At 53.8% G+C, this 69,530-nt stretch overlaps 2 protein-coding genes across 2 annotated transcripts; both read right to left on the bottom strand.

The window, feature by feature from the left end:
- Positions 1–12,059: 12,059 nt before the first annotated feature.
- Positions 12,060–47,931, bottom strand: CUL1 (cullin 1). The gene is made up of 21 exons (XM_007532715.3): positions 47,779–47,931; positions 40,534–40,708; positions 38,247–38,414; positions 37,544–37,594; positions 37,306–37,396; positions 34,847–35,010; positions 29,848–30,010; positions 28,339–28,469; positions 25,459–25,566; positions 24,911–25,017; positions 22,126–22,174; positions 21,142–21,273; positions 19,884–20,001; positions 18,403–18,479; positions 17,775–17,906; positions 16,866–16,958; positions 14,442–14,489; positions 14,274–14,356; positions 13,591–13,696; positions 12,851–12,964; positions 12,060–12,384 (listed from the first exon to the last, which is right to left on the bottom strand). Exons 1-21 carry the CDS (start codon positions 47,916–47,918, stop codon positions 12,304–12,306), a joined length of 2,331 nt encoding a protein of 776 aa, XP_007532777.1. The 5' UTR covers positions 47,919–47,931; the 3' UTR covers positions 12,060–12,303.
- Positions 47,932–47,948: 17 nt separating this feature from the next.
- LOC132536561 (rRNA 2'-O-methyltransferase fibrillarin-like) lies at positions 47,949–68,518 on the bottom strand. Its single transcript, XM_060184574.1, has 2 exons — positions 68,203–68,518; positions 47,949–48,086 (listed from the first exon to the last, which is right to left on the bottom strand). Exons 1-2 carry the CDS (start codon positions 68,516–68,518, stop codon positions 47,977–47,979), a joined length of 426 nt encoding a protein of 141 aa, XP_060040557.1. The 3' UTR covers positions 47,949–47,976.
- Positions 68,519–69,530: the final 1,012 nt, after the last annotated feature.

Below are 69,530 nucleotides of genomic sequence, written 5' to 3'. Positions count from 1 at the left end.
ATTTTCCCTTTTGTTACCCTTGTCTTTTTATTGTTGCTATAGTTATTATTGTTGTTATTGCTCTTGTTGTTGGACAGGACAGAGAGATATGGAAAGAGGAGGGGAAGACAGAGGGGGAGAGAAAGACAGACACCTGCAGACCTGCTTCACCGCCTGTGAAGTGACTCCCCTGCAGGTGGGGAGCCAGGGGCTCAAACCAGGATCCTTCCGCTGGTCCTTGCGCTTTGTGCCACTTGTGCTTAACCCGCTGCGCTACTGCCCAACTCCCAAACATGGTCTTTAATACACAAGGAGAGAAACTTTTGTTACGAAGACATGTCATTTTAAACACGAGTTTGGATCTGTACTGTCTTAGTTGTGGGGGGGGGTCACCATCTGGAGGTGGCCTCCCACGCAGCTCCACTTCTAGGATTTGTAGGTTGTGATCTCTGGACAAATCTCTGCGTATTTCAGCTTTTCTGACTTCAGAGCCGAGTTGAGGATCTCTGCCAGGGGGCCCAGTCTCGGCAGGGAGCCCGCAGTCTCTGGGTGGTCCGGGATCTGCCCAGACTTCATAGCAAGAGGGCGGGCGGGCCAGCCGTGCAGAAGGCGCGGGCAGAGGTGCCCCGGAGTGGCCAGGATAGGCCACCGTGGCCCTGCCCCATGGCCCTGCCATGTCTGCTGCCCTGCTCCCAGTGGCCAAGCAGCGTGGAGGGAGCCCGCGCCCAATGTCCCGCACCACACGGCGGAAAGCCGGCTCATGCGGGCTGGCGTTGGGCTCTTGCGGGCTGGTGCTGGGTGGAAACCACAGAGTGGTCCAGAGATAAATGTCCCAGAAACAGCGAAACAGTCTTGTGAAGAAAGGGCAGAGGTCTTTGGAGATCTCTTCACAAGCAGAAGAGAAGGCCATAGTGCATAGGTAGCCAAATTGTCTTCACTTATCTGAGAGATGCGCAGGTCCAGTCCACGTGGGCGCTATGTATTGTTAAAGTTCGGGGCTCCAGCAGGCTAGGCTAGTGCCGCAGCAGAAGACAGAGACAGAGACACACGGCTGGGCAGAAAAGCTGTATTTCTTCATTCACGAGCAACGATTCAGAAACTAACCTAAAACCAATCACCACACAGATCTGCCCTGCATCCCTCTCCTGCGGCTGCAGCAACAAGTCTGCCCGTCCGTCGGGGTTCGGGGGGGGGGACAAGCAGGCCCAGTGAAACTAGCAGGGCTAAACCACAGTCTCCTAGAGGTGGGGGGAAGGGGACCAAACCAATATGAAGAATACCAACACCTGCTCCTGGAGGCCATTTTTTTTTCAATTTTATTAGACAGGACAGAGAGAAATGGAGAGAGGAGGGGAAGACAGAGAGGGGGAGAGAAAGACAGGCACTTGCAGACCTGCTTCACTGCTTGTGAAGCGACCCTCCCCCCACCTTGCAGGTTGGGAGCTGGGGCCTTGAACACAGATCCTTGCTCTGGTCCTCGAGTTTAGTCTAACTATGTGAGCTTAACCAGGTGTGCCAGCACCCGGCCCCCCAGTCATGAAAGTCTTTTGTAGAACCATTATACACGCGGTTAAGCACAAATGTTACAATCTGCAAAAACCCGGGTTCAAGCCCCCAGTCCTCACCTGCAGGAGGGTGGGAGGGGGTGAGGTGTGTGGATCTATTTACATAATCATTGTTTTGTCTGAGACCCGCCCTGTCTGCAGGGCACTGGTTTAATCCCCACTGGTTCGTACTCTCTTTTTGCTCCGCCCCCTCTCCTAGTCACACCCTGTTTTCCACCCTACCCCTTCCTTCCTGGAAACTATAAATGCAGATTTTTTTCTCAATAAACATTGCACTGCTTCTCAGCTCATCTGTGAGTCCTTGGTCAGCTATCTCCCACCCACGAAGCTAGCCTAGCCCAGCCCAGCCCGGCATCTGGCACTGAACAGGGACCGGCAGTGGGGGAGAAGAGAAGGGAAGTTTCAGAAGTGGTGAAGCAGGTCTGCAGGTGTCTCTCTTTATCCCTCTCTCTACCTCCCTTTCCCCTCTCAGTTTGTCTCTGTCGCTAGTCAATAAATGAATAAAGAAAACTAAAAAGTTTTATTTTATTGACTGCATGTGAGAGAGTTTCACAGGAGACAGGGGTGAGAGAGATAGCAGAGCAAATTCTGTACTTAGGATGCTGGGGACTAACGTGGGTACCCCAGGTTCACACGCCCAGAGCTCCACCAGCTGAGCCATTTCTCAAGTCCCCTTCACTGGGTATTCGAAAACCTTATGTATAAGCGCACATGGCGCAAAGTGCAAGGACCAGCATGAGGATCATTCTGGTTTGAGCCCCCGGCTCCCCACCTGCAAGGGGGGTCGCTTCACAAGTGGTGAAGCAGGTCTGCAGGTGTCTTTCTCTCTCCCTCTTTGTCTTCCTCTCCTCTCTCAACTTCTGTCTTATCCAACAACAAGGGCAACAAGAGCTAGCCTGGCACCTCAGCCTGGCATCTGGCACCAAACAGGGACCGGCAGTGAGGGAGAAGGGAAGTTTCACAAGTGGTGAAGCAGGTCTGCAGGTGTCTCTCTTTATCCCTCTCTCTCTACCTCCCTTTCCCCTCTCAATTTGTCTCTGTCGCTAGTCAATAAATGAATAATAGGGAAAATGACATCCAGGAGCAGTGGATTCATAATGCAGGCACTGAGCCCCAGCGATAACCCTGGAGGCAAAAAAAGGAAACCCTATGTGCCAAATTGCTTTTGAAAAAATGATATTGGGGGGAGTCGGGCGGTTGCGCAGCGGGTTAAGCACAGGTGGCACAAAGCGCAAGGACCGGCATAAGGATCCCAGTTCGAGCCCCGGCTCCCCACCTGCAGGGGAGTCGCTTCACAGGCGGTGAAGCAGGTCTGCAGGTGTCTGTCTTTCTCTCCCCCTCTATCTTCCCCTCCTTTCTCCATTTCTCTCTGTCCTGTCCAGCAACGACGACATCAATAACAGCAACAATAATAACTACAACAATAAAAAAACAAGGGCAACAAAAGGGATTGATTAATTAATTAATTAATGTTACTGGGGGCTGGGCAGTAGTGCAGCGGGTTAAGCACACATGGTGCAAAGCACAAGGACCAGCAGAAGGATCCCAGTTTGAGCCCCGGGCTCCCCACCTGCCGGGGAGTGGCTTCAAAGGCAGTGAAATAGGTCGGCAGGTGTCTGTCTTTCTCTCCTCTTTCCATTTCTCTCTGTCCTATCCAACAGCAATAATAATAATAATAACAATGATAAACAACATGGGCAACAAAAGGGAAAAAACAGCCTCCAGGAGCAGTGGATTCATAGTGTAGGCACCGAGCCCCAGCAATAACCCTGGAGACAAATAAATTAATTAATTAATTTAAAAAATGTCATTTAGGGGATTGGGTGTTGGTGCACCCAGGTAAGTAAACAAGTTACCAGGCACAAGGACTGGGGTTCGAGCCCCTGCTCCCACTGAGGGGAAGGGAGGGGCCTTTCATGAGCTGAAGCAGGTCTGCAGGTGTCTCTCTTTCTCTCTCACTTCTCTCGTTCCTATCCAGTTTAAAAATAGTGTGTGTGTGGGGGGGGATGAAAAAGTGGCTGCTAGCAGTGGAGGGTTTGTTGTGTCAGCACTGAGGCCCAGCAATGACCTTGATGGCAGAAAGAAAAAATATCTATTTATTCTGAGAGAGGAAGGGAGGGAGAGAGAAACACCTGCAACACTGCATCACCGCTTGCAAAGCTTTCCCCTTGTAGGTGGGGACCGGAGGCTTGAACCTGGAGCCTTGTTCATGGTAATGTGGGTGCTCAGCCCGGTGTGCCGCCATGTGGCCCCTTGCTAATGCCTTTTCAGTCACCGCACCGGGGAAATGGCGGTTTATAAGACTGTGGTTCAAAGGGGTACAGTGTATTATTATTATTATTGATTTTTTAATATTTTATTTATTGACGAGAAAAGAGAGAGAGAACCAGACATCACTCTGACACATGTGCTGCCAGGGATCGAACTTGGGACCTCATGCTTGAGAGTCCAAAGCTTTATCACTGTGCCACCTCCCAGACCACTATTATTGATTTTTGACTTTATTGGATAGAGATAGAAATGGAGAAAGAAAGAGGAGATAGATGGATACAGATATCTAGGTGGTGGATACAGATATCTAGGTGATAGATAGACCTGCAGACCTGCAGGTGGGGAGTTGGGGGCTCGAACTGGGATCCTTACACCGGTCCTTGTGCTTTGCTCCATGTGTGCTTAACCCACTGTGCTACCGCCCGACTCCCTCTTTTGTTTTTTAGATTAAAAAAATTTATTTCCTTTTTGTTGCCCTTGTTGTTTTTATTGTTGTAGTTATTATTGTTGATGTCATCATTGTTGGATAAGACAGAGAGAAATGGAGAGGGGAGGGGAAGACAGAGAGGGGGAGAGAAAGACAGACACCTGCAGACCTGCTTCACTGCCTGTAAAGCGACTCCCCTGCAGGTGGGGAGCCAGGGGCTCGAACCGGGATCCTTATGCCGGTCCTTGCGCTTTGCACCATGTGCACTTAACCTACTGTGCTACCGCCCGACTCCTGGAGGGTACAGTTTTTCTCTTCTTTCTTTCTTTCTTTCTTTCTTTCTTTCTTTCTTTCTTTCTTTCTTTCTTTCTTTCTTTTTTAAAAATAATTTATTTATTTATTCATGAGAAAGATAGGAGGGGAGAAAGAACCAGCCATCACTCTGGTACATCTGCTGCCAAGGATTGAACTCAGGACCTCATGCTTGAGAATCCACTGCACAACCTCCTGGACCACGAGGGGACAGTTTCTTACCGTCTTTGCTTGGTGCCAGCACCCCACACTCTGCCACCATGTCCTCTTCCACCCCCAGAGGACATGGGGCCCCCTGGGCCCCTTCCCACTGGAGCTGGGCAGATTTGGGGCACAGACAGTGTTTTTTGCTTTTTGCCTCTGGGGCTTGGTGCCAGCACTACAAATCCACAGCTCCTGATGACCATTTTTTACATTTAATTTTTTAAAAAATATACTTATTTTATTATTGAATAGAGACAGAGAGAAATTGAGAGGCGAGGGGGAGACAGAGAAGGGGGAGAGACACTTGTAGTCCCGCTTCACTGCTTATGAAGCTTTCCTCTTGCAGGGGGGAACGAGGGCTTGAACCTGGGTAAGGGTGCGCTGTAATGTGTGTGTGTTTAATCCGGTGCACCAATGCTTGGTCCTCCAGTGTTTCCATTTTATTGGATAGGATAGAAATTGAGAGAGAGAGAGAGAGAGAGACAGAGAGACAGAGAGACACCGCCCCAGGCATACTCCCCATCAGAGCCAGGAAAGGCACCAAGCAGCTGGGGCACCATCTTCTGGGGAAGACTATTTACTTATTTATTTATGTTAATGAGAGTTAGAGAGTGAGACAGTCAAGAGACATGCACCAGAGCCCTGCTCAGCTTGGGGCCTCAGAGCCTCAGGCAGGAGAGTCTTTGCAATATATATTTTAAACTATTTATTTATTCCCTTTTGTTACCCTGCTGTCTTTTTCGTTGTTGTAGTTATTATTGTTGCTGTGGCAGCAGCATTTACAGAGTCCAGGCCTGGCCCCCAAGACAGTCTCCCAGGTCAGAAGGGGTGTGCGGGGACACTGGGAAACAGCCCAGCCGGGGGCTGGCGTTAATAGCTGACCTAGACACTGGTGTGCTGCTTCTCCATGGGCATGACCCAGGTTCAAGGCCCGCCCCTACCACATTGAAGGAGGAAGGTTTAGTGTCTCTCTCTCTCTCTCTCTCTCTCTCTCCTTCCCTCCCTCTCAGTCTCTATCTTAAAAAAATAAATAAAGAAAATAAGGGCCAGGTGATAGCACAGCGGGTTAAGCACATATGGTGCAAAGTGAAGGACTCACTCAAGTATCCCGGTTGGAGCCCCCAGCTCCCCACCTGCAAAGGGGGGGGTTGCTTCACAGGCAGTAAATCAGGTCTGCAGACATCTGTCTCTCTCTCCTCCTCTGTCTTCCCCTCTTCTCTCAATTTCTCTCTGTCCTTTCCAACAACAGCAATAACAATAACAAGGGCAACAAAAATTGAAAAAATGGCCCCAGGAGCAGTGGATTTGTAGTGCAGGCACTGAGCCCCAGCATTAACCCTGGAGACAAAAAAAGAAAAAAAAAAAAAGTCTTGGGACCAGGTGGTGGCACATCTGGCTAAGCTTGCACATTATAGTGCGCAAGGACCCAGGTTCATGTCCCTGCTCCCCACCTGCAGGGGGAAAGCTTCACGAGTGGTGAAGCAGGGCAGATCCTCTCTTTCTCTCCCTAGATCTATTGTTGTTGTTGCCACTGATGTCGTTGTTATTGGATAAGAGAGAAATGGCGAGAGGAGAGGAGACAGAGAGGGGGAGAGAAAGACAGACACGTGCAGACCTGCTTCACCGCCTGTGAAGCGACTCTCCTGCAGGTGGGGAGCCGGGGACTCGAACCGGGATCCTTACGCCGGTCCTTGCCCACTTTGAGCCATGTGCGTTTAACCTGCTGTGTTAACACCTGCCCCCAACCTTTTTCAATTTCTCTGTCTTTACCCAATAATAAATTATTTTATTTTTATTATTAAATTTTTAAAAATATTTATTTATTCCCTTTTATTGTCCTTGTTGTTTTATTGTTGTAGTTATTATTGATGTTGTCGTTGTTGTTGGATAGGACAGAGAGAAATGGAGAGAGGAGGGGAAGACAGAGAGGGGGAGAGAAAGAGATTCACCTGCAGACCTGCTTCACTGCCCGTGACTCCACTGCAGGTGGGGAGCCAGAGGCTCGAACCGGGATCCTTATGCTGGTCTTTGCGCTTTGCGCCACGTGCGCTTAACCTGCTGCACTACTGCCCGACTCCCAATAAATTATTTAAAAAAATTTTTTTATAGGAGTTGGGTGGTAGCGCAGCAGATTAAGCTCAAGGACCGGCATAAGGATCCTGGTTCGAGCCCCCGGCTCCCCACCTGTAGCGGACTCGCTTCACAGGCGATGAAGCAGGTCTGCAGGTGTCTGTCTTTCTCTCTTTGTCTGTCTTCCCCTACCCTCTCCCCATTTCTCTCTGTCCTATCCAGCAACGACGACATCAATAACAACAACTACAACAATAAAAAAACAGCAAGAGCAACAAAAGGGAGTAAATAAAAATATAAAACAATTTATAACTATTTATATGATAATTAAAAAGGTAATTAACACCTAGATTTAAAAAAATTTATTTATTTTCCCTTTTGTTGTCCTTGTTTTATTGTTGTTGTAATTATTATTGTTGTTGATATTGTCATTGTTGCATAGGACAGAAAGAAATGGAGAGAGGAGGGGAAGACAGAGAGGGGAAGAGAAAGATGAACACCTGCAGACCTGCTTCTTCTTATTATTTTTTAAATCTTTTTTTCCCCTTTTGTTGCCCTTGTTTTATCATTATTGTGGCTATTATTATTGTTATTGATGTCATTGTTGTTGGGTAGAAAGGACACAGAGATACGGAGAGAGGAGGGGAAGACAGAGAGGGGGAGAGAAAGATAGACACCTGCAGACCTGCTTCACCGCCTGTGAAGTGACTCCCCTGCAGGTGGGGAGCTGGGGGCTCGAACTGTGACCCTTATGCCGGTCCTTGCACTTTGTGCCATGTGTGCTTAACCAGCTGCGCTACTGCCCAACTCCCTAATAAATTATTTTAAAAAAGAGAGAGGAAGACCTGCTTCACTGCTTGTGAAGTGTCCCTCCCTGCAGGTGGGCAGTGGGGACTTGAACCTGGCCTGGTTTTTGTGTGTAGTCTGTCTGCATAGTACTGTGGACTTAACTGGTGTGTCACCACCCTGCCCCCCTATTTTTCCTATGGTCCTGTCTTCGCTTCCATTCTAAGTCATACCTGTACCTATTACTACTTCTGAATGTCCTTCCCCCCTTCTCTCTCTGAGTCCTGTTGGAATTGGGGTTCAGAGCCCTCTGATTATCTTCCCCTAATATTTCTCTGTCTCTGGTGTTGTATGCTTTACATTGGTTTGTTCTAGCCCTCCCCCGCCAAGAGAATTGGATGAGTCCTGTTAATTTCGCGGGCCTGCTTGGCCCCGCCCCAAGGAACCCCAAGAGAGGGTTCCTGAGTCAGAGGGTTCCTGAGTTCGAGAGTGACAGAGTTCCTGAGTTCCTGAGTTGGAGAGTTTCAGAGTTACAGAGTAAGAGAGAGTTCCACAGTGGAAGAGTTTCAGAGGGTTCCCCAGTACGAGAGTTCCAGAGTTCCAGAGTTGGAAAGTTCCTGAGTTCCAGAGTAAGAGAGAGTGCTTGCGCCACCGCAAAGAGACAGCAGAGTTCTGTTTGGTGATTAGTTTGTCTTAGTTTATGAATCGTTGTTCCTGAATAAAGAAATACAGCTTCCCTGCCCAGCCGTTGTCTCCGCGTCTCTGTTACCCGCCGTGAAGCAAGCCAGGCCGGCAAGAGCCTTCCGAAAAATTTAACAACACTCTGGGAGAGACTAAAATTTTGGTATGGACCAAAATTCTTTTTGGGGTACAGAAAGTGGGAGTTGGCAAGTGGATCCAGACCCCCAGCTCGTTTCTCCATAAAGATCTTTTATTTATTTTTTTTAAAAGGCTGGGTACCCCTGCCACAGGTTTTTTTTTTTTTTTTTGCCTCCAGGGTTATTGCTGGGGCTCGGTCCCTGCATCATGAATCCATTGCTCCTGGAGGCCATGGTTTCCCTTCTTATTGCCCTTATTGTTTATCATTGTTGTTGTTATTGCTGCCGTTGTTGGATAGGACAGAGAGAAATGGAGAGAGGAGGGGAAGACTGAGAGGGGGAGAGAAAGACAGACACCTGCAGACCTGCCTGTGAAGTGACTCCCCTGCAGGTGGAGAGCCGGGGACTCGAACCGGGATCCTCACTGGTCCTTGTGCTTTGCGTCAAATGCACTTAACCCGCTGTGCTAACGCTGGGCCCCCTCACTTTTCTCTTTTATGTATGTATTGGATAGCAACAGAGAGAAACCGAGAAAGCAGGAGGAAATAAAAGAGGGAGAGAGACAGAGACATCTGCAGTGTTGCTTTACCACTCATGAAGCTTCCCACCTGCAGGTGAGGACCAGAGGCTTGAACCCAGGTCCTTGGGCACTGTAATGTGAGTGCTCAACTGAGTATGCTGCCTCCTGACCCCCTTTTATTTATTAACCTAAGATGGGGCTGGGGGCGAGAGAGAAGCAGAGCATTCATCACTCAGGTGGTGATGGTGGGAAGCAAACTGAAGCCTGTCCTTCTAAGACCACGGCCTGCTATCCTTCCCTCTCTCCCTCCCTCCTTTTCCTATTTGATTGGCTAGGACAGAAATTGAGGAAGGAGGTAGAGGGAGAAAGACAGAGAGACACCTGCAGACCTGCTTCACTGTTCAAGAAGCATCCCTTCTGCAGGTGGGGAGTGAAGGCTCAAACCTGGATCCTTGCGCATGGTGATATGTGCGTTTTAACAGGTTTGCTACTGGCCCCTCCCCAAACCCCCGTTACTAAGTGGTATCTTGCGCTTTTCCTTTAAGTGCTTATTATGAGAAGGAAGACCACAGTTGAGCTCTGGGATTGAACCTGCGGCTTCTGGGACCTCAGATGTGTGAGTGAACCGGTGCTCTTTGTGCTCTAAGGGGCTGAACTAGTTCCCTGATGTCAGTCTTGAGCTTTCTTTTTTTTTTTTTTTTTAAAGATTTTATTTATTTATTAATGAGAAAGATAGGAGGAGAGAGAGAAAGCACCAGACATCACCCTGGTACATGTGCTGCCGGGGATCAAACTCAGGACCTCATGCTTGAGAGTCCAATGCTCTATCCACTGCGCCACCTCCCGGACCACAGTCTTGAGCTTTCTTTCTTTCTATTTACTTATTTAAAAAAGGAGACATTAACAAAACCTTAGGATAGGAGGGGTACAACTCCACACAATTCTCACCACCAAATATCTACATCCCATCCTCTCCCCTGACAGCTTTCCCATTCTCTATCCCTCTGGGAGCATGGACCCAGGGTCGTTGTGGGATGCAGAAGGTGGAAGGTCTGGCTTCTGTAACTGCTTCCCCACTGAACACGGGTGTTGATTGGTCGGTCCATACTCCCAGCCTGCCTCTCTCTTTCCCTAGTAGGGTGGGTCTCTGGGGAAGCAGAGCTCCAGGACATATTGGTGGGGTTGTCTGTCCAGGGAAGTCTGGTTGGCATATCATTCTGGCATCTGGAACCTGGTGGCTGAAAAGAGAGTTAACATATAAAGCCAAACAAATTATTGAACCATTATGGACCTGAAGGCTGGAATAGTGCAGACGAAGTGTTGGGGGTTACTCACTGCAGACTCTTGTGTACTTCTGCTTTCAGGTATATATTTTGCCCTAGTTTATGGATACGTGTGAACATATGCTCTATCTCAGGGGACCTGGTCTATATCTAGGTTTTGGGACTTTGTTAGGAAGTGAACCACCTGGGATGGAATCAGAGAATACTATGAAAGGAAAGGTCTCACCTGAGCAATGAAGCTGAAGGGTTGTCATTCCACACCTGAAGTCTCTGGACACAGTCTGAAGTGAAACATGCTGGGTGGCATTCGTTGCATTGATTAGGTTGCGATCGGCGGATGCAATATTATTTGATATGAATTGAGAGAAGCATGCAGGAAAGTGGGCCCCACCCTAAGGTTCCAGGGCTGGGGGAAATATAGGCTCTCTATAGTGAACATGTGAGATTCCTGCTGTCTTAAGGTTCAAGAAGACAATGGATAGTTATTGTTATCATCACATTATTTGGTAATTGGGTTAACTTTGAAATGTCCTTTTGTTAGGGTTTGCTGTATAATACCCAGCATCTTGTATATAGCTGGGCCACCGTTGCTACCTGGTTCTTCCTTTTTTTAAAAGATTTTATCTATTTATGAGAAAGACAGGAGGGGGAGAGAGAAAAAGAACCAGACATCACTCTGGTGCATGTGCTGCCGGGGACAGAATGCAGGACGTCATGCTTGAGAGCCCAGTGCTTTATCCACTGTGCTACCTCCCTGACCAGTTTTGAACTTTCAACTCATCCTCCCCCTTAGTGACGGCCTTGCCCAGATGCCTGAGAACGAGCCCGACATTCACAGGAACGAGGGCACCAGAGGCCACCTCCCAGGACACCTGTCTCCCACCAGAAGTGACCAGGAATGGGAGTCAGGACTGAGGTCTCTGGCCACAGAGGGACGGTGACAGTCAAGACAGGCTGGGGTTCTGGTCACCCAGGGGCCGCGTCTCCTGCCTGCAAGCTCTCCTCTCCCAGGAAGTGGCCTGGGTGCTGCTGTGACAAGGGAGGCTGAGCCTTAGTTTTTTTTTTTTGCCTCCAGGGTTATTGCTGGGGCTCAGTGCCTGCACTACAAAAATCCACTGCTCCTGGAGGCCACCTTTTCCCGTTGTTATTGTTGTTGGACAGGACAGAGAGAAGTGGAGAGAGGAGGGGAAGACAGAGAGAAGTGGAGAGGAGGGGAAGACAGAAGTGGAAAGAGGAGGGGAAGACAGAGAGGGGGAGGGAAAGACAGACACCTGCAGACCTGCTTCACTGCCTGTGAAGCGACTCCCCTGCAGGTGGGGAGCCTGGGGCTTGAACCGGGATCCTTGGGCTTCGGGTCATGTGTGTTTAACCCACTGCCCACCCCCCACCCAGTTTAGTTCTTCCTTTCATTTGACGGAGCAGAAAGATACTGAGAGGTGAGGGAGCGACAGAGAGATGATACCTGCAGCCCTGCTTCACCTCTCATGAAGCGACCCCTGCAGCGGGGCTTGAACCCAGGCCCTTGCGCATGGGGTGACGCATGTGCTTAATCCAGAGTGCCACCACCTGCCCCTACCACCCCCACGGGTCATTTTTATTCGCCTGTTTCCCCCAGAACCTTGGTCGGCTCTGGCGCACGGTGGTGTGGTGTGTGTGTGTGTGGGGGGGTTGAACCAGGACCCCCAGGCCTGAGGCAGGAGTCCCCTCAACTCCCTCCTTGACCAGGCCTGCTCGAGGGCTGGGCAGCAGGCAGCAGGGCTGCCCACAACCCCACGAGTCCTCGGGTTCGAGCCCCCTTTCGCAAGGTAAGACCAAACGCGAGTGTACGGAAACCCTTTACTTGTCTTTATTCTCACACGTTATAAAATCAAACACTGTACAAACGGTTCTCCGCGGCGAGGGCTGGCGGGCAGGGGGCGCTGGGGGGGGGGGGGCGGCGCATGCAGCCCCGGCCCGGGATCGGGGCCCCCCGGTGTGGGTCCTATGTACAGGCTGAAATGTGTCGGTCCTGAGCGTCCCGCGGGGGCGGGTGGGCCCCCCCCCGCTGCCTGCCGTCCGTCCGTGGGGGCTAGGCCAGGTAGCTGTACGTGTCCTTCTCGCCGTCCACGCGCTCCAGGTACTCCTTCTCGATCAGGATGTCGATGCATTTCTGGGCAGGGGGTGGGGGGGTCACCCTGGCAGGCGGGGGGGGGGTGCGCGCCAAGCCTGCCTCCTGAATGCCCCCCCAGCACTCAGCCCGGGGCTCCTGGAGCTAGGGGCAGCCCGGGGCCAGCAGGACGGCTCGCCTGACGGTGCGCCTGCTTCGCCTGTAGCCCCGACACCTGGGGTCAAAGCCCGCCCCCCACGCGGTCTCAGCGAGGCGACGGAGAAGCCCAGAGGCGGCCCAGCAGTGGGGTGCTCACGGGGCGGGAGACTGCTGGAGGGCCCGTCCTGAACCCCCGGTAGGCACAGGGGACCGGGGCGGGGGGCAGAGGGAAGCTTCGGAATCCTAGCCCCCCGCTCGAGCTGAGCTGTGTGTGGCCCCCGGCCCACCTGCCTCTCCGTTCCTAGCTTGGCATCTGGCCTACGCCGCGACCCTCCCTCGGCCTCCCCGGGGCCGGCGCCCAGGCTGGTACCTTAATCACGGGGACACGGGGCTTGAACCTGGCGGAGAGCTGGGTCAGCACCTCCCCCAGCAGCTGCTGGTGTTTGAGAACCTTCCTCATCTTCATGATTCTCACGATGGCCGCCTGGGGGCCGAGGATGGCGGGCGCCACTCACTCTGGTGGCCGGGGGGGGGGGCCCACCCGGTGTCCAGGCTGCCCACCCCAAGGCCACCCCGGATGCCAGGCCCTGTGGCCTCGGGAGCGAGCGTGAGTCCGCACGGCGTCCTAGGGCCGGCCCCCACCGCACTGGAGAAAGCTCCGGTGTGAGGCGTTGAGGCGTCCTCTCCCTCCTCCTCCATCTCCCACCCCACCCATCTACTGCCACCTGCACCACAAATCCATTGCCCCCAGCGGCCATTTCCCCCCTTCCTTTCTTTCATTCGGTAGGACAGAGAAAGGGAGGGAAGGGGAGAGAGACACAGAGACACCCGCAGACCTGCTTCTCCGCCCATGAAGCTCCCCCCCGCAGGTGGGGCGGGGACTCAAACCCGGGTCCTGGCCCATGGTAACACGTGCTCAAGTGGGTGCCCACCGCCCGGCCTTACTCTATCTGAAGTGGCAACGCCACTTGTTTGTTTGACCAGACAAACAAACAAGCTGCAAGAGGTCAGTCCTGCGGGCTCCATGGTGCCCGACTGCCCGTCCGCGGCCGTGTCACGACTGTAGACCCCCCCCCCCCACCCCCCGGCAGCTCAGGGCCAGGCCGTCACCTGGATTAGAAGCTTGCGGTCCTCCTCGATGTTCTTGTGCGTGGTCTCCTGCTCCTGCTTCTGCTCCGTCTTCATCGGCACATTGATGTTCACCCTCAACTTCTTGCTGCCGAGAGAGCAAGGCGGACATGGGGGTTCGTCCCGCAGGCGCCCTCAGGCCTCCATCGCCACCTTCTCTCTCTCAGACGTCCAGGCACATCCCCTCTGGCTCTTAAGCCCCAGGATGCTCAGTAACAGTCCCCCCCCCCACTCTAAGAGGGGAAACTGAGTCAGGACCCTTGGGCTCAGAGGCTCAACGTCTGTGTGGACCACTCAAGGAGGCTGTCGTTCAGGGAAGAGGCTGGCAAAGACCCTGCAAGCCGAGGAGCCGGGTGGTGGCGCGTCTGGCTGAGTGCAAATGATACGGTGCTCAAGGGCCCAGGTTCAAGCCCCCGGTCCCCACTTGCAGGGCATCAGCGTCACAAGAGGTGAAGCAGGGCTGTAGGAGTCTAGCCTTCTCTCTCCCTCCCTATCTATTTCTGTCTCTACCCAAAGTAAGTAACATAGATTAAAAAAAAAAAAAAAAGACTTTGCAAACAAGGAGAAACCCCAGACCCCCTCCTCCCCATGTGATACCGGCCGGCAGAGGCACCCGGGGGTGGGGCCGGGGGGTCTAGAACAATCCACCGAGAGGTGTCTCTTACTTTTTGTAGCCGAGATACAACTTTATCAAGGTGTCTGGCTTCAGCTCCACCTCATCCACGTTCGCGTTCTCGTCTTCCAGGACCTGGGGGCCAGGGGGCCGTGAGGATACAACAATGGCACCAGCCTCCCCCCCCCCCCCCCAGCTCCAAGGCATCAGCGTCACGTACCAACAACTTGGACTTCAGCAGGATCTGTAAGACCTGTGCCAAGATGTCCTGCGAGGGAAAGAGGCTCGTTAAGGGGGGATGTGCTGTCCCCCAGCCCGCCTTCCCAGGAGAGAGAAGTGTCCCCTGGAAGGAGCACGGGGCTAGGCTAGCAGGAAACTAGGAGATACAGGAGGGGCCTCTTGGCGGGTCCTGAACTCACCACCCCGACGGAACCACCGCCCCCCCCCCCCCCCCAGGCTTGGGTGCCTTGGCAGAAAAGCCAGACTCTCGTCACTCAGAGCAGGCACCAAGCACAGGCTGACTCAGTCCCTGACCCTGCAAGGGGCTCCACTTCCTCAGTGCTGCCAGCCAGAGGCCCCCGAGAAAGAGAGAGAGAGAGGAGAGTGGTGGCAGCAGCAAGGCCGAGGGGAACAGAGCTGCTGGGGCCGGGAGGGAGGGCCCTCGCTACACGCAGACCCGACAGGTCCCTTCTGGGGATTCCCGCAGTGAAACACTAACCCCCCCCAGACTCAGCACAGTTTGCAAAAGCCAGCGGGGGCTGGGGAGACTGCACAGTGGTTCTGCAAAGACTCCCCTGCCTGAGGCTCTGGGAAAAAAGAACAAAAACAAAAAAACCAAACAACCATCCCCCACCAACGCCCCCAAGCCAATGGAAACCATAGCAGATAAAGAGATAAGCAAGATGCAGGGCTCTTTTTTTTTTTTTAAAAGAAATCATTAAAAAAAAAAAAAAGTCTATTATCTTTATTTACTGGAGAGAGACAGCCAGGAATCGAGAGGGCAGGGAAGAGGTAAGAGGGATAAAGAGACGCCTGGGGGCCCTGTTTCACCACTTGCCAAGCTTTCCTCCTGCAGGTGGGGACCGGAGGGCCTGAACCCAGGTCTTTGTGCATTTTACCATGTGCGCTCCACCTGGCCCCAGATGCAGTGTTTAGATGTGGAATAGAACACTATTTGGCTCTAAACAAGGAAGAGTCCAGTTTTTGCGATGATATGAATAGGTTGTGAGGGCATTCTGCTGAGCCAAGTAAAAGACAAGACAAATACTGCACGATCTTGTCTATCAGGAAGATCTACTGAGATGAGTCTTGCGGTTGGGGGTAGGTGGTGGTGGCGGTGGTGAGGGGACTGGGTGGAAGACAGAATGGAATCGACAGTTAGCAGCAGTTGCTGTGTGTGGAGTCACTCAGAGAGAGATCCTGGTAATTCTCACAGCCCGTGGCCTGTGCTGCTCAGAACACCCCCCCCCCACTCCCCTGCCACCCGGTTATTTATTGTCTGGGAAGATGGTGTCGTGGCTGGCAAAAGGGCTAGAAAGCTGGATCAGGCAAGAGAGTAGCTCCCAAATACGGGGCTGTCTAGAAATATTGTTGAATGTCAACCCCACCGGTTTGATCTGGGGCCCATAGTCAGCCCCAGAGCCCAGGAACCTCTGCATCCCTGCGGTTCCGAGGTCGCATTCTGTGGTCAGGGATATGCCTACAATAGACCTTCTAGCTTTTTCCAAAATGAAGACCCAAATCTTCATCTGCGATATTGCAGCCTGTAGGTTCGTGATTAGTCAACAATTTGTTCTGCTTTATATTTTAACTTTTTTCAGCCACCAGGTCCAGATGATATACCATGACACCAACCAGACTTCCCAGGGCAGATGACCCCATGTGTCCTGGAGCCCCGCTTCCCCAGAGCCCTACTCCACTAGGGAAAGAGAGAGACAGGCTGGGAGTATGGATCCACCTGTCAACACCCATGTTCAGTGGGGAAACAATTACAGAAGCCAGACCTTCCACCTTCTGCAACCCACAATGACCCTGGGTCCATACTCCCAGAGGGATAGAGAATAGGAAAGCTATCAGGGGAGGGGATGGGAGATGGGAGTTCTGGTGGTGGGAATTGTGTGGAAATGTACCCCTTAATCTGTAGTCTTGTCAATATTTCCATCTTATAAATAAAAAATAAATTAATTAAAAGAACAAGACCCCCCCCAAAAAAAAAAAAACCCACACCCCGCTGCCTGTGTGTCTGAAAGCAGCCAGTTATAGCACAAAGACACCTGACAGAAATTCAGGCTGACTGGGACGACTAGCGGCCTGGGGGAGGGGGGGACATCTAGAGAGATGTCAGGGGGAGGCTGGGATCTCTGCGCTGAGAGTAACAGACGGAAGCAGAAAAGAGAGAAACTGAGCTGGACAGAGGTTCAGGGCAGGGGGGGCGAAAACAGCTCGACTCGCAGGCCTGTGGTTCTCGGTTCGATCCCGGGTGCCGCCTGGGCCGGGGTGGATGGAGCTCTGGGCTGTGTGTCGCCTGTGAATCGCGTTCATATATAAACCCAGACATCTTTCCCCGAGACAGAGGCGAAGGCCAGAGCCGGAGCGCGTCCCCTCGCGGCGCAGACCCCCACCCGGCCGGGGAGGCCCCGCGTACCATTTTGATCTGCGTGCTGTCCGTGAGCTGCTGCACGGCGTAGGCGTCCTCCGTGTTGTACTGCAGCAGGATGGCCATCTGGAAGGTGGACGCCTTCGCGGCCGGGAGGGGGAGAGAGAGAGAAACGCGTCAGGGCAAACCCAGAGCCTGCAGGCGACTCGGCCCGGGGAGCACCCGAGACTCTTTGGGCTGGCGGAGCGGATCAGCCCTGCCCCACCTTGGGGACTCGGTGGGACGGTCCCACGCCACCTCCAGACACCGGCTGGTGGTTCTGACTCTAAGGTGGGTCGCCCCCGTGGCCAGGCACGTCCCCCATAGTGGGCACCGCTCACGCCCCACCACCCGACGACCGCACGTGTGTGCGAGTGGGGGGGGCACGATCGTATGTGTGTGCGTGTTTGCATGTGTGCGTGTGCGTGTGCGTGCATGTGTCGGGTGGGGGCACGCCCCCTTGTTTTTTTCTTTTGCTTCCAGGGTTATCGCTGGGGCTCGGTGCCTGCACTTCGAACCCACTGCTCCTGGAGACCATCTTTTCCCCTTTCGTTGCCCTTGTTGTCTATCGTTGTTGTCGGATAGGACAGAGAGAAATGGAGAGAGGAGGGGAAGACAGAGAGGGGGAGAGAAAGACAGACACCTGCAGACCTGCTTCACCGCCTGTGAAGCGACTCCCCTGCAGGTGGGGAGCCGGGGGCTCGAACCGGGATCCTTGTGCCGGTCCTTGTGCTTTGTGCCACGTGTGCTTAACCCACTGCGCCACCGCCCGGCTCCCGGCCCTTCCTCTTTTGATTCTTTTTACTTAAAAGTGAGGCTCGGTCACCGAGGGATGGGTCCCTGGGCCAGAAGACGTCCCTTTCTGGGGTGCTACAAGCTAGTTTGGGGGCGTGGGGTCAGGCCCTCGGGGCCCCTCACCTGCAGGGTGTATCTGTTCTTGAAGCAGTTGGTCACCAGCTCCCCCTTGGACAGCTGGTACAGCCACGTCAGCTTCCGGCCGCTGTGCCGGCTGGCGTAGAAGGCCGTGAAGCGCTGGTAGCTCCGCTCCAGCTGGGGGAGGAAAGCGTTTGACGGGGGGCTCCCGGCCCTGTGCCCCCACGCCCGCGCCACCAGGCTCCGGAGGCCTGACTTGTGAAGCCCTGGACTTGGGTGTGGACGCTCGTGCTCGCCAGAGACCCTGGGTCACAGCGACAGAATGGACGAGGGGGCCGGGCGATGGCACACCCGCTCAGGGGCACGCATCACTGTGCGCAAGGACCTGGGTTCAAGCCCCTGCTCCCCCACCTGCCTGGGGGAAGCTTCTCCGTAAGTGAAGTAGGGCTGCAGGTGTCTCTCTTCCCCTCCCTCTCTCTGTCCCAGCACATCAAATCAAACATGTAAGAAAACGTGGGAGATACGGCACGTGGGCCCCAGGAGCAGAGTCCAGAGTGATCTGCGGGGAGCAGACTGAGGGTGCTGCTTGCCACCCCCCACCCCCGCGTCCCTCCTCAACCCCCCACGGTCCCCTCCACACAGCAGCACTGGGACAGGCCCCGGCCGGGCTCACCTCGGACGGCAGGGCGAAGGTGCAGGATTGCTGGAAGGGCCAGGACCCGGAGCTCAGGACCTGGATGCTGAAGTCCACTGGGGGGGGGGGAGGGGAGGGGGAGGCAGGACCCGCTCAGTCCGTCAGCCCGTCTGTCACCAACGGACATCAGACAAGGGCGACCCCGGCACTAAAGCACCATACGCAAAGGACCCTGCTGCAGCCGTAACTACAGATGAGATGGAGTCTGTCTAACTGTGTTACTCTGCTCAGTCCGGACTTGTGAAAGGCTGAGGAGCCTGGAACTTTCTCTCAGGCGAGGGAGCTTCCTGCTCCTCTCCTGCCCCCATGAGAGTCCACGCCCCTCGGGCTTCCCTTGCTTAATGAGTAACCCCCCCCCCCAAGGTGCTGCCTGAGGTGTGTTGTAGGGAAATTGTGAGGATGTGGTTGAGCTTGGCAGGGCTTGACTTGAGGGGACATCCATCCTGTCAGTCTCTCTCTCTCTCTCTACTGAGAGGTCGAGTAAGGAGGGACACAACACCCCCCCCCCAAGGTTTGCCTCGTCTTATCAGACTCCCTGCCTCACAAAGCACGCTGCATTCCTGATATATGGCCTGCTCCCTTATTATCTACATAATCATAGTTTTGCCTGAAAGATCCCCACCCATTCCATTCCTTTGATCTACTTTCTACCCTCAAGACCCCCCTTGCCCGCAGGGTATTATTAATCCTACCAGTTAAACCCCCGCAACAGTTGCTAAGGAAGGCCCTACCTTTCCCAGTCCCTTTTGCCTTTCTCCGCCCCTTTCCAAACCATGTCAAGCCATTTCCGTTTCTGACTTGCCACTTCCGGGTCTGCCTTTTAAAAAGCCTGGGCTCTCTGACCAATAAAGAACTGAATCGCCTCGCCACCACCAGCTCTGTTCCTGAGTCATCTCTCTCGCGTCGCTGAGTGAGTAGCAGCCCAGGCTGGCTCCGGTCGCCATCTCTCCAACCCACAGAGTACAAGAAGGGGCACCCCCACGCTAGCCCGGCAGTGTGTCAGAACCCCAAGGCCAAGAGAGCAAAGCCCCCCAAGTACACAGCGGACCCCGCTGTTGTGGGAAGCACTGCTCCCTGCGGACGGACACACAGACAACACGCGTGGTGTGCTCAACTGTGTGATGACCGTTACCCTTCAGGCAGCTGCTTGGCTCCCCACACGGCAGTGGAGCTTCCTCATCCTGAAACTCTGGGAGCAGGCTGGGGGGGCCTGCAGCTGGACGTTAATGGGCTGGGGCTGGCTCTGATAGTTTCAAACACCCTGCACAGGTCATAACAAGGTTAAAGGTGGTTCCAGAGCCGGCAGGTGTTCACCTGGGGTGGCCCCGTCACCTATCTGGGCTCTGGGGGGGGGGGGAGGCACAAGGCCCTAGGGAGGAACTTCCTGTCTGTCTGTCCTTGACTTCCTGACAACCCCCCACCCCCATGAGCCTGTAGGGCCCCTGTGTGGCGGCACTCACAGTCCAGTGGCTCTGAGTTGGTTAGGTGCTTCTTGAACTGCTCGTTCAGGTCCTTGCTGACGCCGATGTCCTGGAACATGCGCTGGAGCTTGGAGGTGTACTCGAAGCCGCACGCTTGCTGGAGTGTCGACAAGGGGCCCAGAGAGGCCTCAGCGACGGCCAGGGACGAGACTGGCCCAGACACCCTTCTCATTCATTCATTCATTCATTCATTCATTCATTCATTCATTTTCCCTTTTGTTGCCCTTTTTTTAAATTGTTGTAGTTATTATTGTTGTTGTTATTGATGTCGTTATTGTTGGATAGGACATAGAGAAATGGAGAATGGAGGGGAAGACAGAGAGGGGGAGAGAAAGACAGACACCTGCAGACCTGCTTCACCGCCTGTGAAGCGACTCCCCTGCAGGTGGGGATCCGGGGGCTCGAACTGGTCCTTGTGCTTTGCACCACATGCGCTTAACTGGCGCCCAGCTCCCCCTTCTCACTCTTGAGTTTCTCTCTACCCCTGGGGCCAGCGTCTGCACAGCCACACACTCTGCTGACTCCCAGCCAGGGAAGGTGAGTCTAGACTGCAGACTAGCCCCACCCCCCGGACTCCAGGGTAACAGGCCTGGAGGGGAGACACCGGAGGTCACTGACAGGAGGCCAGGCAGAAGGGCCTGGGGAGGACTCGGGACAGCCATGAGGAAAGGCCAGCAGGCTCCCAGACCACACACGGGGCGACGCAGAGAGGCCGCTAAGGAAAGGACCGCGGGAGGCCTAGGACAGACGCAGACATGGGGCACAGAGGAAACGGAGGGCAGAGCCCAACAGCCAGTTGGCCACCGGCAGCTGGAGCCAGGCCCAAGTTCAGGGCTGACAGGGGAGGAGGGTGGGCGAGTGCTGGAGAGGGGGGTGGGGCCACCCGAGCCCCAGGCAGGCTGTGGCTTATGCCGAGGGGCTCCCAGCCTACCGAGAGACCCTCAGCACCTTGAGTGGCACGTAGCCTCCTAAGAGACAACACAGGCCACTGAGAGACCCTCAGCCCCAAGTAGCCTCCAGCCCGAGAGGCCCTCAGACCCCCCAAGCGGCCCCCAGCCTCCAGAGAGACCCCCAGGCCCTTGAGTGGCCCCCTAGCCTCCTGAGACCCCCCCAACCCCGAGAGACCCCCCAGCCCACCTGAGCTGCCCCCAGCCCCCTGAGCGACCCCCAGCCCTCCAACGGCCCCCAGCCTACCTGAGTGGCCCTCAGCCCCCGAGCGCCCCGGCCGGCCCCATACCTTGAGCTTAGAGATCATGCTGGCCTCGGCGTCGTCGCTGGCGCTGTTCTGGTGCACCAGCCGCTTGGCCAGCATCTTGGCATAGAACTTCTGGAACACGTCCTTGTCCTCGATATACTTGAAGACCACCATCTGCAGGGACGGCGGGCAGCATGGCGCCTGGGCCAGGGACGGTCCCTGCACTGCACCCCGCCCTGCCCCACCAGCATCTCAGCAGGATAAATGGTGCCCTTCAAGCTGGCGTCTGCTTCCACCATCAGCCCTAACTGTGTTGAGGGGCCTGATGGGAGCTATCACGGCGGGCAGAGTGCTGGCCGGCGTGCAGGGGGTCCTGGGCTCAGTCCCCAGGACTAAAACAGGTGGGAGTCTACGGTGGGGGACACTCCAGCCTCTGTGGATGCCTTGGCCTCTGTGCTTTTTAGATTTGAGCTATTATGAAAGGAAGACAGTTCTGGCTCATGCTGGTGCTGGGCGCTCAATCCGGGGACCTTCGAGCCTCAGGCACGACAGTCTGATGTGCAACCACTGTGCTACCTCCTGGTCCTCTTAATGCACAGGACTTGTGAGTGGGAGGAACCTGGTTCGATTCCCAGCATCACCAACAGCCAGAGCTGAGTGGTGTTCTGGTGAACAACAAAAATGAAAAGTGGTCAGGATGGAAAACACAGGTCGGGCTGGGGAGAGGGCCCGGCAGTACTCCACAGGCTAAGTCCCTGGGGTGGGTCCCTGGGGTGGGTCCCTGGCAACATGTTAAAACCAAACAAAGTGAGAGCCGGGGAGACAGCACGGCGGTTTACCGGATAAGCTTGTATTCCCGAGGCCCTGCCCGATGTCCCAGGTTCAACCCCCAGCACCACCGTAAACCAGGACTGAGCAGGGCTCTGGCGCCCAAAACGGAAGACCCCGGTCAGTACGTGTGCACCCAGGGCCACAGGCACGCGGTGCCCGGAGACAAAGGCAGAGACTGGTTACTGAGCGCCTTACCACCTGGTTGAGGGTGTCTTCTAATTCTGCTTCTTCTGGGTTCTTGGAACTGAAATTTCAAACAGACAAACAAGTAAAGGTGTATCGTGTTTACAAACAAAACAGAAAACCTCTTACCAACAAGCTCCGCTTAGCCTGACTCTGCCACTGGGCTGTGTTCTGGACACCGCGAGGACCAGCCCTCTCGAATGAGCTCAGGCCGAGGCCGAGGGGGAGGGGGAGGAGGACCCTCCCTGCCCCTGGCAACCTAGCCAGCTCACACTGACTTCTACCGGGGAGAACAGACCCCCGGGACACTCACTCGGTTACAGCATCACAGAACAGAACAGAACATCCGTCTGGAAACACAGAAGGCCCAGCACCGCCACACAATCCAAAGAAAGAACAAATCAGAGGTGAGCACAAGCCAGTGCCCCTGAAATCACACCACAAATGGGCACAGGAACTGAAGCAGCCCGGCAGATGGCACGGTGGTAAAGCTTTGGGCTTGTAAGCGTGAGGTCCTGGGTTCGACTGCCGGCATCGCATGTGCCAGAGTGCTACTGCTCCGGCCTATCTCTACCCCTTCCAGTCCCCTCTCTGTAGCCCATGAAATTAAAAGCAACAACAACAAACAAACAAACAAATAAAAAATAACCCAGCAGGATATTCTTGGAATAATAATGATTTAAAAAAAGTCCAAACATTCAAGGAGCAGAGTTGCGAGCCCAAGTCCACGTCACACACTCGTGGACAATGGTCTCCCAAGCAAAGGGCCAGGAGCATGCAGAGGGGCGGGAAGGCCGCTCAGTACGGCCACACACTGCGGACTGAGGCCGGACCGCTGCCCCGCACGACGCACAGAAACCGGTTCCGGGCATATCAAAGACCTGCGGGAGAGGCCGGCAGCCATCACGGCCTGAGGCCCCTGGAGAGCCAACCTCGGGGCCAGGGGAGCCATCAAATACACTGTCAACTCAAGGCAGAAACCAAACCACCTGGCTGAGAAATGGGCAGAAGCTGGGCAGGCAGCCCGGCTGATAGAGCGCAGGCCTCGTGTGCCCACGGGCTGGTTCCCTGCCTGCACCCTGTCTCATGTGCACGCAGACATCTTTCCAAAGCAAAGGACCCAGAACTGAGAAGAAGCTTCTCCAGAAGACGTGGCGAGACCAGTAGGTCTCGCCACGTGAGCCCTGTGAGCCCGAGCTGCCAGTGCTGGGGGGACAGTGGCAGGGGGGCTGCCCTCCGGCCCTGTGGGGGGGGGGACGGGACATGGAACCGGCATCGCATTACTGAGAGCAGAGTGCAGAGGGTTCAAGACATGAAAACCAGAAACCCCATGAGAGCCAGCTGTCCCACCTGTGGGCATTTATCTGAAGGAAATGGAAGCAACAAGCCCCCCCTTTTTTTAAAAAAAAAATTATTTATTCATTCCCTTTTGTTGCCCTTTTTTTTTTTTTTATTGTTGTTGTAGTTATTGTTGTTGATGTCGTTCATTGTTGGATAGGACAGAGAAATGGAGAGAGGAGGGGAAGACAGAGAGGGGGAGAGAAAGACAGACACCTGCAGACCTGCTCCACCGCCTGTGAAGTGACTCCCTTGCAGGTGGGGAGCCGGGAGTTTGAACCGGGGTCCTATCGCTGGTCCTTGCGCTTTGAGCCACCTGCGCTTAACTCACTGCGCGACCGCCTGACTCCCGGCATCGAGCTTTTATGGTTTCACTTCCAGGAATCAATGGGGAGGTAGCGCAGCAGGCTAAGTGCCTGTAGGCCCTTACGCAGAGCGACACAGCGGACAGGCTGAACAATCTCTCAGGGGTGAGGAAGACAGTAAGATGGTTCTGTGAAGAGGCTCTTGTGCCTGAGGCTCCAAGGTCCCAGGTCTGGTCCCCTGCACCACCACAAACCAGCGCTGGGCAGTGCTCTGGTAAAACAGACGGACAGACAAACTTTCAGACCATCAGACCTAATTCTCGGTTACTGGAAGGGAAGGGGGATGGATGAAACAGGAAAAAAAGTTCTCTGGCCCAGGAGACTTGGGCTTCTTTCCCTGTTATTTATTGATTTATCTTTTAATTAAAATCCAGATTATCACTAGGCTCTGGCTTGTGGTGGTGCTGGGGACGGAACCTGTGACTGAGAGGCTCGGGCAGGAAGACCAGACTCTCGCCTCAGGACAGAACTGGACCTCGAGTGGGCGGACGCAGTGGGCTGTGATGCCCCTGAAGCCTACACAATGCAACGCCATCAGGACTCCTGGAAAATCAATCAAAACCAGGAATGATCACAACGGTGGCCCGGGGGTGGGGGTGGGGGCACAGTGGTCGGGTCTGGGCGAGAGGCCCCAGGTTTGAGCCCTGGCTCTGCATGCTGCTCTGGTCTCTCCTTCTGCCTCAGGAAATTAACTTAATAAATCTTAAAACTAAGCTATTGTGGGGGCGGGAGGTAGTGCAGCAGATTAACCGCACATGGCGCCGAGTGCAAGGACCGGTGTAAGGATCCCAGTTCCCAGTTTGAGCCCAATGACATGATAAACAAGGGCAACAAAAGGCAAAAACAAAACAAACAAACAAACAAACAAACCCAAAAAAGAAGCTACTGGGCGGAGGATAGACAGCGTTAACGGTTATGCGAACAGACTCTCATGCCCAAGGCCCCGAAGTCCCAGGTTCAATCCCCCCACACCCCCACCACCACAAGCCAGAGTTGAGCAGTGCCCTGGTACAAACAAACAAAGACGAAGCTACTGAACGCACAGACATGTTGCTACCTCAGGCCGGTGCTTCCCCTGCCCCCGGCCCACTCACCTCTTCTTCAGCAGGGAGTCACAGTAGCGTGCCAGCAGCTCCGGGGACTTGCTGGATGACTGCGCCATCTTGGTGACGGCGTTGTTGTTGATGAAGCGCCCACACGCCTGCGGGCCAGGACGTGACGTGAGGGGACAGACACCCAGGGAGCCCCCTCACACCCCAGGGACCCTTTAGACTTTGTTTTATTATCTTCATTTATTGGACAAAGATAGCCAGAAATCAAGAAGGAAGGGAATGGTAGAGAGGGAGAGAGACAGAGAGACACCTGCAGCCCTGCTTCACCACTCGCAAAGCTTTCCTCCTGCAGATGGCGACTAGGGACTCGAACCCGGGTCCTTGTGCACTGTCACATGTGTGCTACCAACCGGCCCCCAAATTTGATTTTCATGAGAGATAGGTAGAAAGACAGATAGATGAAAGATAGAAACAGGCTAGACAGATGCCGACACCAGGCCCCGCTCAGGTTGAGCCCGGGCCCCAGAGCCTCAGGCGAGCTCTCTCAGAGCCATTCTGCTATTTCCCAGTCCCCAGGGAGTCTCCCCCACCTTGTCCAGTGCCGCCACGAAGCCGGCGTCGTTGTTGAAGGCCGACATGACCAGAGCATTGTACTTCTTGTGCACGTCCAGCACGGTCTGCACGTACATCTTGGGGTCCTTTGGGTGGAGGGGAGGGGGAGCAGACATGGGGTCAGGCCAGGGACGGCGCGAGGAGGGGCTCTGCTCGGTCCTCAGACACAGGACACGGCTCTCGGGGGGCAAGCCGCAGAGCTGATGATCAGCACTGCCCGAGAAGCGGGTAATCTGGAGGGGGGGGAGCCGCTCTTTCAGGGGGAGCCGCGGGGGGACAGCTGGCCGTGGCAGAACGGGAAGGAAATGACACACAGAGTGGGGACCCCTACCTGACTGTCCGCAACATCCCCAGGTGCACCCCGTTTCACAGATGAAAACCACCTGCTCGAGGGCATCTGTGGGGGCAGGGGCAGAGGCCAGGCCACACCCCACACCCCACAGCCCGACTCCCAGCAGTGAAAACGGGGAAGGCCACCACCCCCAGAGACACTGGGATGAGAATCTGGAATTGTCCAACTTGTACATATTTCACTGTTTTAGAGTAGTGAGATACCATTAAGACTGAATTATAGGGGGTCGGGCGGTGGCGCAGCGGGTTAAGTGCATGTGGCACAAAGCGCAAGGACCGGCTTAAGGATCCTGGTTCGAGCGCCTGGCTCCCCACCTGCAGGGGAGTCGCTTCACAGGCAGTGAAGCAGGTCTGCAGGTGTCTGTCTTTCTCTCCCCCTCTCTGTCTTCCCCTCCTCTCTCCATTTCTCTCTGTCCTATCCAACAACGGCATCAGTAACAATAATTACAACAATAAAACAACAAGGACAACAAAAGGAATAAATAAATAAATAAATAAATAAATAAAAAAGACTGAATTATTTGGGGGCTGGGTGGTGGTGTGTCCAGTAGAGATGGGGGAGGGGAGGAGGAGGGGAAGGGAGAGAGGGGAGGGGGAGGGGGAGAGGAAGGAGGAGAGGCGGAAAAGGAGAGGGAGAGGGAAATCAAAGCACCACGAGGAGTAAGGGATTGAACCGGCAAACCTCAAGACAGGTGAGATAAAGTGTTGGCTTGGAAGCACAAGGTCCTGAGTTCGATTCCTAGCACCACATATGAGGGTGATGCTCTGCTCTGGCTCCTCCCCCTTTCTCTCAGAAAGGAACAAATGAACGACAGCCCACACAGACAGAATTCTCTGCTGAAGTGCCTCCTCCTCCAGGCAGCCTTGCCCAATCCTGCCGCCACAGCCCCACCAACTCCTCAACAGCCTCCTCCCACGGTGGCTGTGGGCTCTGCTCCCCAAGGCCTGTGCTTTGCCTTGAGCTTCTTCAAAGACAAGTCTTCCTGGAATGGGGGTGGGGTAGTACAGGCAGGGACCCGGGTGGGGGCACCGGGCCAGGGAAGGCCATGCAGGAAGTCCAGGTCTCAGTGAGACTTTCAGCCCAGCACACAACCAGGACTATGAAGAGCAAATAAAGCAGAAAGAGAGAGAGACAGAGACAGAGAGAGAAGATACGACACCCAAGACCTTCCTTCGACAGAAAACCGAAACAGTAACTGCTTCTGCTAGCTTTCCCCCTCATAAGCCCAACAATTTAACCAGCTTCATGAACTTATCAAAAAAAAAAAAAAAATCTTTTGGAAATAAGAATTATAATCAATAATAATAAAACAAAATGAAAAGAAATGTTTGATTTTGGATAGTTAAGGCAGAAGAAATACAAGTTCACTAAGCTACTTATCATTATTATTCTCCGTGGGAGACAGCCTTGATTCGGTTTTTAAATTCAGGTTAATCCATGGCTACCATTTAAGTTTTAAAAGCCTTCTTTTCTTTTTTTCTTTTTGCCTCCAGGGTTATTGCTGGGGCTTGAACCCGGATCCTTATGCCGGTCCTTGTGCTTTGTACCATGTGCACTTAACCCGCTGTGCTACTGTCCTCGCCACCCCCCCCCTTAATTATCTCTCTTTTTTTTTTTTTTAATTTTTAATATTTATTTAATTTATTTATTCCCTTTTGTTGCCCTTGTTGTTTTTGTTGTTGTAGTTATTATTGCTGTTGTCGTTGTTGGATAGGACAGAGAGAAATGGAGAGAGGAGGGGAAGACAGAGAGGAGGAGAGAAAGATAGACACCTGCAGACCTGCTTCACCGCCTGTGAAGCGACTCCCCTGCAGGTGGGGAGCCGGGGCTCGAACTGGGATCCTTATGCCGGTCCTTGTGCTTTGCGCCACCTGCGCTTAACCCGCTGCGCTACAGCCCGACTCCCAATTATCTCTTAACTCACTGGATAGAGACAGCCAGAAATCAAGAGGGGAGGGGGTGACAGAGAGACAGAGACACCTGCAGCCCTGCTTCATCACTCACAAAGCTTTCCCCCTCAGGTGGGGACCAGGGGCTTGAACCCGAGTCCTTACGCACTGTGACAGGTGTGCTCAGCCAGGTGCGCCACCACCAAAGTTTTAAAAGTTTTCTTCCTCTCTTCCTCCCTTCCTTTTCCACCAGGGCTATCTCTGGGGCTCCTGGTGGCCATTTCCCCCCCTTATTTTATTTGACAGAGACAGAGAGGTATTAAGGAGGGAGAGGGAGAGAAAGAGAAAGAGAGACACCTGCAGACGTGCCCTACTGCTCAGAAAGTCTCCTCCCTGCGGCTGGGGAGCAGGGGCTTGAACCTGGGCACTTGAGCACGGTTGGTAACGGTGTGTTCAACCAGGTGTTCCACCGCCCGGCCCGGCCCTCAATGGTTTAATGTAAATACGGCTGGGAGGAGCCAGAGTGACAGGGAGACGTGACGGCCAGAAGGTCACATGCAAGGAAAAAAAAAAATTATCAAGAAATCAATTCTGATTCTTAAGCGCCCCGCACTCACATTCAGAGCAGCCTCTCCGCACTTCTCGATGGCCGCCAGGCCCTGATTGTGGATGTGTGTCTCCAGAAGCTTCTTCAGCTCTCCCACGCCGTCCTGGATCCTCGAGACGAGATTGTACATGCGGCCCAAATCTGCGGCAGGGAGGCACCACCTTTACGCTCGGCGACCGGCTCTGGTTACTTATCTGTCCTGCTAGTCACGTCTCTATGTTGACACGAGACACTAACCGGAATAACCACGACCCTAGGCCTCAGTGACCAGGGCTCTACAGTTTAGTTTCCCTTGTAGATACCCCTTTCAACTTCTATCTCTATCCAATTAAAAAAAAACCCAAAGTTATAATAATGATAATAATAATAACCCCCAAGAAACAGTGACAGCGTGGGAGGGCTCGCAGTGGGAACAACACTGGACAGTCAGGCTGGCACGAGAGCCTGAGTTCATTCCCGTCGTCTTGTGCGCTACAGCAAGGCTGCTTCTCTCTAAGTAAATAAATCACCTTGAAAAAAGTCAACAAAGAAACCTTTTCAACAGGAGTGAGCTCAGCGGCCCTGGCAGGCAGTACAGCAGCCCCCCGAGCGGACTGGCAGGTGTGAGGGTGTGAGGGTCTGAGTTCCGAGCTGCGCCCTGTTCTCTCCTGTGTTTAGAAATCTTATGGGGTGGGGAGGCCCGCGTTTCTTACCCCATGCTTGGCTCAGGGCTGGTTAATGAACACCAAAGAAGAAAAACCCCAAACCTGAGTGTCAGCATGTTCCAGTAAAACATGAGGGGAGACTCTGGGGCTGGGAGGAGGGTTCGGGTCCTGGAACCTGATGGCAGAGGAGGACCTAGAGGGGGTCCAACTGTTACGTGGAAAACCGAGACACGTCTCGGTAGGATGGGTAGGATGGCATAGTGGTTATGCCAAGAGACTCTTACTCCTGAAGCTTCAAAGTCTCAGGTTCATGAGGAATTCACCTTCTTCAGCCCATCTTGGATGGAGCTCGAAGGAGTCATGTGAAGTGAGATCAGGCAGAAACAGAAGGATGAGTACGGGATGATCTCACTCACAGACGGAAGTAGAAAAACAAGATCAGAAGGGAAAACACAGAGCAGAACCTGGACTGGAGCTGGTGCATTGCACCGAAGTCAAAGACTCCGGGATGGAGGTGGGGGGCTCAGGTCCTGGAACAGGATGGCAGAGGAGGACCTAGTGGGGGTCGAATCGTTATGTGGAAAACTGGCAAGTGTTACGCCTGTCCCAACTATTGTGTTTCACTGCTGACTGTAAAGAAACCATTCATCCCACAATAAAGAAATCAAAAACGGAACAGAAAACCAAAACGAGACGAGAGATACTCTCACAGTCCAGCAGCCCTCTTTTCTGGGAGACTCTCCACGGGGAGGCAGACCGGGGTGGGTGACAAGTGTGCGGTCCACGGCAGACCCCGGGGCTCCGCAGCGAGGCCCGAGCTCCACACACACACAGGGCCACACGGTCACACCCGGCCTGCCCTGCCGCGGGCTCACCTTCGTTCTTGTCGGCGTCCAGCAGGTTCTGGAACTCGGTGTGGAAGATCTCCAGGTGCTTCTCGATGAGCACCTGCTCACACTTGCGCGCCAGCTCGTCCTGGGTGCTCTCGTGCAGGTATACCTGCACCCTGCGCTGCTCCTCCAGCAGCCGCGCCTCGGCCTGGGGGGGGGGGGGGGGGGCAGAGGGCAGGTCAGCAGACGCCCTGGGGGCCAAGTGTCACCGCCAGGGTCTGAGGGGGAGGGCCCCCCATGGTTCTGCTCCGTCTCATCTCCTCCTCCTTCTTCTCCTTTTTTTTCTTCTTCCTCTCTCTCTTTCCCTCCTTCCCTCCCTCTCTCTCCTTTCCCCCACAGGGAAAAAAGTAAACCTAACTTACGCTGTGGCACATGCACAGAACACCATTAAAGTGATTCCGGAAGTTAAAGTTATATTTTAATTTTTTTTTTTAACCAGAGCACTGCTCAGCTCTGGTTTATGGTGGTATAGGGGATTGAACCTGAGACTTTGGAGTCTCAAGCATGAGAGTCTCTTTGCATAACCATTTTGCTATCTACCCCCACCCCATCCCTAAAGTTATATTTTAATAACTCGGCTTAAGGTAAAATCAAATTAGAAAACCAGAAATAAGGGGCCAGGTGGTGGGCGCACGTTACAATGTACTCAAGGGCTTGGGTTCAAGCCCCCAGCTCCACTTGCAGGGAGAAGCTTTGTGAGTGATGAAGCAGGGCTGTAGGTGTCTCTCTGTCTCCCTCTCTATCAACCCCTTGTCTCTCAATTTCTGGCTGTCTCTATTCAATAAATAAAAAAAAATAAAAGATGTAGAAAAAATATTTATCAAACTATAGGACGAAGAGAATATAGTACCTCAAAACTTTGTGGATGATATTTAGTGCAAATTTTTTGAATAAAAAAAAAAATGGATTAGTAAACAAAGGAAGAACAAAGCCTTAAAACTTACCATGCCAGTCATCTATCTTAAAAATCTGGTAAAGAGCAACAGAGCAAACTAAATAAAAAGTATAAGAAAAACAGGGAGTCGGGAGGTAGTGCAGTGGGTTAAGCGCAGGTGGCACAAAGCACAAGGACCGGCATAAGGATCCCAGTTCGAGCCCCTGGTTCCCCACCTGCAGGGGGGTTGCTTCACAGGCGGTGAAGCAGGTCTGCAGGTGTCTGTCTTTCTCTCCCCCTCTCTGTCTTCCCCTCCTCTCTCCATTTCTCTCTGTCCTATCCAACAATGACGACATCAATAACTACAACAACAATAAAAAAAACAACAAGGGCAACAAAAGGGACAATAAATAAATATAAAAGTAAAGAATTATAAGAAAAACAATAAAGACATAAAGTAAGGAACTGGAAAACAACTACATGAGCTCATTAAAGCTGAAATTTATTTTCAAAGAGACCAGTAAAAGCTGGCAACTCTCTGGAAAGTCTGGTCAAAGAAACAAGAGACAAGATACAATGAAACATCTCAAAGAACGAAGAGTTACAAGGGTTGGGCGGTAGCGCAGCGGGTTAAGCGCACATGGTGCACAAGGACAAGGACCGGCGTAAGGCTCCCGGTTCGAGCCCCCCGGCTCCCCACCTGCAGGGGAGTCAGTTCACAGGCGGTGAAGCAGGTCTGCAGGTGTCTGTCTTTCTCTCCCCCTCTCTGTCTTCCCCTCCTCTCTCCATTTCTCTCTGTCCTATCCAACAACCAACAACATCAACAATAATAATAACCACAGCAAGGCTACAACAAGGGCACAAAAGGGGGGGGGGGAATGGACTCCAGGAGCAGTGGATTCATGGTGCAGGTACTGAGCCCCAGCAATAACCCTGAAGGCAAAAAAAAAAAAAAATGAAGAGTTACACGTTCTGGAGGAGAGAAATACTGAAAATTCATAAAACTTTGCAGACACTACCATAGGACTCATCAAAAGTGACTGAAGGCAACATAAAAACATGAATAGCTGTGTCACCGTTAAAAGTCATTTTAAAACAGTGTTTCTCACAATCTTCTCAGAAGGATGCCAAGCACAGACGGCTTCTGACACGAATTCTACCAAACATTTGAGAAAGACCATTCTGGTCCTAGTCACCCCCGATACTATAACCTTTCGAGACCCGCCTCTTGGACTAAATTAATAACTCTAAAGCAGAGACGGGCATGGCGCACTCTGACTGACTCCATGCTGTCGTTCTGAACACCTCAGACGTCTCCCATCAGTGTTCCTTTTCAGATCTGTGGTACTTCACCTTTTGGGGTTAAGACTCCCCAGCTTCTAGAGTGGACATGAGATAAGAGTCATATGTGCTGGGGGCCTGGTGGTGGCACACCTGGTTGAGCGGATGTATTACAATGCATAAGGACCCAGGTTTGAGCCTCCGGTCCCCACCTGGGACCAGGGGGAAAAGCTTTGCAGGTGGTGAAGCCATGCTGCAGGTCTCTCGGTCTCTCTCCCTCTCTATCACCCCCCCTTCCCTCTTGAATTCTGGCTGTCTCTATACAATAAATAAAGATTAAAAGAAAAAGTTAAAGGGAGTTGGGCGGTAGCACAGTCAGTTAAGCTCACGTGGTGCAAAGCGCAAGGTTTGTTTAAGGATCCCGGTTCGAGACCCGGCTCCCCATCTGCAGGGGAGTCATTTCACAGGTGGTGAAGCAGGTCTGCAGGTGTCTGTTTTTCTCTCTGTCTTCCTGTTCTCTCTCCATTTCTCTCTGTCCTATCTAACAACAACGACATCAATAACAACAATAATGAAAAACAACAAGGGCAACAAAAGGGAAAATAAATAAATATTTTTTAAAAAGGAAAAAAAAGTCACACGTGCTGACTAGTGTGAATACCATCTTGGAGCTGACAAACGGAAACAGGGACTAGTAATCAGACTCCTGTCAGGCGCTGAAGGAAGAACTTGCTTTGCTCTCAGTGGCATCAACTCCGGAAATACACAGGTTAGTCACACCCCCCATCCCTCACCCCCGGCACTGCCCAAGGACAGTGGAGTCAACAGAGCAACACAGCTGACAAGACAAAGTCAGTGTGCCCCATGGCTCACCAGCAGACCCAGTAAACGGGACCAGATAACTGCCCACCAGACAGCGTGAGAACCAGTACAAAGAGCCAGAAAGAACTGGTACACACACATAGAAACAGGCAGGCAGACACACATGCGCCGGAGCCCAGCTCAGCTCTGGCTGGTGGTGGTGCTGGGCTTGAACCTGGGGTCTCAGAGCCTCAGGCAGGGAAGCCTTTGGCAGATCTTCTGTGCTGTCTCTGCCTGATCATTTAAAAAAAAATTTTTTTTTCTTTTTAAAGAAAGAATGAGAGCACCACTCTGGTACTTGCAATGCTGGGGATGCCATGCCGGAGAGCCCAATGCTTTGTTCACCGGACGAACTCCTGGCCTACTGCTGGGGCTTATTAATTGTCAACGGTCACCACTAGGGCTCAGTGCCTGCATGATGAACCCACTGCTCTTAAAGAGGTGGCCATTTTTTCCTTTTTAAAGTATTTTTCTAATTTGATAGGACAGAAATCAAGAGAGGTGGGGGAGAGAGAGGGGGAGAACGAGAGGCACCTGTAGTCCTGCTTCACCGCTCCTGAAGCTCCCTCCACTGCAGGTGGGGGGCTGGGGCACTGCACGGCCAGGGTGGTCTGCAGCTCTGGTCTGTGTCTGTCTGTCTCTCTCCCCACCCCACTTTCCCTTTCCCTCTCAATTTCAGTGCTGCGGCCTCTTCCTCTGTCTGTCTGGAACAATAAATAAATAAAAGTTCTAACTTCTTTTTTTTTTTTGATCTTTTTTTTTTTATTTATTCCCTTTTGTTGCCCTTGTTTTATTGTTGTAGTTGTTGTTGATCTCGTTGTTGTTGGATAGGACAGAGAGAAATGGAGAGAGGAGGGGAAGACAAAGAAGGGGAGAGAAAGATAGACACCTGCAGTCCTGTTTCACCGCTTGTGAAGCGATTCCCCTGCAGCTGGGGAGCCGGGGGCTCGAACCGGGATCGTTACACTGGTCCTTGTGCTTAGCGCCACCTGCGCTTAACCCGCTGCGCTACCGCCCGACTCCCAAAAGTTCTAACTTCTATAGGGTATAGTCGTCCCATTAATTTTTGACAGCACAAGTCTAAACCCTGACCAGACTTTTTCTTTTCTCTTTTCTTTTCTTTTTCTCTCTTTCTTTCTCTTTCTTCCTTTCTCTCTTTCTTTTCTTTCCCTTAGACGTTTACTCTTTCAGTTGAGTTTCTCCAGTTCCACCCAAAAGTTCACCAAATTTAAAAGTCATTTTGGAGACTCCTGGCATTTTTTTAAAAACCAATACAAAACACATTCTTATGCTAGATTTCCTGCGAAAAGAACGCTGCCAACCTGAAAAACAGAGATGTCTCACTGGAAGGTCGCAGGCTGGGTACCGAAGGGGTGGGTGGTCAGCCCTGTGGTCCACCTGCATGGACTGAGGCTCTGAACTCTCCTCTCGGCCCCAAGGGGCCAGCACGCCACACCCCAAGGGTCAAGTCCAACCCTCGAGGTTGAGTTCCCCCACACTACTGTTGTCAGCTGACGTACTTCCCTTCTGTGTACGCCCACCCAGCTTTGCTGTCAGAGCCAAGAAGCCAAGCCAGGACCAGCGACCTGGGGACCCCACCACAGTTTCCCCCAGAGGAGGCTTCGACACAGAGCAGTGTGACTCTCCTCCCACACGGGGCTCAGATCCTGCCGCTTGCCCCCAGGATCTTGGCCTGACGGTAGAGGGTCTCGCAGATGCTCAGGGGCCATTTCTCACAAGCCTGAGGGGACTGATGTCCTAAAAGTTAATTTGCTTGTTGAAATGGTGCTTCCCGCCAAAAACATAGGACCTAAGTGGAGATCAAAGTGAGAGTCACAAGGCTGTTCCGGTTCTGCCCAGAGCCTCGAACTGGGAGCAGGGTCTGCACCAGCAGGAAGTGACTGTGAAGAGAGCCACACGCACCAAAAGGGGGAATCTGTGTGCTTCAGGTCTGGCCTTCGAGCTTACCTTTTTCATATACTCCGTAACTGGATTCTGCTGCAAGAATTCGGTACTCTCTCGGGTGTAAAACCTCTCTGTGTCGGCCAGAAACTGAGACTCAAAGGACTCTTTATACACTGTTAACGTAGGGCCCTTGGCAAAGGCGTCGTCTTCGTTCAGACCCAGTTCCACTAGAAAGAAACAGCAACTATATTTCAATTACCCTTCTCAGAGTCTATTGAGGTGTAGTGCTCAAACTAAGTCACACTTAATGGGAAATGGGGAATGGCAGGGCACAGAACCCTGTCTCAATCAAAGCAGAATCCAAGATACGCAAAAAAAAATAAGAATAATAATAATTGCGGCCTGTGACCAAACATGCTTCAGAGTGACCAGGACATTTATTTATACAACTTTTTTTTAAATTTTTAAATATTTATTTATTTATTTATTCCCTTTCGTTGTCCTTGTTGTTTTATTGTTGTAGTTATTACTATTGTTGTCATTTATACAACTTTTATATTCATAAAAATTTCAAAGGGCCCAGGTGGTGGCGCACTTGGTTGAGCGCACATGTTACAGTGCGTAAGAACCCAGGTTGTTACAATGTGCAAGGACCCAGGTTCAAGCCCCTGGTCCCCACCTGCAGGGGGAAAGCTTTGCAAGTGGTGAAACAGGGCTGCAGGTGTCTCTCTGTCTCTCTTCCTCTCTATCTCTCCCTTCCCTCTCGACTTCTGACTGTCTCTATCCAATAAAGATAGTAAAAAAATTAAAGAACATTAATACAGCGCCTATCAAACTGCTCAACAAATGCAAAGCTTCTACCTCAAAGCTAATTTCTTTCTCTCTCTCTCTCTCTCTTTAGAATTTATTTATTTATTCATGAGAAAGATAAGAGAGAAGGAACCAGACATCACTCTGGTACATGTGCTGCTGGGGATTGAACCTGGGAGCTCATGGTTGAGAATCCAATGCTCTATCCACTGCGCCACCTCCTGGACCACAAAGCTAAGTTTCTAAAAAGTGTAGCTGTACTACTTTATTGGTCTCTCAGTTTTCCAAGATAACAAACATTTCTGGCTGTCATCCAGCTTCATTAAGAACATCATCATAGGGAGTCGGGCGGTACCACAGCGGGTTAAGTGCAGGTGGCGCAAAGCGCAAGGATCGGTGTAAGGATCTGGGTTCCAGCCCCCTGGCCTCCCCACCTGCAAGGAAGTCGCTTCACAGGTGGTGAAGCAGGTAGGTCTGCAGGTGTTTAACTTTCTATCTTTCTGTCTTCCCCTCCTCTCTCCACTTCTCTCTGTCCTAACAATGACATCAGTAATGACAACAATAATAACTCAACAATAAAACAAGGGCAACAAAAGGGAATAAATAAATATTTTTTTTTAAAAAAAAAAAAGACCATCATAGAGCAGGGGTAGATAGCATAATGGTTATGCAAACAGACTCTCATGCCTGAGGCTCTAAAGTCCCAGGTTCAATCCCCTGCACCACCATAAGCCAGAGCTGAGCAGTGCTCTGGTAAAAAAAACAAAAAACACCATCATAATCTGTACCCAGTAACTGGCAAGACATCAGAAAAGAAAATAATGCAGGGAGTCAGGCGGTGGCGCAGTGCATTAAGCGCAGGTGGCACCAAGTGCAAGGACCAGGGTAAGGATCCCAGTTCGAGCCCCCGGCTCCCCACCTGCAGGGGAGTCGCTTCACAGGCGGTGAAGCAGGTCTGCAGGTGTCTGTCTTTCTTTCCCCGTCTCTGTCTTCCCCTCCTCTCTCCATTTCTCTCTGTCCTAACCAACAATGACGACATCAATAACAACAACAATAACTACAATAAAACATCAAAGCAACAAAAGGGAATAAAGAAATATTAAAAAAAAAAAAAAAGAAACTAATTCAGTGTCCAGTCCATCAAAATTCCTTGAGGCCCAGCATAATTTTTCTGCTGGGCAAAACCAAACAGAATCACAATGACTTCAAGAGAAACGTGTATCTTTCTAGATGCTAACAATAACAATGTTTATATGCGTATACAGCTGTTATTGCCAGTGACTTTTTCAGACAGAAAGACAGAGGGACAGAGGGATGACAATATACATTTAAAAAAAAATTTATTCGCTTTTGTTATCCTTTTTTATTGTTGTAGTTATTGTTATTGAAGTCGTTGTTGTTGGATAGGACAGAGAGAAATGGAGAGAGGAGGGGAAGACAGAGAGGGGGAGAGAAAGACAGACACACCTGCAGACCTGCTTCACCACTTGTGAGGTGACTCCCCTGCAGGTGGGGAGCCGGGGGCTCGAACCGGGATCCTTACACCGGTCCTTGCGCTTTGTGCCACCTGTGCTTAACCCGCTGCACTACCGCCCGACTCCCTGGATGACAATGTTCTTGACGAGATTTTAACTGATGGAAAATCAACCCACAGGAGCCCCCGTCACCAGCTGGCTGTGAAGACGCGCAGTAAGTGAAGGGAAACTCTTTACCGTACGACTGTACGACGCCACTGATGAGTCTGGTGTTGATGGTCTCGCCGTTTCTTTCTTTTTCAATGAGTTTTAGAACAGCATTTGTTACCTTCAGGAAGGACAGAGGAAAAGATACACAGGTTAAGGACACAACTTGGAGGGCACCACTACCTACCTGTCTCTCAAACACGTTAAGTCCTTTAAACACCCCTGGGCGTCCCAGAGAGGGGGAGTAGAAGCAAAGAAACGTTGGTACCTGCTTATTCAGTGGTCTGAACAGACAATCTCTCCACGTCACCAACGCGAGCTGCATGAAGACAGGAAGGGGAAGGGGAAGATGTCTGATGTACTATGTCTCCCCAGGACCAAAGTCACAGCGATCTCAATAGACGTTCACGTTGGCAGCTGGCTAAACCTGTCATGATGACTCCCGTGTGGGACCAAGGGACAGCTGTCTTACCAGTTTAGCTTAAAGGGAATCACTTGTTCCCTGGGTCAAACAAGCTTTCTTCCTTCTATCTTTATTTATTGGATAGAGACAACCAGTAATGGGGGGGGGGGGAGAGACCTGCAGCCCTGCTTCACCACTCATGAAGCTTTCCTCCTGCATGTGGGGGCCCGGGGCTTGAACCCAGGTCCTTGCGCATTGGCACTGGTATGCTCAACCAGGTGCGCCACCGCCTGGCCCCACAAGCTTCATTTCTCATTTCTTCATTTTATGAAGACAGGTCCATTCACCATCACAGTTTCCTAACACTTAAGAAAATCTAACAAGACCTGTGTCATGGTGGTTCTATACATACATGGGAAGAAAGAATTTTTAGGAAAAAGTGAAAAATGTCTTGTGGGCTTCACGTCGAAGCCTGGGAAGCGGTGAGCGATCAGAGCCCTCGTCACAGAAGCGGCATCACCGAAGCCCAGGCCCTTGGTGCACCCTGCATGTCAGAGACGGGGCTCACCGAGTAGATCTCGTAGATGCCTTTCCGGCCCTCGTCGCACTCGCGGCGCACCCAGTGGCGGTTGAGGTAGGCGCAGATTCCGTTCAGCACTTTGCTGGAGAACCGGTAATCCTCCCACTGCTGCGTGTAGAACTTGAGCACACTCTCGTCCATCAAGTCTTCTCCGTCCTGAAAAAGGCCGAGAGCGTGGGGCAGCCGGCTTGTCACGGGGAAAGACAGACGTGAATATGGCAGACCCATCTCTCTCCTCTCTCTCTCTCAGACACACACACACACACACACACACACACACACACACACACACACACACACACACACACACACACGGCTGGGCGAGGCTCTGGGTGGGTTCTCTAAATCACGCGTCCACAAGCTCACTCATACAAAATCCTCTCGGGACTACATCGCGTGAGCACAGACTAAGGCACTCTGGTGAACTCGCCTCAAGCTGGAGGTTTCCGAGGTGCTAAATATGCAGCTGTACGCGTGAGAAGAAGCCTACACACCTTTTAGATTTTTAGTTATTTGTGGTCTGGGAGGTGGCGCAGTGGGTAAAGCACTGGACTCTCAAGCATGAGGTCCTGAGTTCAATCCCCGGCAGCACATGTACCAGAGTGATGTCTGGTTCTTTCTCTCTTTCCTCCTATCTTTCTCATAAATAAATAAATTACAAAAGAATTAAAAAATTACTTATTCCCTTTTGTTGCCTTTGTTGTTTTATTGTTGTAGTTATTATTATTGTTATTGATGTCATTGTTGGATAGGACAGAGAGAAATGGAGAGAGGAGGGAAAGACAGAGAGGGGGAGAGAAAGACAGACACCTGCAGACCTGCTTCACAGCCTGTGAAGCGACTCCCCTGCAGGTGGGGAGCTGGGGGCTCGAACTGGGATCCTTGTGCCGGTCCTTGTGCTTTGCACCTTGTGCGCTTAACCCATTGCGCTGCCGCCTGACTCCCCAATTAGCTCTTAAAACGCACTCATAACAACCATTTCAGAGGATGATGAAATTGCTGGCTACCATCTATGCTAATCAAAAACCTTTTAAATGAAGATCTGTGTACACCTAGTAGTCCAAACCGGGAATAAGTCCAGGTGTCCTAAAAACAGATGAGTGGCTGAGAAAATTGTGGTTTCTATACATAATGGAATACTACTCAGCTGTGAAGGAATCATGTGAAGTGAGATCAGCCAGAAAGAGCAGGGTGAATATGGGATGATCTCTCATGGAGAGAAGTTGAAAAATCAGAACAGAAGGGCAAACACTAAGCAGAACTTAAGCTGAGTTACTCTGCGTGTGTAGACACGTCCTGAGTTAGAGATACAGTGTGCAGACATGTCCTGAGTTACAGAGCGTGTGCAGACATGTCCTGAGTTACAGAGCGTGTGCAGACACGTCCTGAGTTACAGAGCATGTAGACATGTCCTGAATTACAGAGTGTGTGTAGACACGTCCTGAGTTAGAGTGTGTGCAGACACGTCCTGAGTTAGTGTGTGTAGACACATCCTGAGTTACAGAGTGTGTGCAGTCACGTCCTGAGTTAGAGTGTGTATAGACACGTCCTGAGTTACAGAGTGTGTGTAGACACGTCCTGAGTTACAGAGCATGTGTAGACATTTCCTGAGTTAGAGCGTGTGCAGACACGTCCTGAGTTACAGAGTGTGTGTAGACATGTCCTGAGTTAGAGCTACAGTGTGCAGACACGTCCTGAGTTACAGAGCGTGTGTAGACACGTCCTGAGTTAAGAGCTACAGTATGCAGACACGTCCTGAGTTACAGAGCGTGTGTAGACACGTCCTGAGTTACAGAGCGTGTGTAGACACGTCCTGAGTTACAGAGCGTGTGTAGACATGTCCTGAGTTAGAGTGTGTAGACACGTCCTGAGTTAGAGAGACAGTGTGCAGACACGTCCTGAGTTACAGTGTGTGCAGACACATCCTCACTCAGCTCCAGTGTCCTCACACGCAGCCCGGGCTGGGTGAAGCCGTCCTTTAGCCTCTGCTGTGCCGAGGGTGAAGGAGGAGAGAGAAGCAGAAGACGAAGGGGAGGATGCCCGTTCCCCCCTTGGGGTGCCCGCGCAGCCCCGGGCAGCACTTGACCGCAGGCCTGCACTCTGCTGGGTGGCGGGTGTGGAAGTCTCGTGCCAACTGCTGTCACCGCCCCAGGCCCGCGGCCCTGGTGACACAGAGCAGCAGGTGAATTCAGGGCGACACAGCTGACAGCAGCAGCCACCTGGGTCTCTAAGAGAATTCAGTGGGGGGCGGGGGGAGAGGCCACCACTCACTCACCTTGAGGAGATTCGTCAAGTAATTCTTCAAGAACTCTTTGAGCCGCTTGTATAACTCCAGGCCGACGAACTGCGCGCCCCCGGGCGTCTGGCCCTTCTTGGACTTGGAAGGGGGGACGCCGGCCCCCCGGGCCTGGTTTGACTGGTGGACACTCGTGCAGTAGTTGTACACGTGACTTGCAGGGAGAGTCAAGGAGATCAGTGCCGACAGGAGTTAGGAGAAACGGGCTTGCACATAGCCGTTCCACTGGGAAAGGCGGAGAGTCTGAATCCCACCCGGCCCTACGCACAGGCTCCCTCGGGACCGGCTCAAGGATCCTGGTTCGAGCCCCCGGCTTCCCAACTGCAGGGGAGTCGCTTCACAGGAGGTGAAGCAGGTCTGTGGGTGTCTGTCTTTCTCTCCTCCTCTCTGTCTTCCCCTCCTCTCTCCATTTCTCTCTGTCCTATCCAACAACAACAACAGCAACTACAACAACAACGGCAACAACAACAAGGAAAACAAAAGGGAGAAAACGGCCTCCAGGAGCAGTGGATTTGTAGTGCAGGCACCGAGCCCCGGTGATAACCCTGGAGGCAAGAAAAAAAAAAGTGACTCACGGGCCTCCCTCCGCCCCCCCCCCAAAAAAAAAAAAAGCAAAGGCCACCAGCACGGTGGGCTCTGGGGCTCAGCTGCGCTTACCATCTCCAGAAGCACACACTGGTACAGGTGAGGTTTTTCTTTCAGATCATTCATGAATGGGTTTAAAACAAAGTCATGTTTTCAAGGAGGAGGACAAGAAGCAGAAGAAATGGCGGCTGTCCTAACCTAGTGCAGGGGGTGTGTGGAGAACAGCTGGGGTCTAAGATGGTCAGAGAGAGGGTTTTGCACATGCAAAGAAACGGGGGCAGGTAGGGCAGAGAAGCAACTGCTTTGTTCTCTGTTTCAACACCATCCCCGCTAACCCGTGTGCATCACACCCTGGCCAAACTAGTAGAAAGACGCCAGCGTGACTAGAGAAAATCAACAGGGGCCGGGTGGTGGCGCACCTGAAATACGCACACGTATTTCAATGTGCAAGGACCCAGGTTCAAGGCCCGGGTCCCCGCCTGCAGGGGGAGAGCTTTGCGAGTGGTGAAGCAGGGCTGCAGGTGTCTCTCTCCCTCTCTATCACCCTCTTGATTTCTGGCTGTCTCTATCCAATAAATAAAGATAATAGAAAAATTTTAAAAAAGAAAAATCAATAGATGGAATGTCTTGGCAGAGCTAAGGACTTTCTGTAGAGGGTGAGCCAAGTCAGTGGGGGAAAGAGTGAATTAATGCCAAGAGGCAACTTCAAGCAATAGTCCACATTCCGAAATCGGTTAAAAAAAAAAAAAAAACGGACCAGTGGGGGCCAGGTGGTGGCGTAACTGGTTGAGTGCACATTACAACGCGCAAGGACCCAGGTTTGAGTCCCCAGTTCCCACCTGTAGGGGGAAATCTTTATGAGTGTTGAAGGTAGGCTGCAGGTGTCTGTCTTCCTCTCTATCCTCCGCTTCCCTCTCAATTTCTGGCTGTCTCTATCCAATAAATAATTAAAGGTAATAAAAAAATTAAAAATAAAAACAAACAAAATGGACCAGTGTCAGGACGTCCAAGTAAAAGCATAAAGCAAGAAAGCTCCCAGGCTGAGTACAGTCTTTCTCAGCAGTGAGACAGGACCTTGGTCTTACAGTCTGGAAACATTTTATATACTTGGCTTAAAAATACCCAGCAGAGTCACTCTTCTGAATACACTGAGGTCATTTAAAATGTGAACAAGTTAGTATCTATTAACGCCTGGTCAGAGCCCACGAGTCTAGACTCATCCCTGACTGCTGGAGGTGCTCTTCAATTAAGAAAGGAGAGCCACAGTTTAGAAATGTTGTTTTTTAAATTTTTTTATATTTATCCCTTTTGTTGCCCTTTTTTTTTTATTGTTGTAGTTATTGATGTCGTTGTTGGATAGGGCAGAGAGAAATGGAGAGAGGAGGGGAAGACAAGAGAGAGGGAGAGAAAGACAGACACCTGCAGACCTGCTTCACTGCCTGTGAAGTGACTCCCCTGCAGGTGGGGAGCCGGGGGCTCAAACCAGGATCCTTCCGCCAGTCCTTGCACTTTGTGCCACGTGCGCTTAACCCACCGGGCTACCGCCCGACTCCCTCTTCTTTCTATTATCTTGACAGGACAGAGAGAGACTGAAAGGGGAGAGGGGGATAGAGAGACACCTGCAGACTTGCTTCATCACGCATGACGTTTCCACCCCTGCAGGTTGGGGAATGGACTTTGAAAACCTGAGGTGGGGGGTGGGGGTGCTGACGGCCTGCTTCTGGGTGGTCTCACCACTCTGGGTGGCTTTCCCTCCACAGCAGAGGGGTGACTCCTCGGTCTGCCCGGCCATGGCAGCCACAGCTGGGCCGCGAAGCCCAGTACATCGGGGAGCTTTGCCCACAGCAACACCAAGTGCTGAATGTTAAGGCCATCACTCTGTAAGGCCTGTGAGTGATGTTGCAGACGCCCGTGCGCCCCTGAGCATGACAGAGCCAGCGAGCGAAAACGAGAGAGAGAAAGAGGGAAATGGACAGGACCAAAGAGAAGCGAGCACAGCGCGACACACACCCCACCCCTCTGCAATACCTATCGGGGAAGCTAGCCTTCTGGGCCCTGGGACTCTTCTTAAATGACAGAGGCAGAGAAGACAGTGCCGGACCCCAGCGCCAAATCTTCCTCCAGTGCAGTGGGGGTCGTGCTCAGGGCGGAGCAGCGCACTGACCAGGTGAGCTCTTTCTCAGGCCCCCGGGGTCTCTAAATGGCTGCAGGGGACAGCTGCTCTGTCAACACAGCCCAGGGCAGAAAGGAGCTTGGACCTTCCCGCTGGGATCGGACAGCCCCCCTTCCCCCCATGGCACTGGGCACAGCTGGCCTGGGGTCTGGGGTCACGGGGCCGCCAGCAGCACACCCCAGCTTTCAGATCAGTCACAACAAAACTCCCAACCCCCGCGTGGTCCCACTTTCTAAAAGGAAAATCAACTCAGTGAAGGAACCAGAGCGAAGGAGAACGTGACCACGTCTGCCCCGGTTTTGCTCTTACATTGGGGATTCAGGTGGAAATTCCAACCTTTAGCTTTGAACTTAAAACTAGTGCCGAATTCTGCGCTATAGAGTGTGTTAGAGACACTTTCTGGGCGGGGAGAGACAGCACAGTGGTTCTGCAAACAGACTCTACTGCCCGAGGCTCCGAGGTCCCGGGGGTTCAATCCTGAGCACCACCAGAGCTAGAGCTGAGCAAGGCTCTGGGGAGAAAAAGAAAAGACAGGAAGTGTGACCAAAGTGTGATCAGTGTCAACTGGCCAAACCAGCCTCACCTCCCCATGGCCCCGGGAAGTGCTGGGAGGATCCCATCTGCTCCAGAAAGACAGCTACAGAGACCTATAGGTGAAGTTGTCTCAAAATGTTCAAGAGGCCAATTTAGAAGACAAAATGGCTGAATGTGTCCTATTTACACACATCAAAAAAACAACAGAAAAAAAATCTTCTAGAGGCGGAGAACCCTGAACCCTATTTTCACAGGACCAGCTGAGTAGTAACAGAGAAGACTGCCAAATGTAACTAAATGCAACTGAGACCTAAATTCGCATAAGAAATAGTGAGCTTTTTAAAATGCATCTGGGGTGTGTGTGTGTGTGTGTGTGTGTGTGTGTGTGTGTGTGTGTGTGTAGATAGCGTAATGGTTCTGCAAAAAGACTCTGATGCCTGAGGCCCCAGGTTTAAACCCCTGCACCACCAGAAGCCAGAGCTCAACATGCGGGCGGCAGGTGCAGGAGGAGCCGTCACCCAGGGGCGCTGGGCACACCGGATCACAGCTCCCCTGAGTGCCGGAACATGTTCTGTGCGTCTCTGCTGCTTCGGGGGAGACGGTATTTCTGGATACTCAGTGTGGGCAGGCCCTGGGAAAAGGCCGCTGCTGGGGAGTGACAGTGGCAGCCGGCAGGACGGGTGGCCGGCAGGTGCACGGGACGGCAGGTCTGGCGTGACCTGGCATGTCCCCGTGCCCAGGCCAGGCCAGCGCCGGGATCACTGTGGTCCCCCAGTGTCCCCTGTCCCAACTCACTCGGGATGGGGCAACGAGGACTCCAGCCTCCGGTCTGGGCCGGGAAGAAGAGGCTGTGGGAAGTGACAGAATGGTGACTGCGGTTCTCGGCATGACAGGGCAAAATGCACAGAGGCCCACGCTCCCGGGAACTCCGGCAGGCAGGCAGGCTGGAACAAGGGAAGCCCGAACGGTGCCAAGCTGAGCTGCCTTCTGGCTGCAGGAACTGAGGGTCTGGGAGCCAGACACATCTGGGCAGACAGACCGTACCCAGATGGCAGGACGCTGACCCGTCCTGCAAGCCTCTTGTTCCAGCACGTGTGTCTTCTCTGATACTCGGGGTCCCGTGCCTGGCCCCTGGGCTCAGCCTGACACCTGGGACCCTGACTATACAGAAACCGCAACAAGTCTGCTCAGTCCACTCAGCCCACGTAAGAGGCAGCCGCTTCTCAGGGAGGGAGGGAGTGGGGCTGGGCCTGTCCCACAGGAAGTCAGGACTCCAGGGAGCGGCTGGGGACTGTCACCTGCTTCGAGTGGCATCAGCTGGTGCTGCAAACACACCACGCCTCCACTTTCCCAGAGTTCTTTTTTTTTAAAATATATTTTTAAATTAATCTTTTATTGGCTAGAGAGACAGAAATTGAGAGGGGAGGGGGAGACAGGGAGGGAGAGAGACAGAGAGACACCTGCAGCCCTGCTTCACCACTCGTGAAGCTTTCCCCCTGCAGGTGGGAACCAAGGGCTTGAACCTGGGTCCCTGTGCACTGCAGTGTGTGTGCTTAACCGGGTGCGCCACCGCCTGGTCCCTTTCCCAGAGTTCTAAAAGTGACTCATTCTACGGGACAGAGGAGTGTGTGGCTGAGTCAAAAGGGTCGTGTCCAAACACTCCCCGGACGCGGGGCAGCCTGCCTGGCCTCCCCAATGCTGGAACCTGCACCCCAAGTGCTGAAGATGCGTGTGGATGAATGGTCACAGCCGGTCCCCTTGGCCTCAACAGCCCTCTGCCCACCCCGTCATCCGGCAGTGCCCTTGGAGCACCCGCCCCCCACGTGCATACGGCTCCTCGTTCGGAACAGGATGTACGGTCTGGCTCCCCGGCTCTACAAATACACTGGAAGCCACTGCCGCAGACACTTTCTAGAAAGGGCAGAAGCAGAGCACGGGCACGCCTCGACAACACTCTCTGCAGCGGCCCAGCGGCCCAGCAGGTGAACGAACGTCAGACTTGTCTGCGTGAAGCACGTTCGATGCCTGGCTCTGCTTGTGCCAGAGTGATGCTCCGGTCCGTGCCCCCCACCTGCTCCCCTCCCTCCCTCCCTCTCCCTCTTCTTTGAAAGGTAATATTCGGGGCCAGGCAGTGGCGCACCTGGCTAAGCTCACACATTACAGCGCACAAGGAACCCAGGTTCAAGCCCCCAGTTCCCACCTGCGGGGGGGGGAGAGCTTCACAGGTGGTGAAGCAGGGCTGTATGTCTCTCTCTCTCTCTCTCTCTCCCCTCCCTCTCAATTCCTGTGTCTATCCAATAATAAGTGAGTAAAAACACAGAGAAAAGAATATATTCTGGGGATCGGGCAGTGGTGCACCCAGCACCACCTCATCATGCGCAAGGACCCGGGTTCAAGTCCTTAGCCCCCACGTGCAAGGGGGAAGCTTCATGAACGGTGGACAAGTGCTGCAGGTGTTTCCCACTTCTGTTTCTATTAAACAAACAAACAAACAAACAAAAACAGGCTGCAGGAAGAGGTGGGAGTGTCCTGCCGGCAGTCCCAGCAATAACCCTGGGCAGCACAGAAAGCCTTTTTGCACAGAGTAAGGGGACAGAGAGACACCTGCTTCACCACTCATGAGCTTTCCTTCCCGAAGGTGGGGAGTGAGGGCTTGAACCCAGGTCCGGGCGCATGCTAACATATTCACCACCACCAGGGCCTATTGTTATTCTTTTTTTATTTTTGCCTGCAGGGTCATCTCTGGAACTCGGTGCTGGCACTACGAAGCCACTGTTCCCGGCGGTCATTTTTTCCATTTTTACTGGGCAGGACAGAAGGGAGAGGGAGCTAGAGAGGGAGAGAGACGGACGCCCACAGACCTGCTTTGCCGCTTAGGAAGCGTCCCTCCTGCAGGTAGAGATGGGGGGGGAGGGGGGCTCGAACCCAGGTCTTTGGTGTGGGTCCTTGCATTTAGTGCTATGTATGCTTAACTGGCTGCGGCTGCCGCCCGGATGCCCCACTGTTATTCTTCAAAATCCTAAAATTTTAAAGATCTTAAAATATTTGGGGCCAGGCAGTGGCTCACCTGGTTAAGCACACATATCACAGTGCACAAGGACCCAGGTTCAAGCCCCTAGTCCCCACCTGCAAGGGGAAGCTTCACGAGTGGTGAAGCAGAGCTGCAGGTGTCTCTCTCTCTCTCTCTCTCTCTCTGTCTCTCTTCCTTCCCTCTGACTATCTCTTCCCTCTATCTATCTCTTCGTCCCATGGCCAAGACTGAGACCCAGTGACCCTCACTGAAGAAGCAAACGCAATTCACCCTTGAGCCAGCCAGCCACACCTGCTCTCCAGGGAACGAGCTTGAGTTTCAGTTTGCTGCTGTGATGCTTTAGAGGAGAAAGTGCGCGTAAGGCACTCAGCACCTAGTGCCTGACAAGTAAGAAGGGAATCGAGAAACTGCCAGCTATACGCCTCCTCGGAGGACACAACCTCAGAGCACTTGCCCCCGGGACCCTGACTTCCACGCACAGGGATCCGCACGGCGCACCTGCTAAGCCCTTATCCCGAAGACTCTGGCCACGGCAGGTGCACGTGGGCTGAGCCGGCCCTTCAGATGGGGCTCAGCAAAGCCTCCCCGCCACTCAGCGAGCTCCAGCCCCACGCACCAAACCGCCCGGGACTTAACTGCTCGGCTCAGCCCTCGGCGCACGCAGACAAAGTCCACGGGGACAGACCCCTGCGCCCACCCAGTGCCGCCCAAGTGGGCTTCGCGCCACGACAGACGTGCTCTGCCCCCAGACACGCACCCGCCGACTCCCGTGATCCGAATCCTCCCCAGTGGAAACACCTCGGGGATGGAACTCCCTTCTCGGGCCCAGGGTGAACCCTGCGGTCAGGTCACGCCCCGGGGGACCCGGAGAGGGAGCAGCCCGGGCCGGCTGGCAGGATACGTGTAGAGCTCCATGTAGCGGGACTTAGCCATGCTCTGCCTGGTGTACACCTGCTGGATGCCGGCCCTCAGGTCGTCCCAGATCTGGTCCAGGCCGATCTGCTTCAGCCCGTGGGGGTTCTGGCTTCTGCTGGACGACATCGTGAGCAGCGTCCTCCCGCCGGCCAGCGCAGCGACCCTCGTCCGCAGGCAGGCGCGGCTAATGCTCCATCAGACGCTCGCTCGGGCGCAGTGGCATTCCAGGGCGTTCACAGCGCTTCGGGGGGACGCCTGTGCAGCCGCGTGAGCGCAATCTCATCACAGGCACACCTGGGGGATAGAGGCTGCGGTCAGCTCTTCCTCCACGGGGGAGGGGGAGGGGGTCCCCACGGTCTGCTGAGACCCCCGGCTCGTGTCACCGCACGACACGTCCCTGACCCACAACATCAAGTGAGAAAGCTTAGAGGACAGGCGGCGGCTAGGCTCAGCAAGACAGACCGAAGGCCGCACTCGTCCTCCCACCTGTCAGTCGTCACTTGGCGGGAACAGTGGGAATTGGACGGGCACCTCTGAAGCAGAGACGCCTGGATCTGACGTTTCTGCCCCTCCCTACCAGGAGGTGCTGTGGCTAAGTCCCTCATCGGCTCTGGGCCTTGATTTTCTTGTCGGAAAGAGGGGCAGGCAGGGCAGCGAGCACCTGACAGACACTGTTTTCCGGTCCCGGGTCCGAGCGGAGGGGCCCGGCCCGCGGTCACACAGGCGGACAGTCACATTCGTGGGGTTGGCGGTCCTGAACTCTGAGCAGCTCTGCACAGCAGGCAGGGCAGAGGCCTGCAGGTCTGGGGGGCCTAGGGGGAGGGCAGTGCTTTCAGTAGGACTCAGGGCACCCCGAGTGCCCAGGCACTGGGGGTCTCTGGGAGCTGTGGCACGGGCCAGGACGAGGGAACCCAGATCTCTGCTGCTGATACTCTGAACCTAGAGCCCACGCCGCCATCCCTGACCTGCGTCACATGTTCAGGCAGACACATCAGAACGCAGAGCGTAAACATCCAACAGGCTCTGGGGGTGTGGATCCACCCGCCAGTACCCACGTTCAGGGGGCAATTACAGAAGCCAGATCTCCCACCTTCTGCACCCCACAAAGAATTCTGGTCCAGGGAGTTGGGCAGTGGTGTAGCAGGTTAATTGCAGATAGTATGAAAGCGCAAGGACCCGCACAAGGATCCTGGTTCGAGCCCCTGATTCCCCACCTGCAGGGGGAGGGGGTGAAGCAGGTCTGTAGGTGTCTGTCTTTCTCTCTTCCTCTCCTCTCAATTTCTCTCTGTCCTATCCAATCAAATGGGAAAAAAATGGGTCCAGGAGCAGTGGATTCGTAGTGCTGGCATGGAGCCCCAGCGATAACCCTGGAGACAAAAATAAATAAATAAAATTTTGGTCCATAGTCCCAGAGAGATAGACTAGGGGAGCTTCCAATGGAGGGAATGGGGCATGAACTCTAGTAGTGAGAACTGAGTGAAATTGTACTCCTGTGATCTTACAATCTTGTTATCCTCATGTCAAGTGAGATAAGTCAGAAAGTGAAGGATGAAGATGGGATGATCTCACTCATGGACACAAGTTGGAAAATAAAAACAGAAAGGGGAACACAAAGCAGAACGTGGCTGGGTTTAGTGTGTTGCACCAAAGAAAAGGATTTGGGTGGGGGGGGTACGTGTTCAGGTCCTGGTGCCTAGTGGGGGAGTGAGAGTGTTTTGAAGAAAACAGAAATTTCACACATGCAGTGTCAACTCAATTTACTGAGGACCATTAATCCCTCCACTTGGAAAAAAAAAAAAAAGAAGATTCCCTTGAGTTCTAAGCTCAGCAACTACTCATTTGTAAACAAACCCCGAGAAGCAGATCCAACCTGCCTGCCTGCCCCTCCCTGTTGCCTGAGGAGCCCACGCCAAGCCCCCATGCTGTCACCAGGTGCTGAGGGTACCGAGGGGGCAGGGCTTGGTGGCACCCTGTCCCAAGCAGCACTGTCTGCTTCCCCCTAGAGTCACTCAGCCTCTTCCTGCGCTGTCTCTGCCAGCACCTGGGGTGGCGTCCTAGGCTGCTGCCCACTCCACCTGCCTTAGCAACCCTTCCGGCAGCATCTGCGCCCCCAGCCCCGACAGGCTCCGTCAAGGGCTCAGTTCCCAACTTCTCTGGCGACTGCCCCCAAACCCCACCCCTGCCGGCACTGCCCACAGCCAGAAGCCCGAGAACAACAGGGCTGCCCCATGCCCTCACTGCCCACACGCGGCTTCAGGCCTCCGTGCGCCTCTGCCCCCTCCCACCCGGAGCTGCTCCAGGCCTCGCTCGCTCGCTCTCTCACCTCCTTCTCCGCCTTCTGGGACACAGCCGGTGGAACAGAACAGAGGCGTCTACACCACCTGGGAGCTGGAAGGGAGTTCTGAGAACTGCCAGGCCCAGACCACACACGTCCCAACTACGTAGGCCCCCAACACTCTAGTCTGAAAGCAAGTGGAAACCACAAACACAAAACAACTCCTCCAGTGCTGGAGAGACAGCTCAGAGTTTGAGCCCTGGCACCACATGGGAAGCTATGGCACCGGAGGAAACAGATGATGCAGTTCCTGTCTCTTTAAAATTTTTCATTATCAGGGGTTGGGCGGTGGTGCAGCGGGTGAAGCGCATGTGGCACAAGGCGCAAGGACCGGCATAAGGATCCTGGTTCGAGCCCCCCCCCCCCCCCCGGCTCCCCACCTGCAGGGGAGTCGCTTCACAGGCGGTGAAGCAGGTCTGCAGGTGTCTGTCTTTCTCTCCCCCTCTCTGTCTTCCCCTCCTCTCTCCATTTCTCTGTCCTGCCCAACAACGAACAATACCAACAATGGCAATAATAATAACCACAACGAGGCTACAACAACAAGGGCAACAAAAAGGGGGAAAAATGACCTCCAGGAGCGGTGGATTCATGGTACAGGCACTGAGCCCCAGCAATAACCCTGGAGGGAAGAAATAAAATTTTTTTCATTATCTTTATTTACTGGATCGAGACAGCCAGAAATCGACAGGGTAGGGGAGTTACAGAGGGAGAGAGACAGAGACAACAGGTGCAGCCCCAATTCACCACGTATACCTGGCAGGTGGGGACTGGGAGCTCTCCCACCTGGCCCGGCAGTCTCAGTCTCTGTCCCTGAATGAAGAAGGCGACCTGGAGTGGTGAGGCTGTGCATATGAGCTCCCCTCCCCCAAATAAAAAAACACCACCACCACCACCTTGAGGGAAAAGCTTACCAAGCACTGATTGATCTCAGGGACTTTGAGCAGCTCCAATTAAGTCAGCGCTTTACAAGAGCTGCTGGTCCTCATGGCATCACTACTGAAGCTATTCCGGTGGTTTGGAAATCTAAGATGATTCTTTTTCTACAACCTGCCTTTAAAACAACAAAACTGAGGCGATGGGGCGGGGGGGGGGGGGCTGGGGGTGGGGAGGAGGCGGTGCAGCTGGCTGAGCACACATGTCATCTCCAGTAAGGATGCGGGTTCAAGCCCCTGAGGGGGGAAGCTTCACGAGCAGTGAGGGAGGTCTGCAGGTGTCTCTCTCCCTCCTCATCTCTCAATTTCTCTCTGTCTTATCAAAGGAAAACAAACAAACAAACAAACAACAAAAAAGAAAACCAAACAAGAAAACAGCAGAGCAGCAGGGAGAGAGAAGTCAAGGTTCCAGTGTCCTCTGGGCCCTAGACACACCGCTGCCCAGGCTCAGCACCTCCCGGACAGTCACTCTGGCCGCCTGAGGTCGCAGCTGCTCCCAGACCCACCAGGGTTCTGGGAGGCGCCCCCCACTGCCACTTGTGCTTGGCGCAGGCGGGCACTGTGCTGGGGTGAAGCTCAGTTCCTGGAAGGACTAAGCTAAGCGCTAAGAAATTCCGCTTCTCCTGCCCCACCCCCACCCCGCATCTCCAATCCACCAGCCCTCAGCTCTCCCCCAGGTGATCTGCAGCCCTCAGCTCTCCCCCAGGCCTCATCTCCTGGGCCCAGAAGGAAGCACAACCTTATCTCTTATTTTCACATCCCCTGGGGTCCTCATAGCCTGCAGGCGGCAACATCTCACTGTCCACAGGGAGACACCAGGGAGCCCGGCAGCAAGGTCAGGCTGGGGCACAGCTGCCTGCTGGCCTGCCGGCTTTCTCTCCCTCCACCTCTCTCTCCTTAGGGCGAGCTGGGACCCACAGCACCACCCACTGGACTCGCAGCACCACCCACCGGACTCGCGAAGGGGCGTCTCTGCGGGGCAAATCCCACCCACCAGCCTGTCCAGGGCACGCCAGGGGTTTCCAGGGTGCTGATGACGAGACAGCAAGACTGCCCCGCATACTACACAACCGGCAGGCCGGGATTTCCAAAAACAGCCCGCTTGCTTCACAGACCACAGACGCCCCATCTCCTCGCCAGCTCCCGGAGAATCCAGGGAGGCTTTCAGGAGGCGGAGTGAAAGCCCCCTCCGACAAACTGCACAGAGCAGCCGGGAATTGGAGGGGCTCTGAAAAGCCAGGGGATACCCCAGAGCAGAGCTGGCGGCCACAGGGGAAGTAGGCGGGCCCCTTGCCCACGTTCTGACGGGCACCTCGGCCTCCCATGCCTGCTGCCCCACTGGGAGCCAGATCCCGGCCGGGGCACAGTGACACAGCGGGACAGAGGCCCACAGAAGCGGGCTTTCCTCGACAGCCCTCAGGAATGGTTTGCTTTCCCTTCCCAACAACACTCTCAAGGAACAACACAGCCTGAGAAAACACACTGACTGCAGGAGAGAAGAGACCTCCGCCCAGCCCGGCCCTCACTGCCTTCAACAAACACACTCCTGGGTTCTCAGCCAAGGACCCCAAACACCTCCCCCTGCCCCCAACACACCTCAGAGCTGCTAGAAGCTTCCTTGTGGTGAGAGGTAGGTTCTCTGCCGCTGGGCCCCTTCCCCTGACCCCTTGTAGGTGCCTGAGAGTGTGTGTGACACGCCCATCGCAGGGGTGGGGTGGGACCCTAGGGGTGGGGTGGGACCCTAGGTGCCGCCCTGAGCCTGAGCCAGCAGCCCTGCAGTGACAGCACGGGGCTGGGTCACAGGGGAGCTGGGTCAGGGCTCACTGGAGGAAGCATGGGCCGGCCGGGCGCCCCAAGGGAGTGGCAGGAGGTGGCACCGGGGGCGGGGAGGGGGGGAGCTAGGTGACTGGTGGGGAGGGAGACCAGTGAAGGCCTGCGTCCTGGTTTGGCGGCAGGGCACGGAGGGTGACTGTAGACACGGCCCGGCCCACCCTGGGGCCGAGGAACGAGGATGAGGACGGAGGCTACAGGTGCCACCCCCCCCCCCCGCCCGTCCACGCAGAGGCCAGGTGGGTGTCCAGTCGTATGGGTCACCCAGAAGGATAACAAGCCCTCAGGTTCTATCAACAGTCTAACACAACGAACGGTTTAAGGACACGGGGGGGGGGGGGGGGGTGTCGGGCAGTAGCGCAGCAGGTTAAGCGCACATGGAGCAAAGCGCAAGGACCGGCATAAGGATCCTGGTTCGAGCCCCATGGCTCCTCATCTGCTGGCGGGGGGGGGGGGGGGGGAGGGTTTCGCTTCACAGGAGGTGAAGCAGGTCTGCAGGTGTCTTTCCCTTCCCCTCCTCTCCCCATTTCTCTCTGTCCTATCCAACAACAACAAAATGGGGGGGGGGTGGCCTCCAGGAGCAGTGGGTTCATAGTGCAGTCACTGAGCCCTAGGAGGCCACCCCCCCAAAAAAAAACACTTAAGGGGTAGCCAGTAGGTGTGGCACACCTGGTTCAGTGCACAAGGACCCGGGTTCAAGCCCCTGGTCCCCACATGCAGGGGGAAAGCTTCATGAGCAGTGAAGCAGGGCTGCAGGTGTCTCTGTCTCCCCCTCCACTCTCAATTTCTCTCCGCCTCTACCCAGTAATAAATGAATAAAAAGAGTTCTCACAGGGCTGATGCGGCACATCTGCTCTGGCCACTTGATCCATGTGAAGAGCATTTTTAAGTGAATCTGATAAAAACCCACGCCTGTGGAGCAAACATCAGAACTTAAGACAGACTTGCTGTTCCCATTATATCTTCGTCTCCAAAATAATCCTGAATCAAGAAACCAGATGCTTTCCCACGCCTTAGCTATCTTATCGAGTTTCAGATCAATTTATAGTTTTAAGAAAGAAAAAAAGAAGCCAGAAGGGTGAGGTGCAGAGCCTGGAGAGGGGCGCCCTGGGTCTCAGTGCAAGGACCACCCCCCATGCCCCCGGCAGTCTCCGGAACTTCCTGCTGCTTCCCCACTCCAGGGAGACCAGACATCTGAGAGAGCGAGGACAACAGTGGCCCCCTCCAGCCTGCACACCCTCCCGCCCCCAAGCCTCAAGGCCACCTCTGCCCACCATCATGGTATCCCTGAGCCCCCCACCCCAGGGGACAGCGCTGTGGGGCCAGGCCCGCCGGGCACAAGGAAGCCAGATCACTCTGCCTGGCAATCACTAATTTGAGTCTTTAAGAAAAAAAAAAGTCATGGGACATAGTCTCAGTGGAGTACTACTGAGCAGTTAAAAAGGCTATCCTGTGTCCTTTTGGACTACTGGGTGGAACTGGCAGTGATCATGCTGAGTGAAGTTAGCAAGGAAGTGAAACACGGCGTTACTCAGAAGTGGAACATAGAGAATGAAACACATAAACTTGAACAAGGAACAGAAAAAGAGTTATTTTTTAAAAAATCATTTTTACTAGGGGGTTAGCAGTTCACTGTACGGGGTACCATCTCGCCATCTCTCTTTAAAGTCAACACCCTCACTCACAATGCGCCACGACCCCAAGCTCCTCTCTCAATTCATGGGGTGACAGGCCTGAACCTCGGAGCAGGCACAGGGGTGGCAAGGCGACATCACACGCAGGCCTGGTCGTTGGCCTGGCCCGACGGGCTCCTGGCTGCCAGCTCTCTCCTCTCTCTCGACAAGGCTACAACACAGCGGGAGGAAGGAGAGCCTTAAGACCCAACACGGTCACCAGAAGATGGCCACAGTCCAGTTGTTTTTTGGAGGGTAGGGGAGAGGAGCTGAGTTTATGTTTTACATATTTTTTTTGCCCGCTGAAAAAAATCCAAAGAGAAGTTTCCCCTCCCTCCCCCCCCCTTTCCTTTCTTTTTCCGAATCATCCCTGTTTCTGTGAGAAACAGACCAGATCACGCAGCTCTGCTCTAGCATGCATGGAAGTGGGGATCGACCCAGACCTCAGCCCTGCGTCTCCCTGGCTCGGGATTTTGGCTTTCGCCTGGCCAGTGAACCGCCAGAACAGTGCCCTGCCCGGGGCTTGTTTTGCTACAGCTGTTGCGAGACCGAAAGACAGGGAGCTGGGGGCACGGCCCCACCTGGAACCGCTTATCACCAGTGTGTGGTTATCTGTTCCTGCTTTTACATTGTGTTGGTGTTATTTTAATTTTTTTTTTCTTCCTCCTTGTTAATAGTCATTGCTGCTTCACCTGCCTTTTGGGCTTATGATAGGAAAGAGTAAAGAATGGAAGGCTGGAGCAGAATTCATCTAGTGTTTTTTGCCTCCAGGGTTATCGCTGGGGCTTGGTGCCTGCACTCCGGAGCCACTGCTCCTGGCAGCCATTTTTTTCCCCTTTTTTGTTGGGTAGAACAGAGAGAAGTTGTGAGGGGCAGGGGAGAGACAGAGAGACGCCTGCAGCCCTGCTTCATCAGTCATGAAGCCTCCATCCAGCCTCCAGGTGTGGGGGGTGGCCCTCAAACGCGGGTGCACTTGACCAGTGCGCCCCCGGGGCCTGGCCCTCCCAGAATTCATGTAGTTTAAGTGTGAGGGCCTGCTGGTCTCAGGGTTCTGAGCGTTTGCTTGTGTGTGTGAGAGACACCAGAGCAGTACTCCCTTCTGGCGTGTAGGGGCAGCAGGGATCGAACCTGGGCCTCTAGGCCTGTCTTGCGGACCCTGTACACTGCGGTGGTTCCCCAGCCTCCGCTTCTTAATTCTTCAAAGCCGCTTTCTAGTTTCTCGGTTTTGATGCCCTGTGGTCCCAGGTTCAATTCCCTGCACCGCCATAAGCTAGAGCTGAGCCGTGCTCTGATAAAAAACAAAATCCTTTTTTCAGACTATTTTTTCCCTCTTGTCGCCCTTATTGCTTATCGTTGTTACCTGTCTTTCGGTCTCGCAACAGCTGTAGCAAAACAAGTCCTGGGCAGGGCACTGTTCTGGCGGTTCACTGGCCAGGCGAAAGCCAAAATCCCGAGCCAGGGAGACGCAGGGCTGAGGTCTGGGTCGATCCCCACTTCCATGCATGCTAGAGCAGAGCTGCGTGATCTGGTCTGTTTCTCACAGAAACAGAGATGATTCGGAAAAAGAAAGGAAAGGGGGGGAGAGAGAGGGGAAACTTCTCTTTGGATTTTTTTCAGCGGGCAAAAAGATACGTAAAACATATAAACTCAGCTCCTCTCCCCTACCCTCCAAAAAACAAACAAGTCTTAGTTTATAATTATGGCAAATTTCACATGTAAACGCATAAAATTCTCTGCTGTGAAGATCTTGGAAGTCAGGAAACACTCTGCTCTATCAGACTTAGTATTTGAATAATTCACTTAAAGTTGGTGTCGATTCTCAAATCCACACATTGATGCCCAAGATGAAAAGAGCATTCGAGTCACAGGCGAGTCTCTGCTCTGCCAGGAGCACAGACACCCCCAACCCCCCGCTTCTGCTGCCCTCACCGCCACCACTCGCAAAACGGGCACCACTGCCTCCCTGGCAAGAAGTGCTTTAGAAAATTTGCAAACTTGGGAGAATTATGGTGGGGAGGGGGGAGAAGCTCTGGTGCTCTCTCTCTGTCTCTTTCCATCTGAAAAGAGTCAGCCTGGGGTGGTGAAGCCCTGACGATCTCACTCTCCCTCTCCCTCTCCCTGCAAACGTGCAGGTCACTTCCTTTTCAGCAGGTGCCTGAAAGGCACAGCCGGCTCTGGCCTTGGGCGCATTCAGGGGCAGGTTTCATTCAGGGGCACCTGGCCAGCCAGGTGCCTCCCAGATATTTCAAACACGGGAAGGAGGCATCACCTTTGCCCGACCTTTGCCCGCCGGGCCTACGGGTTCAAGGTCAGGGTGCAGGGGTGCGGCAGGACACACTGGGAGGCCGGGATGCACAGCCACGCCATGGCGCGTAAGGCTGTTCACAGCTGTTCTGGCTCAAGGCAAACTGAGGGCTGGGGAGACAGCATCACGGCTCTGCAAAAGACTCTCGTTCAAGCCCCAACCCTACCATAAATCAGAGCAGTGCTCCGGTTTTTTTTTTTTTTTTTTTTTACCAGAGCACTGCTCAGCTCTGGTTTATGGCGGTGGTGTGTGTGGGCAACTTCGGAGCCTCAGGCATGAATGAGTCTCTTCGCAGAACCACTGTGCCATCTACCCCGCTCTCAGTGTCTTCCCACACTGCCCAGAACCCACCAGGTCGAGGGCACTCTCTCAGTGCCCACAAGCCAGAGCAGAGAACTTGAGTGAGGAGAGCACAGGGGTCCGCTTGGGAGGGTGGGGGGAGGATGAAGAGCTCCCCAGGGCTGGGCGGCCGTGCTCCCAGTAGGACATGCGAGTTGCTATACTCAAGGACCCCAGTTCGAGCTTCCCATCCCCACCCGCAGGGGGAAGTGTCGGGAGTGTGAAGCAGGCCTGCGGGTTCTCCCTTTCTCGGCCCTCTTGATCTTCCCTTTCCCTCACAACTTCTGTCTCTCTCAAAATAAATAAAACGTAGAGGCAGAGAACACTCTGGACTGGAAACGGGCCCTGTGAAGGCACCCACCCACCCTCGAGCAGAGCTGGCTCAGTTCCCCGGACGGGTCTGCCTGGGCACAGCAGGAGAACAGCGTCCACCCAGGACGAGCCCGAGCTGCAGAACTCACATCAGGAAAGAAACTCAGGGAAGAGGAGCCTAAAGGGGGGGTTGGGGGGGAGGCTTCTCTTCCCCCAATGGGCTGAAGTGCTCTTAGAACACAGGTCCTTTACTGGCCGGAGAAAGAGCTCACTGGGCAGTGGCTGACCTTGCCACGCACAAGGCCCAGGTCAGAGCCCCAGCACCACATGGGAGGTGCCATGGAAGTGGGGGGAGTTCCGTGGCATCTCTATCTCACTCTCTATGAATGAAAAGGTGGCTCAGGACAGTGAAACCCTGTATGCATAAGACTCCCACTCCGGGGGCCGGCGGTAGCGCAGCGGGTTAAGTGCACGTGGCACAGAGCGCAAGGACCGGCGTAAGGATCCCGGTTCGAGCCCCCGGCTCCCCACCTGCAGGGGAGTCGCTTCACAGGCGGTGAAGCAGGTCTGCAGGTGTCTGTCTTTCTCTCCCCCTCTCTGTCTTCCCCTTCTCTCTCCATTTCTCTCTGTCCTATCCAACAACAACAACAACAACAATGGACAACAAGGGCAACAAAAGGGAAAAGGTGGCGTCTACGAACAGAGGATTCGTGGCACTGAGCCCCGTGGAGGCAGAAAAAAAAAAAAAAAGACTCCTACTCTACAAACAGGGGGAAAGAAGAAAGAAGGAAAAAGAAAAGAAAGTAAAGAAAGAAAACAAACCAACCTCTGGACGTCGAGACTTTGAAAGAGAAAAAGGACCTGGGATATTCGATGCTCAAAAGTTGAGTCTGGTCCAGGTGACACGGTGACGTCACTGTGCCCACACTGGCGGCTGGGGTCACATGGGGTAAGGAGAAGCAGGGGTGTCTGGACCCTGACCTCAGGGGCGCTCCCACGCCGCCCCCAGGGTTTTGGGAGGCCCCGAGCACCCCCTTGCTAAAGGCCACGGCTGCCCAAAAGGCCTGTGTCCTCACGTTCCGCGACGCTAAGATGCTGAGGTCAGCCTGTGCGGTGGCGGTGGCGGCAGGCGACCGTGACTGCACCCAGGACACACGCACATCCACAGCCGCAGGCAGGCAGGCTCCCTGTGAAGGCCTCAGCATGCCACCTGGGAGGCACCTGCTTGGTCACCCACACCCCCATCCGGCGGGGCAGCTTCGGCCCTGGGCGCCTCTCTCTCTACCTCTGCCCATTCACCAGTGAGGCTCCGTGAGCACTGCCGTTCTCGTGATGACAAAATAAATGAAACGCAACAGAACAACACAGAACAGTGGCTTTAACCAAAGCGAAGAAAGCAGCTCCGGGAAGCCAAGGGAGGGAGCACCCCCCCCCCCCTGCTCAGAGCTCTCTCTGCCTGGCCACCCAGCCGGGGCTGCTGGAGCGCCAGCCTGTCCCTGCTGTGACCAGAGCCACCTCCGGGCACTCCCTACCTCTAGCTGCACGTGCCCCTGGCTTCTGACGACACCTGGAGCACCCTTCTGACAGTTCACTGTCTGAGGCACCTCCTCACCTGGCAGGAAGCTTCCAGGACTCTCCGATCTCCGTGCGGCACAAGCTGCCCAGAGATGTGCCTTTTCTGGGCTTGGGCAACCGTCCATCTGCGTGACAGGCGTCACCGCCCGGTGCTCAGACACAGTTAGGTGCGAGCTTTGAAGCACCCCGAGGACCAGGAGCCGACCCCCCCTCAAGGAAATGCCCCCCCCCCACGACACCCCAAGAAAGAATACAAACAGCTCAGTGCCACCCCTCACCAATAAGCACAACTAATCCCACGGGGTTTACGATCTGGACTCTAGCTCTGGCCATGTCCAAGTCACAGAGAGGCCAGGCAGTTGGCCACCTCTTAGGGCGCAAACATTGCCAGTGCCGAGACCTGGGTTCAAGGCCCCCGGTGCCCATCTGCAAGGGGAAGCTTCACCAGCGCGCTGCAGGAGTCTCGCTGCCCCAATTTCTCTGTCTTTATCAAATAAGAAAGAAAAGGGGGTCCTCCGGGAGGAGGCGCAGTGGATAAAGCATTGGATTCTCAGCCATGAGGACCTGAGTTCAATCCCCGGCAGCACAGGTTCTTTCTCTCCTATCTTTCTCATGAATAAATAAATTCTTAAAAAAAAAAAAAAAAGAGGGAGTCGGGCGGTAGCACAGCAGGTTAAGCACACGTGGTGCAAAGCGCAAGGACCGGTGGAAGGATCCTGTTTTGAGCCCCCGTCTCCCCACCTGCAGGGGAGTCGCTTCACAGGCGGTGAAGCAGGTCTGCAGGTGTCTCTCTTTCTCTCCCCCTCTCTGTCTTCCCCTCTCTCTCCATTTCTCTGTCCTATCCAACAACAACAAAATAATTACAACATAAAACAACAAAGGCGGGGGTCGGGCAGTAGCGCAGCAGGTTGAGCGCATGTGGCGCAAAGCGCAGGGACCCGAGTACGGATCCAGGTTCGAGCCCCCGGCTCCCTACCTGCAGGGGAGTCGCTTCACAGGCGGTGAAGCAGGTCTGCAGTATCTTATCTTTCTCTCCCCCTCTCTGTCTTCCCCTCCTCTCTCCATTTCTCTCTGTCCTATCCAACAGCAAACGACATCAACAATGACAATGATGACCACAACAAGGCTGCAGCAACGGGGGCAACAAAGGGGGGAGAAATGGCCTCCAGGAGCAGTGGATACATGGTGCAGGCACTGAGCCCAGCTATAACCCTGGAGACAAGAACAAAACAAAAGACAAACAAAAAAAAACAAAAACAAGGGCAACAAAAGGGAATACATAAATAAATAAAATATAAAAAAAAGAAAAAGAAGTGGAGTTGTGGTTTGGGCAACAAGCCCCAGACAGTAGTAGTAGCAGTAGTAATAAATAATAATAGTAATAATAGAATTACAGCCATGCACTTCACCTAGAAATGCTGAAAAGTGAAGACAACTGCTCAGTAAGAGGCCTTTGCTCACAGCAAACACTCCCCTTTATTCGGCCCCAGATGGTAACTCAATCTTCAGAAGTGGGCTCCTGCTTCAGAGGGCTTACAGGATTTGGAAGTGTTGCCATTTCTCTTGGAAAAATCATTATGGGGAGTCGGGCGGTGGCGCAGCGGGTTAAGTGCACGTGGCGAGAAACGCAAGGACCAGAGTAAGGATCCCGGTTCGAGCCCCCGGCTCCCCACCTGCAGGGGAGTCGCTTCACAGGTGGTGCAGGTCAGCAGGTGTCTGTCTTTCTCCCCCATCCCCTCCATTTCTCTCTGTCCTATCCAACAACAACATCAATAATAATAACAATGATAAAACAAGGACAACAAAAGGGGGGGAAAGAAAAATCATTATGCAATCAGTTTCCTCCTGGCAATGTTTCAGTGGGTTCATTTCTCTAGTCCCTCACCAGAATGTCCCTCCGTATTTCTTCTTCCTTCCTTCTTTCCTTCACTGCCACCAAGGTTATTGATGGGGCTCAGTGCCAGCACTACAAATCCACGACTCCTGGTGGCTACTTCTTTCCTTCCTTATTTATTTGATAGGACAGAGAGAACTTGAGAGAAAAGGAGGAGATACTCAGGGGAAGAAAAAGAGACACCTGCCGACCTGCTTCTGTGCTCCTGAAGTGTCCCCCTCTGCTGGTGGGGCGTGGGGGCTTGAACCCTGGTCCTTATGTGTGTGCTCAATCCCCCCAATTTCTTTCTCTACACTAGACATTTCAAACCCTGTTCTGTCTGAATTACTGGCATTAACAGAAGTACTGTTAGTGAAGCTGGAATACTTTTCATGTTTCCTGCTCTTTGTTCATAAAAAGTATTTATTCATTTATTCCCTTTTGTTGCCCTTGTTGTATTGTTGTAGTTATTATTGTTGTTATGGATGTCATTGTTGTTGGATAGGACAGAGAGAAACGGAGAGAGGAGGGGAAGACACAGAGCGGGACAGAAAGACAGACACCTGCAGACCTGCTTCGCCACTTGTGAAGCGACCCCCCTGCAGGTGGGGAGCCGGGGGCTCAAACTGGGATCTTTGTACTTCGTGCCACTTGCGCTTAACCCACTGCGCTACTGCCTGACACACTTTATTTCTTTATTAATGAGAAAGGAGGAGAGAGAGAGAGAAAAGACATCATTCTGGTACATGTGACGACGGGGATTGAACCTGGGACCTCATGCTTGAGAGTCCAATGCTTTGTCCACTACACCATCTCCTGGACCATGGATGAGCACACACGTTACCATGCACAAGGACGGGGACTCAAGCAAGCCCCTGGTGCCTGCCAGCAGAGAGAAGCTTTGTCAGCTGTGAAGCAGGTCTGCAAGTGTTTCTCCTCCTATATCTCCTCTTCTTCTTTTTTTTTTTTAAAGATTTTATTTATTTATTAATGAGAAAGATAGGAGAGAGAGAGAGAGAGAGAGAGAGAAAGAACCAGACATCACTCTGGTACATGTGCTGCCAGGGATTTGAAATCGGGACCTCCTGCTTCAGAGTCTAGTGCCTTAGCCACTGTGCCACCTCCCGGACCACTGTATCTCCCCTTCTCTCAATGTCTCTTGGTCTTTATCAAATAAATAAAAATATCTTTTGGGAGTTGAGCAGTAACGCAGCAGGTTAAGCGCAAGGACCGGCATAAAGATCTGTCTTTCTCTCCCCCTCTCTGTCTTCCCCTCCTCTCTCCATTTCTCTCTGTCCTGTCCAACAGTGGCGACATCAATAATAACTACAACAATAAAATAACAAGGACAACAAAAGGGAATAAATAAATATTTTTTAAAAAGAAATAAATAAAAGAAATAAAATCCGAGGCCAGGTGGTGGTGTACCTGGTTGAGTGGACGTTCCAGTGCGCAAGAACCCAGGTTAGGTCCCCTGGTCCCCACCTGCAAGGGGAAAACTTTGCAAGTGGTGAAGCAGGGCTGCAGGTGTCTCTCTCTCTCCCTCTCTCCCCCTCAATTTCTGCTTGTCTCTATCAAATAAATAAAGATAATACAAAAAATTTAAAAAAGAAGTAAAATCTTAAAAAAAAAAAAAAAAAGTTCATCTGTAAGTAGGGATCGTTATCATAATGGTTCTACAAAGAGACTCTCCTGCCTGAGGCTCCAAAGTCCCAGGTTCAGTCCCCAGCACCACCACAAACCAGAGCTCAGTGGTGGAGGCTTGTTTTCATTTTTTTGCAAGTCATCTCTGAAAATATAGAATGAGAGGCTGGGTGGTGGTGCACCTGGCTGAGTGCACAACATGTTACAGTGATCAAGGACCCGGGTTCAAGTCCCTGGTCCCTGCCTGCTTTGCAAGTGGTGAAGCAAGGCTGCAGGTGTCTCTCCCTCCCCCTCTCTCTCTATTTCCCCCCTTCCTCTCCATTTCTGGTTATCTCTATCCAATAAATAAATAAAGATAATTTTTAAAAATTTTAAAGAAAATACAGAATGCAAACTTGCATGCAAGTTAAAAGATTTTCCTCAGTGTGCCAACAGCCTTCAGTTCACGACATGCGTTGAATTCGTGGCATTTTAACGTGCAGAAGGTGCAATGATTATTCTCAAGTGACCAGTTTCTTCTCCTGCAGTTCCTACTTTATCCTGAGATGACGTCATCTGTTGGTCCTTACACATAAAGAAGAAGTTTAACAGCACACAAGTCCACCACCTGATCGCTTCAGACATTTTCGCCAGCACACGCACACTTGAAACACAGCCTCCTCAAGTGTTTTTCTAACACACGGGGCCTTAAAAAAAAAAATCTGCAGCTTGTGAGATCCAAACAGTTTTCAACAGTCGTATAAATCTCTGGGCACCCAGTGAGTCACCACGCTGGATCTGACAACGTCCCCAGAGGTCCAGAACCATCCCCGTCTTATCTTTTCTGCCCCATCAGGCTCCTGCGATGTCCCCCAGAACTAAAAGCCCGGGAATATTCTGGGGAGCTGGGGTGTCCTTAGGGCGCGCTCACCCCATCGCTCCTTTCTGCTGGACTTCTGTGGGTCCATCAGTCACCCATCAGGGTTCATCCTGCCCTGTGGGAGGCCTGGGCAGGGGCTGGGCCTCTGGGCCCACTGGCACGGAGGTGCCCAGGCTCTGGTAGCCAGCGCTGACCGAGTCTTGCTCCATGGACTTGTTAGAGTGTGTGCATGAGAAACACTGGGGGGGGGGGGGGAGAGCAAGTCTGGGCTGGGTGGTGGTGTACCTGGTTGAGTGCACGTGTTACCATGCACAAGGAACTGGGTTCAAGTCCCCAGTCCCCACCTGCAGGGAGATAAGCTTCTTGAACAGTGAAGCAGGACTATAGGTCTCTCTCCCTTCTCACCTTCCCTCTTGATTTTTTTTTCAATTTTTTTATTGTTGTAGTTATTACTGTTGTTGTTATTGATGTCATTGTTGTTGGATAGGACTGAGAGAAATGGAGAGAGGAGAGGAAGACAGAGAGGAGGAAAGACACTTGCAGACCTGCTTCACTGCTTGTGAAGCGACTCCCCTGCAGGTGGGGAGCTGGGAGCTTGAACCTGGATCCTGACTCCGCTGGTCCCTGCGCTTTGCGCCACCTGCGCTTATCCCACTGTGCTACCGCCCAACTCCCTTTATTTATTTATTTTTATTCTTTTTTGCCTCCAGTCTCTGTGGCTCAGTGACGGCACTGTGAATCCACTGCTTCTGGCCACCCCCCCCTTCATAGGACAGAGAGAAACTGAGAGAGAATGGGGAGTTAGAAGCCGCCTGCAGCCCTGCTTCACCGCTTGTGAACCGTTCCCCCTGCAGGTGGGGAGCAGGGCCTTGAACCCGGATCCTTGCATGTAGTACTATGTGCGTTTAACCAGGTGCACCACCGCACGGCGCCTCTTTCTTTCTTTCTTTTTATTTTTCTTCTTTTTTATCAAAGCACTGCTCAGCTCTGGCTTATGGTGTTGGAGGGGGGGATTGAACCTGGGACTCCGGAGCCTAAGGCATGAGAGTCTCTTTGTGCTATCTACCCACCACTCCTCTCTTCCTCCTTCTGTGCCCACCCCCCACCACTGGCTTTATCAAATAAATAAAGTACTGAGAAAGGGGAGGGAAGTTCATGTACAAAAGATGAAGCCCAGTTAATTCCTGCACCAGGAGCAGGTGTGCCCACCCCCTGGCCCAAGGGGGGCCCAGGTCAGTGACCCGGGCAGGGCCTCCCGGCACCCCGGGGCAGACTCTTCCAGAGGACACAGATGAGGGCCTGGGCTGAGCCTCTGCAGAGCAGGAGGGACAGGAGGGGAAGCCTGAGCAGGAGCAGAGGCCACCGGCAGCAGGGGTTCCGGCAGCAGGGGTTCCGTGGCTGGGGAGATACCTTGCTCACCTGGCCCACATTCCCGGGGGGGGGGGGGGGGGGGGGGAGGGGGGGGACACGGACTCGTCAGTGACCCCGACCGAGGCTGGAGGCCTGTGCAGACACTGCCTCCGCCTGCAAGTGGTCAAATTCTGCCCACAGAACCCACACACAGCCTGGCGGGACTATAGAATTCTCATACCCATCAATTCAAGACTTTCGCACTTTACATAGGAGAAATGGGCCAAGTCCCAACTCCAACCAGTCCCCATGTCTTCTCTCCCAGGCAAAATTAAATGGATCAGGGTGGGGAAGACATCACAGTGGTTATGCAAACAGCCTTCCATGTCTGAGTCGCCAAAGGTCCCAGGTTCAAGCACCAGCACCACCAGAAGCCCGAGGGCTCTGATAAAAATAAATAAATAAGCAAGCAAGCCAATCAGTGATACCACTTTAAAAAAATAAATGAATCATGAATATACCAGGGTGGGGGTAGATAGCATAATGGTTATGCAAACAAATTCTCATGCCTGAGGCGCCAAAGTCCCAGGTTCAAACCCCCCCACCACCACCACCATAAGCCAAAGCTGAGCAGTGCTTTGGTTAAAAAATATATATATACCACACAGATTATATTTTTCAGACACTACAATATCTCTCTAGGTGAGTAAATAAAAAAGAAAGCACAAGCCATTAAGTGTCATGTTAATAATTTACAGTGTTTGCTTCGGGAGGTGGTGCAGTGGCGAAGGCATTGGACTCTCAAGCATGAGGTCCTGAGTTTGATCCCCGGCAGCACATGTACCAGAGTGATGTCTGGTTCTTTCTCTCTCCTATCTTTCTCATAAATAAATAATTTTTTAAAAAAATTATAATAATTTACAGTGTGAGCTGCTAAATGCACCTGTGACAGACCCTCCGTTAAGAGAATCAACTCTCGGGCTCTGACTGTGGCAGTCAGCGTTTCTCAGCTTGGGAGAAGCCCCAGGGCACCCAAGAAAGAGACAGGCGCACCTCAGAGTGGCCTGTAGAGCTGGGACCCCCTTCCTCTAGACAGAGCTGAAAGACAAGTTCACAAAGAAGCCAAGGGGCCCCCAGAGACGGTTTATTCATTCCCAAGAATAAACTAACTGTTGAGGGCAGGCAACCCATATCCTGGGGCCCAGATATGGGCCCCGTGCAGCCACTGCCAAGTGTGGGGGGCCCTGCTTTTTCATCTGGGGAGTGGAGGAAGCCACCCCTCATTTTAAAGCCCTCCAGGACAGGCCTAAGATGGCAACAGAGCCTGGGCCCTTGAGGTTGCCCGGAGGGTCTCCTGTGAGAATTTCAAGCCAGTGTCACCACGAGAGCTGACAAATAAATTCTATGCCTTAAAATGAGTTCTGAGTGGGAAGAGAAAAAAAAAGTTTCCAAACTTCTTTTCTGGAGCTTCCTGGCCAGAGAAAACCCAAGTGTCTGTTTGCCCAGGCACTTCATTAAGACAGAATCTGGGGTGTCACCAAGGTAGGAGGAGGCTGGCGCTCCTGCTGGGAGTGAGAGAGAGCTGGGCCTGCTCTCTGGGACCCAGGTGGAGATGGGTCAAGCAGCCCGATCCAGAAGCCAGAATGATTCTAGAGATCTCCATTCAAACACCAACTTGATGAATGCCCAAATAAATGAGGAATACACACACACACACACACACACACACACACACACACACACACACGAGTCTGGGGTGTGTATAATAAGAAACCAGAGGTGCTGAGAATCATGACTGGGTTCATTATCTGGAGATGATAGTGGTTCAGTACCAGGCAAAGCAAAGTGCAGAATCAGCTCAGCCCAGATCACGTCCTCCTCCTCCAGTGCCCACCAGAAATATTACGGGGGGTAGGGAAGGGGTTTGAGCCCCATGGCTCTGACAGAGGAAGAGTATTTTGAATTACCATAAATCCTAATCTAGGTTAAAAAAAAAAAGGTTTTTGTTTGCTGTTATATATATTTTTTCCAGTAAAATCATTAAGGAGAAGAATGCATGTATTATGGGAGGGGAGTCTTACTAGAGTTAAAAGCCAAGTTTGCACATTTGGGAGGCTTCTAAAAGACCAAGTGAGGGTCAGGTCCATTTACTGGAAGGGAGGTTTGCAACGTAACCCCCCACCCCAGGAACCGCTCCTCAAACAAATAGATACATATATAATTTTTTTTAATGTCCAATATAAACACAACAACGACTTTCTGTTTTGCTTTTGAAACAACCTTCCTGCTGTTGGGTGGGGGGGCCCCATCACCCCTCTGAGGGTTCTGAAAAAAAAAAAAAAAAGGAGGGGAGACATGATGCCACCAAGCAGGGGTGGTGGTGGTGGGGTGTCCCACAGGCAGGTGGAGACCGACATCCCTCCCCCCATTATTTTTTGGGGGGGTGCCCGGAGGGGTGAACGCAGTGTCCTTTCTGGTCCCTCCTGGGGTAAGGGATGGGGGTCCATTCTATCAAAATATCGAGAAATGGGAGATGACCCATCTGGGAAGGACGAGGAAACATTTATTTTGGGGGTGGGGGGTGTTCAGTGGAATGTACCCTCCCCGCGAACCCCAACTCCTGAACTGAAAGGCACCCGGGTGATCCAATCCGGAGAGGGAATCACCCAAAAAAAAAAAAAAAAAAAAAGGGGGCAATTAAAAAATAAATGAAAAGGGAAGGGACAAGCCTGAACTTTGGGGAGGGGGGATTTCCCCTCTGCGCCCCCTTATGATCCTGCAGCAACACCCCAGGGTCGGGGGAGGGTCGGGGGGGGTGTCGAGGGTGCTGGGTGGATGGGTGCTGAGGACCCCGCTCTGGTGACCGGCGGGGTAACCGATGGGGGGATCTAAGAGGGTCCCCCCGCCCTGAGCCCCAAGAAGCGGAGCCTCTTTTCCCAAACCCCCTCCCCCAGCAAGCCTGGGACCCCAAGATCGCGGCCGCACCGGCGGCACAATGCGGGGCCGGAAAGCGGGGAGCACGAGTGCGGGGTGAAGGGTGGAAAGGCGGAGTCGGGGTGTCCCGGGGGCCCGCGATCGGGGGGCCGGGGGGCCCGGGGGTCCGCGGAGCAGGCCCGGCGCGGAGGCCCCAGGCCCGGCGCGGCGCGTCTAGCCTTTTCCCGGTGCGCAGCCCGGCCTGCAGCCGCCCCGCCGTGACTCAGGCCCCGCCGCCGCCGCCCGCCGCCGCCCCGGCCCCGGCCGCCGCGCCCACGACAGCCCCCGGCTCCGCCGCCGCCGCCATTCCGCCAGGCCCGGCCCGCAGGCCCCGCCGCCCGGCCGCGCCGCCACCGCGACCCCGAGGCTCCGGCCCGGCCTGCTCCGCGGGCCCCGCCGCCGCCACTCACCGCGCCCCGGGCCCGCGCTCCGCCGCGCCGCCTGCTCGCTGGGCCCGCGTCCCGCTCCGCTGCTGCCCCCCGGCCCGGCCCGGCCCGGCCCGCTGCGGCCGCCTCGTCCCTCCGCGCCGGGGCCGCCCCGCCTGGAGCTGCGTGCGCCGCGCCTCCCGCCTCCTCCGCCGCCTCCGCCTCCGCCGCCGCCTCCGCCTCCGCCGCCGCCCCGCCGCCGCCGCGGGGACCCCGGGAAGCTCCCGCCCGCCCGCCCGGGCCCCCCAATGATCTGCCGGGGGGGGGGCCCCGAGCCCAACTCCCGGCCTGGGCCCCCCATTTTCCTCCGCGGGGGCCCTCAACTCCCTCCCCGGCGTCCTCGCCCCTCTTCCCGGGGCCCCCAACTCCTTCCCCGGGGACCCCGGTTCCCTCCTCGGGGCCCAGTTCTCTCCCGGGTCCCCCCCAACTCCCTCCGCAGGGCCCCCAACTCCCTCCCCAGGACCCCAACTCCCTCCCCAGGACCCCCAACTCTCTTTCTGGGACCCCCAACTCCCTCCCCAGGACCCCAACTCCCTCCCCAGGACCCCCAACTCTCTTTCCGGGACCCCCAACTTCCTCCCCAGGGATCCCGACTCTTCCCGGGGTCCCCAACTCCCTTCCCTTTCTGGGATCCTCATTTCCCTCCCGGGTACCCCCATCTTCCTCCGCGGGGATCCCAACCCCCTCCCCGGGGTCCTCACCTCTCTTCCCGGAGGCCCCCAACACCCTTCCCGGTGACCTCAGTTCCCTGCGGAGCACCCCATCTTCTTCCCCGGGAGCCCCCCTCCCCACCGACAGCATGGAGTCTTCAGCTCCCTCCCTCTGGGGTCCCCGGACCCCTCCCCAGGGTCCCCCAATTCCTTCCCCGGGTCCCCTCCCGCGGGGCCCTTCCTACCTGAACCCCCGGCCGCCCCGATCCTCGATCCTCGGCCGCCCGGCTCCGGCGGCCGCAGCTTCCCGCCACTCCGGACTTGAAACGGGCTCCCCCTCCCCGCCCCCTGGAGGAGGGGGCTTCCTGACCCCCCCCAACTTTCTGCCCCCCCCCCCCGATTTTCTCCGCCCCCCGAAGGAGGGGGCCCACCTGACCCTCCCACCTCTCTCCCCCCGCCCCTGGAAGAGGGGGCTTTTGATCCCCCAACTTTCTGCCCCCCCAGTCTTTCTCCGCCCCCCCAAGGAGGGTGCCCTCTGACCCTCCCACCTTCTCTCTCCCCCCCCCCCCCCCCCCGCCCCTGGAGGAGGTGGCCTCCTGACCTCCTGCCTTTCTCCACCCCCTGGAGGAGGAGGCTTCCTGACCATCTCTCACCTTCTACCCC

This window comes from Erinaceus europaeus, unplaced genomic scaffold (genome assembly GCF_950295315.1).
Source record: "Erinaceus europaeus unplaced genomic scaffold, mEriEur2.1 scaffold_277, whole genome shotgun sequence".
NCBI lineage: Eukaryota > Metazoa > Chordata > Mammalia > Eulipotyphla > Erinaceidae > Erinaceus > Erinaceus europaeus.
The sequence above is the reverse complement of the archived record's forward strand: the minus strand, read 5'-3'. Positions and strand labels throughout refer to the sequence as shown.

Excerpts from the sequence above, each read along its gene's own strand:
- LOC132536561 (XM_060184574.1), bottom strand. The coding sequence starts at position 68,518 with ATGGGGGGCCCAGGCCGGGAGTTGGGCTCGGGGCCCCCCCCCCGGCAG. Across the intron at positions 48,087-68,202 it reads GAGCGCGGGCCCGGGGCGCG|GTGTGCCTGTGATGAGATTG; the intron begins GTGAGTGGCGGC and ends TCTATCCCCCAG.
- CUL1 (XM_007532715.3), bottom strand. The coding sequence starts at position 47,918 with ATGTCGTCCAGCAGAAGCCAGAACCCCCACGGGCTGAAGCAGATCGGC. Across the intron at positions 18,480-19,883 it reads CAACTCAGAGCCACTGGACT|TGGACTTCAGCATCCAGGTC; the intron begins GTGAGTGCCGCC and ends CCCCCCCCCCAG. Across the intron at positions 14,357-14,441 it reads TGCTGAAGTCCAAGTTGTTG|GTCCTGGAAGACGAGAACGC; the intron begins GTACGTGACGCT and ends CCTGGCCCCCAG.